We start from the raw sequence: 72,089 nt of genomic DNA on the forward strand, positions 1-72,089 counted from the left end.
GTGTTGCTATACAACAAATGAAAGGTCTTATTGAGTTTTTTAAAGACTTTAGAGTAAATGGGTTTCAAAAGGCAATGGATGAAGCTAAGGAGATTGCAAGAGCGATGGGAACTGAACCTACATTTCGTGAAGTTCGTACACCCGTACTACCGAACCAACATCAGGTGAGGAGTTTTTTAGAAAAAATTACTTCTTATATATAGTAGATAGTGCTATGTCTTCATTCCGAACCAGATTTGAACAATTTCAAATGTACGAAGAAATATTTGGGTTTTTGTATGACTTGAACAAGTTGAAATATATGAGTGAGGATGAATTGATGAGTGCATGTGTTGCACTTGAAGCTTATTTGAAGCATGGTAGATCTAGTGATATTGATGGCAGGGAATTATGTATGGAACTAATCGTCATGCGAATTGTACTACCTAGTTCGTGTAGTAAGCCAATCGATGTCTTACAATTTTTACTAAGAATGGGTGGTTGTTACCCTAATGCATGGATTGCTTATAGGATATTGCTTACGATTCCAGTCACAGTCACCTCCGCGGAAAGAAGTTTTTCTAAGGTAAAGTTGATTTTCTCGTATCTTCGATCAACTATGTCGCAGGAAAGACTAGTAGGATTATCTTTGTTAGCAATTGAAAATGACATGGCTATGCAAGTTGATTTTAAAATTGTACTTTCTGATTTCGCATCCAGAAATGTAAGAAGGGTCATTTTCGAATAAATGGTAATCCGTGTTATTATTCGAATCGAATGAACTTTTATTATTATTGTTTTTTTGAATATATGTTCTGTTGAGATATTTGACAAGCTTGTGGAAACATTTGGGAACTTAATATATGTATTTATAGGCTTAAATATGACAGAAAATAAGGCTAACATAGTTTGTACACCACGTTATGCTCCTGACTATAGTTTGCTGGGGGGGGGGGGGGGGGGGGGGGGGGGGGGGGGGGGGTGGGGTGGGGCTTCTTTTGTTGGTGTTTTTTTTTGTTTTTCTTTTGTCCATTTTTAGGTAAGCTTTGGGGCAGCAAAATGCCAGGGCCGGCCCTGTTGGTGAGCGTTTAACCTTTTTTTTTTGCTTTTATCTACATAGAACTAGTTTTTTTTACGTGTCTTGATAAGTTTAAGATGCGTCTAAGTTGAATTATTCTCATGTATATAGCTTTTCTAGGTGATGTTAGGGTTAGCAAAGTTAGAAATTGGAGTAAAGAAACTGCTGAGATTCTAAATAAATATGCATTGGTAAGTAAATTATTTGAGCTATATTACTCTACAATTTCCATAACGTTATTCCATCTTATTCTAAATAAAAAAAGCTTTCGCTATCCTAAACACGTCAGATTAGCATATTAGGCGGATTACCTAGTCAGATAATGAGATGGTCGGTTCCTTTATCAATAAATTTGTGCTTTACCGATCAAAAGAAAAAAGTGGTTTTGTTTAGTTCTTCCTTTGGTAATTTCTTCAATAGTAAGGATATCTTTACAAGTTTACTAAAAATAAACTATATTATAAATATAACAACAACTTTACACCTAACTTTCTAAAAATTCTGAAATCATGATAATAATTAAGTTGTAAATATCATACATCACTCTGTATAATGACACACATTCACTGAAATATTATAATTTCCTTGTAAGATTTACCACAAAAAAAAAAGAAAAAAAAACTTTTCCATTGGTAAAGTATGATTGATCTGACATGGTCACTTGGTTATTTTGGAGTTGAAACGCAGTGTAAAAGACCATTGTGTCGATGATACCCACTAGTGAAAACTTTATACTGAAAAGGGTAAAAAGGCAAGCAGACCCCATAGTTGTTGGTAAAACTGAACCATCGCCAGCAAAAACAATGAGCAACAACAACTCACACCCACCTCCTCCTCGTGGTGGCAGTGGAGCCGCTTACCCGCTCACTCGTTGATCCACTTTGGCTGCTTGTGATTAGAGAATCAAATAGTCTGTCAAGAACAAATAATAAAACCCAGAAATGTTTTGTCTTATCGTTTATGAGATCCGGTATCGGATACTGTTCCTGTAATGTGGATGGTATATTGGTCTAGATTTAACGTTTTCTTGTGTGTTCATTGGATTCGTTTCACTTGCTATTGACCGCCGAACCGAGGTATGGGGGTCTGAGACAAATGTCTAACCATTTGGATGATCAAATCATGCACCTTATCAACAACATGGATTATAATTTTAACGGATGTCCGCCGTCCGCCGTCATCTGGATAACAGTCCGATGAATAAAGTTTATAGATTTATTTCGTCTAATGTAGTATCATGTATGGATGGATGTACCCGAGTGGGAATTCGGCACCAAACTTGATTATGTTGATTTCTACAATTAATTAATCAAGTAATGGAGTGTTTTTGAAATTTGATGATGATTAAGTTTATTTTATTTCCCGATCAATGATGACGATTACGAATAATCGTATTCAAATTCGTCTTTTTGTTGGTCCCACCTAGTCAGTGGTTCCTTGAATGCGCCCAACGACTTGTCTACACGAAGACTGTTTTACAAGCAAAGGTGTCGAGTGGACAGTATTGCGTGGCGCTACCATGACCCCTAGTTAGCAATTCGGGGTACGGGTAGTATTCGGGACGGCATACGTACGGGAATTATACAGATTCAGATGGGTCGGATTCGGTCAAAATCCGGTCAACGGTTCGTTGTTCGGACAATAGTTCAGAACGGCATACGTACGTGCATATCCGTTTTATAAATGTAAGTTCGTCACTTAAAATTCGGCTTACATATATGATAAATTGATAAGTATTATGACCTTACTATGAGACTAATTTTATTTGTATATGATTTATAAGATGGAAAAAAACATTCTAGCATGATTATTTAACAAGAAGTAAACAATTTAATCGCATAAATGTATTATAAAATGAGTTTGTACACTTTTAAACAAAAAATAACACATAAAACACTGGTTAAACAACTACCAATAGAAAATTTTAACTGAATAATTGTATCTAAATATAAAGTATATACAAAATCAAACAAAAACCAATCAACAGAACTCTGGTCAGAGAATAACCTATGGGAGAGCGAGGTTGGGCGTGAATTAGGTTCGAAGTTCTAGTTCGGAAATATCATTCAAATTCGGTTAGTTCCTATACGTTCGCGAATCATTCGTGAGGTCCATATAATCCGGGAACTAGGTTCGGAGTTCAAATAGTTTAGAAGTATCATTCGGATTCGGTTAGTTCGGATACGTTCGCGAATCATTCGAGGATGATTCGGAGAATTACTAACTAGGCGATGACCCTGACCCCTAGTTAGCAATTCGGGGTACGAGTAGTAGTTCGAGACGATATATGTACGGGAGTTATACGGATTCAGATAGGTCGGATTCGGTCAAAAATCCGGTCAACAATTCGTTGTTCGGATAGTAGTTCGGAACGGCATACGTACGTGCATATTTGTTTTATAAATGTGAGTTTGACACTTAAAATTCAGCTTACATATATGATAAATTGATAAGTATTATGACCTCACTAATTTTATTTGTATATGATTTATGAGATGGAAAAAAACATTTTAGCGTGATTATTTAACAAGAAGTAAACAATTTAATCGCATAAATATATTATAAATTTTTTTTATAGACTTTTAAACAAAAATTAACACATAAAACACTGGTTAAACAACTACCAATAGAAAATTTTAACTGAATAATTGTATTTAAATATAAAGTATATACATAATCAAACAAAAGTCAACCAACGGAACTCTAGTCAAAGAGTTACCCTATGGGAGAGCGAGGTTGAGCGCGACCTAGGTTTGGAGTTCTAGTTCGGAAATATGATTCGGATTCGGTCAGTTCGGATACGTCCGTGAATCATTCGTGTGGTCCATATAATCCGCGAACTAGGTTCGTAGTTCAAATAGTTCGGAAGTATCATTCGGATTCGATTAGTTCAGATATGTTTGCGAATCGTTCGAGAATGAGTCGGAGAATTACTAACTAGGCCCTGACCCAAGCAAAGAAAATTAAAGGGAATTTTCATAAAGTGTCCCCAATTCGAAAAATAGTCGCCAAAAATAACCATGTTTTCACAAATTTTATAATGTACTTTTTTTTTTTACTATTATCGTTATTTAACAGTTTCCATCCAGTTAAATGATAGGTGACAGTTATTTCGCCTATTGAAAGTCCGATTTATCCTTGAACACATATCCTTAGCAGGGAGGGTAAATGGTTCGAGAATTTTGGAAGTGGGTGTAATGATGGTCCTGAACCAGACTCGATGAATCTGAAAGTGCTGTAACGATCCTGAACCAGGATCGACTAACCTGAAAAATGTTGTAGCAAATTAATTTTCCACCAATTAAAAAGCCTGAAACACTTGGGAATGATGAACTCTTTAGGGGAATGATAAAACGAACTTGAAACAAATGATACGATTCTGAACCGAGCTCGACACATTGGAAAAATGATGTAGAAGGTCAACGTACTAACAAGTAAAGGGTAAATAAGTAAAATTTAAAAAGTAAACTGGTGTTGAATAACTAGGATGAAAAACTAAATTGTGGCGACATTTTAGAAAATTTGTAAAATACGGGTGTATTAAAATAACGGGGTCAAAAAAACTGGAGTACTTTATATATCATCTCTGAAATAATCAGTTTGCCGCTCCACATTTATTCATGGTTTGAAATCGTATTGACACATCTATGTCTCTATATGTTGACTAGTGTAGTAAAAATCGACCTCCAAGGTCGATTACTCGCCGAGTAATCGCTACAGGCTGCATAATCGATTCCAAGCCATTTCCAATATTTAACGATTAAAACGGACGATTTTGCCTATTTGGACCGATGCTTTAGCAAAATGGGTTAATGATTTTTGCGAGTTGGCCTTGCATATACTAAAATCAGAAAAGAAATTTTCGTAACCCCTGAGATGAGAGTTGTCAAATAGAAAAACCTCTAAATATACATGATAAATACGTTCAGTATAACAATATTACACACATATTACATGACTTATGAGCAACAATAATATATAAGTCTATAATAAATAGATTTCGAGAATTAGTCCGATTTTTGGCGATTTCCAAATACGAACTTATTGCTCCTCGCTCCAAGCTCCCCAACCAAATAGGATCAAGGAACGATTTCGACTACTTTAATGCTACATGACATCGATCAAACATTTAATTAGTTTATCCGATCCGCTAGTAATAGTTGTTTATGAATTGTTTAGATGCTAGAACTAAAAATTATTACTTATCCAGAAATAAAAGCCAAATCCAAAAATTACAAAAGAAAAATCATTTGTTTTATTAAAAGTTAATTTATTATTTTAAAATTAACTGGCGAGATTGGGTTATGCCCAAATTAATTGGGTTCTAATACAAAAAAATAAGATCATTTAAAAGTAAAATTCAAAACCTCTTATCCATGTATCTTTGGTAATGTCTAATTTCCGTCTTATTAATTAATAATAATTTATTGACTTAGTTAAATTCATAATGTTAGATTAAAATTTTTTTAGTAAACATTTTGATTGTTATTTTTGTTAGATTTTAACTGATGAATCTTGTTAGCAATTTTTTTTCTTTTTGTGAGAAAAACTTTTGGTTTTTGAGAATTTTGTAACGAAAATGAATTAATCTGGTCAAACACTATCCAAGAAGGAATTTAAATTGATTTTATTGGTTTAATTTTTTGAATTACAAAAGGAACTAACACTTTCAGGATTTCCGGGCATGAGAAGTCGTATTGCACGATAACATGCCGACAAGGCATGATCGTCATGATCGTATAATAACAGAATGACGACATGATGTCATCATAGTTATAATTTCAAAAACATGACAACTAAATACATAAATAGATACACGTTGCTTCTTTTTTTTTACAGTTGTTGGTCACCAGGGTCAAGTTTGTATCAAAGTGACGACTGTAACCTAGTCGATGAGTTAGGTTTTGAAAATACCGACTACTAATTACGAAATGGCACACATGTAAAATAAGTTTTTGACAATATTAGTCGACATGATATAGATTTTTATAACCTAATGATTAATTGTATCCATCAACTAGTCGTTATGGTTTAGGGTGAATATCATGACGACCATGTGAATGTTACAATCAAAGATCAAAAGTCTTCACGATATTCATCCCAAGAAGATGATAAAATAAAATTTGAAAAGTCGTGAAGACTAATTAAGAGATACCATGACGATTATATAATTGTAAATCAACAATTTCAATTTTTCTGACCTCATTTGACATTCAAACAACGAAATAAAATACTGGTCGTTAGGTTGGAACGACAATGGGTTCATTTGAATTTGATAAAAACAACGGGCTACTTTTAATCGACGAGTGTTTTTTGAGATTTAATGATGGGGAAAGAGAAGAAAAAAATGGAAAATTAGAAGTAGTTATTTTAGTTTGGGAAGGAAAACAAACCTTTTTGAGGTTGGGAAGAAAAAGAACTTGACAAGGGTAATTAGATAATTTTGCTCCGTTTGGACACTTGAAAGTCTTTCAACCAAGCCCATTTAAAATAACTGTTAGTTTGAATGTCAAATGAGGTTATTACCAAACTGTTAGTTTGGTTATTACCCCAATCCGACCCGTTAAAATTATGTTTCTAAACTAACTTTTAAGTTTTGTACTTCCAAAAACCAAAAAGTAACTTGGCGGAGCATTATCGTTTTTCAAGATTGAAGATCCAAATATTCCAATTGTAACAACTTATATCTTTTTTTCTTTTTGCATTTTATAATCATTTTCCAAATCACCTTCGAGCTGGGCACAAGATAAGCCTTAATTAGACGTCATCATAATAACAACATGATTAAACTTGGCACTTCGGCAACTTAAACTTAAATACTTGGTGAGGGTGGTGTTATCTGTTTTGGAAGTCGATCGAGTTGTTTACTCGCGTTTACATTAGTTACTGCTGATGGGAGTGATGAGAAATAATATATCTACAGTGAGAAAGAATATCCACTCCAATCTCCGAATATACTTTTCTATCAGGATACTGAATCTCTATAGGGCTAGACGTGGATAGATCCCAAATTGATGATTCAACCACCGTCCCCTGAGGAAAAAACCTAGTACCGGGTCTCACATTGTGATGATAAGTTATAATAAAAAGTTCTTCTCTCCAAAACACTTCCCAACAAAGACATCCCTTTCCTGCTGCTAGAGAAAGCCAATAATTCAAAAGTGCATGAGCAAGAGATGCTGAGTTATTGTTGTGCCACAGTACACTGCTACTGCTAATTCACTATTACGAATAAATTTCAAAGTGCGATTCTACTTTCTGTCAAACCAAAGAGAACTTCCAACCAAATGAGACTTGATCTGTCTGGTTGAGAATTCCCGAATGCTAATGACCGTACAAATCTTTTAGCTAACAAGTTTAAGGCAAACAAGAAGGTGCGTACTGCTTCTCTATTTCCCGGCATTAAGACCACTATGCATGTTAATCTATCAAACCTTGGAGATATTTATGGTAGTACGCGTTTATAACGAGTGTTGTAGGGAGCAGAACAAAGGAGTTGTGAAAAATGCTTTCTGTACAAATGTATTAGGAGACATTTCTCATTCAGAACTCATGTTCCATGGTCGACAAAACCTATTATATGTACAACTGTCGATGCAAATTCGTAGAATCCCTAACCAAAATCGCCAAACGTGTTTTATGTTTGACTAGTGTTATTATGCGATAAGCACACATTTCTGAACTGATAGATATATATACTAGTGCAGAGATGCACACAAATGGATGTGAAATCTAATGCATGTAAAAAGTGTTCGACGAAATACTGTTGTGCCGGTGATCTTCTTGGTGATGACATCCTTCGTCGAAATTCTGAGCATAACTAACAGCATCGTAATGAAATGTTAAACGTTTTTTACTATTTGAATTACCCATAGCTGCTCCGCATATGCTCATAATATTTCTCTGGCACACTAACCTTCTCAACAGATTTGTCCATCTTCTTTTAATTCTCCTCACAACATCATGACTGTTATTACTCTTCGGAGCACGATGAATCCGAGTGTAGTAATCTTCGTGTTGAACCGGAAAACAAGATGGAGATCGTCTTTGAATGAAGTCTCCACCACCCATTTACCTATGGATACGTCGACACTCTGTAACGTTAGAACTCTCTCTGATCTTAGACTGCGGATGCTGGATGTTTTGGGATAGGAAAGAGGGTTGAAGGAGGAGTATTGGAGCTTGTGATGTGTTTTTATTTTCTTGTATTAGGAATGTGAGTGAATTATGAATCTAAATTGTAGCATTTCTTTATGCATACAACGAGATATATATGACACACATAAATGGTTTCGTCTAATTACTGACGTTAAAATTACACCACGGCAATGTCAATAAAATTTATGATTTTTCTCCTTTTGGAAATTGGTGATTTTTAACTTTTTCTATTCTTTTTACAGTTTTACATAAATTCAGCTTGTGTTCTTATATTCTACGTCTCTTGGCATGGTTTCACAAGCGTCTAAGATTTATTCTTGTGTGCGCAACTTTTCTACGTGATGTCATTGTTTGCTTTGGCAGAATTGGAAATTTGATTAAATAAGTCGCTGAGATTCTAAACATATATGGGTAAGTAAATTAGATGAGCTTTATCACTGTATAATTTTTGTAATATTAGAACTAGGAGTATACCAAACGCATTATAGTTATCCTAAACACGTTGGATGAGTAGATTAGGTGAGCTACGCAACTCTATAATAAAAATCATGGTCAGTTCTTTTATCAATGGATTTGTGCTTTACAGATCAAAAGATAATAGTGATTATGTTTGGTTCTCATTTGGATAATTTCTTCCACTAATCTGAATATCTTTAGTTCAATAAATATAAATCACATTATATGTTCTACACTTTAACTCCCTAGTAATTTCGAAGTCCTGGTTTAATCTAAGTTGTGAATGTCATATATCATATATCTTGTATGCTTTCTTCAACTGTAACATTATTACACATAAAATTTACCATAAAGGAGAAAGAAAGATATCAATAAAGAGAAAAAAGTTCGCCATTGCTAAAGTATAACTGATCTGACATATTCATGGTCACCTAGTTATCTTGGAGTTGAAATGCAGTGTAAAAGACCATGGTGCTGGTGTTGAGACCCACTAGTGAAAAGGGTAAAAGGCAAGCAGTCCCATAGTTGTTGGTAAAACAGAAACATCACCAGCAAAAACAATGAACAACTCACACCCACCACCTCCTCCTCGTGGTGGCAGTGGAGCCTCTTACCCCTTCAATCCCTTTTGGCTGATTGTGAGTTTGGAGAATCAAATAGTCTGTCAAAAAAAAAAAAAATAATAAACTGGAAATGTTTTGTTTTATGGTTTCTCTGATTCAGTATCGGATACTGTTCATGCATTGTAGATAGAATATTGGTTTAGATAGAATGTTTTCTTCTAGGTTATCTAATTCATTGGATTCGTTTTACCTGCTACTGTCCGCCGAAATAAGGTATGGGGGGTCTGAGACGAATGTCTCACAGTCTGGATACTAATAATGCACCTTATGACCTTAGATTATAGTTTTTGACGGCTATCCGCCGTCAGTCGATAACGGTCCACCTAACAAACCACTTCAACAACAACAACAACTAGATTATTTAGGGGGGAAAATGGCCACTACAAAATTATCTTTTAGAGAAAAAAATTACTGACCATTTAAACAATGAAAAAAATGGTAATATACAAACTCATTTTTAATTTTTGACTTAGTTAAGTCGAAAAATAACTTCTCAAAAATCCCACTCAACCTGTTAATGTTAAGCAAAATTGCTAACATTTGTAAAATAATAAAAAAATGTTCTATTTTGTCAGGCAGAATTTGATCCATCTCGATCTAAGATCTATCCGAGCTGGAGTTCGGCATCGACCTGATTTTCTTGCTTTATCAATATAACCAAGCAATGGAGTTAAATTTATTTTATCAATAACGATGATTAGTTTATAAAAATGAATGATGATTACGTTTGGTTGAAATTTGTCTTTTTGTGTGGAAATATTGTTAGGGTGGTCCTGCCGAGTCAGTGGTTCCTTGACTGCTGCTCACAAGTCACACACGAAGACTGTTCTGTGAGTCGACTGTATATTCCATCAAAAATACCAAGCGGCCTAGAAGCCGCTATGACCTGGGGTGGATCCAAAATTTCTTCCCAAGAGGGCTAAGCTAATTTTATTTTTTTTTGTGACGCTAACTTGTAATGTCGATTAGACCACCTATGATCAACGTGTATCTAAAATGTATCCGAGCAACCTTGTTTAGAGGTGTAAGTTGGGTTGTGCCTAGCCCAGCACAGCCTAGCCCAACACATGATTTAGCCTAGCACGGCACAAAACGTTAGTTAAATGGGATGTGTTGGGTTTGACTAATTGACACAGTAGCCTAGCACAACACGCGGCACGACACAGCACAATACGTTAAGAAAGCACGTCATAATATGTATAAAAAACTAAAAAACATGGCACAATACACCATATTTTGTGTATATTTCGATAAAAAACCTTTTTTCTAGCCAATTATTGATATTTTCTCATCGTTTTTTTAACTTATTTTCATATAATACCTAAATTTTGGAAAATATAAAATAAATGTGCCCGACACAGCACAACACGACACAACACGTTTATTTTTCTGGTACGGCCCAGTCCAGCACGGCACAACACGGTACATAGCACGCTAAACACGTGATTTCATGGGCTGTGTTGGGCCGGCACCTCTAACCTAACCTTGTTGTCTCTTTTTGTTATCGATTAACAAAGTTCAAGTAACCAAATATTTTTTGTAACTCACTCACGATTTGCTCGTATATTACCAGTATCGTTTCCATATCACTTCCTAGTTGGCAAAAAGATAAGTCTTGTTGCCATCATTAAGAAAATATCATAGACGTCGTCACATTTCATAATGTATACTCTTAACAACTTTAATTAACTAAACTTGGCCTTACCGCAACTTAAACTTAAGTACTTGGTGTTGGTGTTATATGTTTCAGAGCACCTATATATATAATCAAACCCATAATTATATGATTGATGGTTATGTTAATTAAAACTAACAATATATAATTTGTAGATATTTTTGAGAAGTATATCAATCGTGAGAAAGAATATCCACTTTAAATATACTTTCCCATCAGGAATGCAAATATTTAATGTATGGATAGACGTAGATAGATCCCAAATTTATGATCCAGCCACCATACACCAAAACAAACAAACAAACCTAGCAGTGGTTTCACATTTTGATGATAAGTTCCATAACAAAGAAAATTCCAATCCACAAGACGCATTCAAACAAAACCCATCCCTTTCTTTAAAACAAAGGAAGAGCCAATAACTCTAAAGTGCATGAGCTATCAAGTTTCAACAGATGCTTCATCATGATTATTATTTTGCCAAAGTAGAGTGCTACTGCTAATTCCCTATTATGAGGCTGTTAGAATAGAGTTTTTGATATCAAATTTCAAAAGCTGATTCCACTTTCTGTCAAACTAAATGTCATCTTTGATGTTTCAAAGATAAAAAAGAAAACTACCAACCAAATGAGACTTGATCTGTCTGGTTAAGAATGCCCGAATGCTAATAACCATACATATGATCTACTAGCTAACAAGCTTAAAGCAAACAAGAAGGTGCGTACTGCTTCTCTACTTCCCATCATTAGGACCACTATGCATGTTAATCAATCAAACCTTGAAGCTAGTTATGGTAGTACGCGCTTATAACGAGTGGTGTAGGGAGCAGAACAAACGAATTATGAAAAATGCTTTTTGTACATTTGTATTATGAGACATTTCTTACTGACAACTCATGTTCGATGGTCGACACACATATATGTACAACTGTCGATGCTTCTTTGTAGAATCTCTTCTCGTTTGCTAATCGTCCAAGTCTATCCTCTTATAACCAAGAGTGGAAATATATCTAACTGAAATTGCCAAACATTGTTATAGGATGAGCACACGCTTTTAAATCAACATATATGCTATTATGGAGACACGTAAAAGTAAAAATAAATGAGGGATTTGACGAATTTAGAGGTGCATGTTCGTTGTATTTTTATACGCTTAAATGTGTGATAGCATGTCTGTTCGTTTTGAATTCAATATAGAGGTAACTCACGACATTGTGACACCAGGGACTCAACACACCACTATTATTAATCAGGCGTGTAAGTTGTAACCATTTGTTAATGGATGTCATTGTCTACCAACAACAGAGGAAAGAATATTGTTAAAGAAGTAATTGATCACAAGAAAACATAAAAATAACTTGATTTGAGACTTAGAATGCCATATAATACATGATAATCTTATTAATTAACTCTCTAGTTCCTACCAATTTGATTCAATATTATCGTTTTCTTTTCCTTTTTTTGTTTGCATCCATAAACAAAATTGTTATTTGTGATACTCTAATTCATATTTTGTCCCCAGTGACCAACATTAATAAATACCACACAGTTGTCATCAAGTTTTTAATGGTTTGGACCATCAAAATTATGTCATATTCTCTTTCGAAAATGACACATTTGATGTTTGTATACATCGACTTCAATCATCGATGAGTTCGCACGTGCCATCCAGCTGCAAACTATCAGCCAAGAAGTTAGAAAGATATGTATGTAGTTATTATAGCAACTAGTTATCACTACACATCACTTATTGTGCAACCCCAAGGTCTAGTTCAAAGTTCTTAGTTCATGGAGAATTCTTCATCATCAAAAGAAGGAGAAGACAATTCATTTTCATGTTTGGGTTGTTTGAAACTTAAACTTCCATGGAGTAAACATAGGGGCTATGAAACTACTACTAGTATCGCTAGAGATACAAGTGGTGGTAGTAGTAATGTTATTAGCTCAAACTTGGAATCAGTTTTCATGGTTAGACCGAAAAAAAGAAAACCAAAAGGTGGATATAAGTATGATCCGTTAAGTTATTCACAAAATTTCGATGATGGAGATAATTGGGTTGACAATAATCAAGATGTTGAAGATTATTCGCACCGGGGTTTCTCGTCTAGATATGCTCTTCATGGTGGTTCTAGTACTCATACTATGGCTTCATCAAAACCAGCATGAGTTGAGGTGAAATTTTAAACTCAGGGTTTTCATTTTTGGATTGATGAGCATCATTCATTCAAACTATACTGCTTGATAAGGTTGGTGGAATAGTATTCTGGTTTTTCTCCATAACTAGTATTGGGCTATTCTTGTAATTATGTAAATACAAAGTATACAACAGTTGTATGTTCCTTTATCCATCCATTATTATTAAGTTTGTACTTGCATTTCAGTGGTTTTGCCACAGCAATTTTAGAAGAATTTTTTTTTCTTCAATTTTTGGGCTTAATCTACCCATAATCAGTTCTAATTTTGTAGCAAATAGGCATAATCATCCGATACAGGCATTTGGGATGGGCTTATTTAGCCTGATATTCCTATTTGCTATAGAATGATTTTTTAGGGACCATGATTTTTTTGAGGGGACTATGATTTTATTAGGCCACCTTCCTATAGTGATAAGAGGTGTCCTAAAACGTTGAAATGACTAACCTATCCTTAACCTAATTTAATTTAAAACTAACCTAATAACCACCTATATATATAACCACCATCTCCTCCCACCACCACCGCCCACCACCGCCGATTACCACCATCACCACTTCCGATTATCACCACCACCAACCACCGATTACCACCACCACTACCACCGCCCACCAACGCCGATTACCACCACTACCACCGCCCACCAACGCCGATTACCACCACCACCACCTCCGATTATCACCACCACCAACCACCGATTACCACCACCACCTCCTCCCACCACCACAGCCACCGCCTATTTAAGAAATGTAACAACATCAATGCAATCACAATTAAGTTCGGTTACATAATAATTTTATCGAGTATAGAAGACGCCAGCTACAACCTGATTCTGCCATGGGACCACTCCGGAGGTATTTTCCAACAAACCCTTCATTTTAATTTGATTTTGATTGCTTCAAAATAGGGTTTTAATGGGAGTTACAGAGCCATGTTCGGTTAGGCCGATTTTCCAAAAAACCCTAGTTTACTAACCGAACTTCATGAAAATAAAGAACACGAAGAACAGTTCGGTTCAATTGAATTTAAAACTAAGTCACCGAACTCTCTGTTCGGCTGTTTCGCAAAAAAATTTAAAACTACAAAGTAACCGTACTCCACCCTTAGAACCGAAAAAAAAACAAATCCAATCTAACCGAACTGTGTTGTTGTGGCCACTATGTTGAGTTCCAAAATAACCGAACTTAGCCAATAGAGTTCGGTTTATTCGGAAAAACTATTAAAACTACAAAGTAACCGAACTTATCCAATAGACGCTGGAACTTCACATTTTTTTTGTTTGTTAAGTTCGGTAACTTCACAATTTTATCGCAGAAACCGAACTCAGAGTTCGGTTGGTTAGCTGTTAGGTTCAAGTTTGCGAAAGAACCGAACTTTGTAAACTTATATACTCTTATATTACGTAAAGTTCGGTTAGATCAAAGGTGCATGTAGTTTGCGAACCAACCGAACTTTGTACACCAAAGTTCGGTTAGTTGAGAACCAACCGAACATAACGTTGTAACTCCTAGAAATTCTATTATTTGAGAGTTCGGTAACCTGCGTGTTTGGAATAAGTAACCGAACTACACTTTCAGATGAGTTCGGTTACTTGTTCATCTCACGGGGCAACCGAACTACAACTTCAGATGAGTTCGGTTACTTGTTCTTCATATAAAGTAACCGAACTGTTCAAAATCCAGTTCAAATACGGATCATTTTGAAGATTAAAAAATATTCTAGGAGAGGATGGAGATGAAGAATCAGATGAGCTTTCATCATTTGTATACTCAAACTTAGTGAATTGGAAAAAAATTTATTTTCCATGTTTTTCTCCTTCATCTTCTCTAACTCTACACTCTCAATAATTATATTCAACTAATAATAAACCCATCTTTTAATTTAATCTCACTAATTGTTTTTAACTAAATCATTCACTAATCATAACCTAAAATTAATTAAGAGGGTAGATTAGGTATTAAATAAATAACTAGGTATAGGTTGACCTAAAATTACTTCTAATGCCTTTACCCAAAATAAAACCATGGCCCCCCCAAAAAAACCATGGTCCCCAAAAAATCGTTCTTGCTAAAAGCTAGAAAGGGCCAAGGGCGCATTTCGAAGCTAGCAAGGGCCAAGGCCCTAGGGCGCATTCTGATCACACGCTTCATGCACCTAGAGGTGTAGTAGAGTCTGTATACGGATACATTGATGTTTCCACATCCGTATCCAAAAACGTCAATGGGTATTAGTCTTCATCTTAGATTAGGAGATAGTCAAATGAGATTTCTATAGACTTTCTTTGATTTTTAATTGGAGTGATTCCTGGAGATTCTTTGAAAATTTACAGATTTCTAGTGATTCTATGTGAGTATTTTAGAGAGTTTTTGTGACTTGTAGAGACAAAAAAACGAGATTTGTAAAGAGTCTCTGTGATTTATAGAGACAAAAAATGTATAAAATCTAAATGAAAATTCAAAACATCTACCGATTTTTCTTTTTTATTATGCACGTTATAATGTTAATAAAAGTACCATGAATACCTAGTAAAATATGTGTGTCCATTGTCTGAATAAATCTTACTATGTCCGATACCTAAGTTTTTCAGTTATCCCACAATTTTTTTATTTTCTATGTTATCTCAATACTGGTTAGCATCTTTTCGTTGTTCCTTTTAGGAGATGTCTTTTGAAATGGCAAAGATAAATATCTGTTGGTATACACGAGGAAAAATAAAAGAGATGTGATGTTTAATATATTCAGATGAGGTCGTCCGGATTACTATGAAAATGGCTCGTCCATTGGTCATCAAGGCAAACAAAAAAAGTTATAAAAAAGAAAAAATGTTATACTCTCAAGAACAAATGTTCCCTAAATTTTCCAAGTCTCCCAAAATATCACATCTTGAGGAGAGATCTCTACCATGCCTATTTTCATTGAAGAAAAATCTCCTCGAATCTCTAACAATTACAAATCAACGAATTACAACTCTCCTTCGAATAACAAGGTTGTTGGAGTGACTCTTATGAAATCCTGATCCAATAAAATGGAGTTCCAGAGAATTTAAGTGATATTAAGAAAATCTCTTACCAATAATAGGGGATATTAGGTGACTCTCCAAAAATCCGTATGAACTAACATTAGATTTGGAAACTCTCCGAAAGTCATTTGAAATATCTATTATATTGACTACCTCCCTGTAATTCTTATCGTCATTATTCAAATTTCAAAGTTTAGACACATCGGCTTGATTCAAGGGATAACTCTTCTCCTGATTCACATTGAATCAAAAAAGCGTCCAATGGTTTGACGTTAAGGATTGAAGCCACTGGATTTTAACATTTAAAAAAAAAAAAATCTAATGGCTTAGAATAGATATTGTTGAGATTATTAGTCCCATATGGTTGGGTTATTTAAGATCATGTGTATTATAATCTATTAGGGCCTCTCCACTCATTGCCAATTGGTTTTGAGTTGGATGCCCGCAGACTTTAATATGGTATCAGAGCAGGCTATTTGTGTCGAATCAGTTGACCGCACCTTTACTCCGCGTCACCCGATTTAATTGTCCACGTGTTTGTAAGACCCGCCGAGGATACACGTGAGGGGGTGTGTTGATATTATTAGTCCCACATGGTTGGGTTATTTAAGATCCTACGGTTTATAATCTATTAGGGCCTCTCCACTCATTGCCAATTGGTCTTGAGTTGGATGCCCGCGGACTTTAACAGATACGCCTTGGCCGAAAGAACACACCTGTTAGATTTTAACTTATAAAACAAATCTAATGTAATGCAGTAAGACAACTGGCGCAAAAGTAAAACTTTTGACATCAACTCATTTGACGCCTCAAAGTTGATTTGATATCGCATACAAGTGAGTTCTTTTAGATAGGTTAAAACAAGAATTTGGTATATATACTCATTATGTGTTTTTTATAAAGGGAAATCCTTAATATAAAGAGATATTAAATGTCTATTTTGTTAAGAAAAATGAGTGAGATATGATCATTCGAAAACAAAATATCTAAGGCTGAGAACTTAGAGAATTGGAAAAGTGTTGGTGGAGAAGATGACTGCGTTAGACTTCTGACACCGGTTCATGGATAAGGTTAACGGGTCGGTTGAAATTTGGCCTCAGTCCATGCATGGTTTATATGGCAAGCCAGTTTGGCGCTCTGGACCGGGTTGAGTTCGCAGGCTCGGGTTACGTCCAATTTTTTTAATTAAGTTGATATCTTAGAGCGTTCATGGTCCGAATTAGCTTTCAGTTCCTTTTGCAAAGTTATATAATTTTGCAAGAGTTTTCTAACACCACTAATTCATCTAATTTGGTTGAGCAAATATTTATTATGAAAAAAATTAGTGACCTAAGGTTATTGTATAATTGATTATAAGGGTTGGTTATTTCAATTATCTACTTATTGAGATCCTGCATTATATGTAGTATAAATATTATTAGGTGAGCCTATTGTGTAGATTCTTAAAACGCTTGTGTGACTAACAGTTATTTTGTATTGAAAACGATCGACTCAAAGGATGAGCCGGTGGAATGAGGATTTTGAAGTAGGCATGGCTTATTATCAAACGAGGTAAGAACTCTGCACGCATGATGTGTCTTTGTTATCTGTGATAGTGTCTATGCATAATTGGATGGGTATATTATTTGCATTGTTTGGATTCATCAAATGTTATTGTTAGAGCACTGCTCGGTCGAACTCGCATGCGTTGCTATCTCAAGCATGTTTGTCAATGTTAGTGATCAAAACTATAAGTCTTCATTTCTTATCTACTTGTAGCTAAGTCTCGGACTAGGATAGAAAGTGTAGTTGAGCTCAAGACTCCATGGCGATCATCATACAAAGACGAAGAACTACTCAAGGAACTTGTGGAACTTCATCGACTAAAAGGTATGTGGAGACTTGAACTTATCTATCACTCAAAAATCTATCTACTCTATATCCTATCTTGAGATAAAAGTCGTATTGCTATATAGACTTTGATTATACACATTTTCTATTCCGAGCCGAGTTTATCTCGCGTATCTATTTCTCGAAATATGTGTTGGTAAGCTTTCGCTATGGCCAAGTTCATCTTTACTAATGACGAAAGTCATATTAAGTTTCAATTACTTGAAAATGGCTTTGACGAAAAATGGTTTGTGAATAACAACTATATAACGTCCTCTAAGAATGTTTCAATGATTGAAATGAGAGTTTAGAATATATAACCTTGGAAGGATATAAACATTGTGTGGTAACACATACGTGTGTAAGTCCTTATTCCTTGAACCAAAGTATGCGTACTTGTTGCTCAGGAAAACCGGAACTAAAGTCAGCATACCAGTACGCGCAGTGTCGGAAGTTCACATCCCGTGAATTTCTGCTAGAGTTTGTGAATAGAAAACAAACTTGTTAGAGCACTGCTCGGTCGAACTGGCATGCATTGCTATCTCAAGCATATTTGTAAATGTTAGTGATCAAAACTATAAGTCTTGATTTCTAGTCTACTATTAGCTAAGTCTCGGACTAGAATAGGAAGTGTAGTTGAGCTCAAGACTCCATGGCGATCATCATACAAAGACGAAGAACTACTCAAGAAACTTGTGGAACTTCATCGACTAAAAAGTATGTGGAGACTTGAACTTATCTATCACTCAAAAGTCTATCTACTTTATCTCCTATCTTGAGACAAAAGTATGTCGAGCCGAGTTTATCTCGCTTATCTATTTCTCGAAATATGTATTGATAAACTTTCGTTTTGGCCAAGTTCATCTTTACTAGTGACGAAAGTCATATTAGTTTCAATTACTTGAAAATGGCTTTGACGAGAAATGGTTTGTGAATAACAACTATATAACATCCTCTAAGAATGTTTCAATGATTGAAATGAGAGTTTAGAATACATAACCTTGGTAGGATATAAAAATTGTGTAGTAACACATATGTCTAAGTCCTTATTCCTTGAACCAAAGTATGCGTACTTCGCTGCTCAAGAAAACCATAACTAAAGTCCGCGTACTAGTACGCGCATCATCGGAAGTTCACGTCCCGTGAAAATCTGATGGAGTTTGTGAACTGAAAACAAACTTATTCCGGGTACTTAAGTCCGCATACCAGTCCGCGTACTTAGGTTGGTTATTTTCTAAAAACGTTTATTCATGAAGTCAAACTTATATAAACTAAGGAATGCATAATTGCAAACCGTGGATATAAATTTCATTAATTTATTACAGTGAATCAAATCGTTTTTGCTTGGATTGTGTCTTGTATACTTCTATAAGATCTAAGCAATTGAACAACTCTCTAACTAGTTCATTTGAGTCATTTGAACTAGTCATGGTAAAGAAGAATATGGTTGATATGAAAGTGCTCATATGGCTAACCATTTCGTTAACAACTATTGAACCAACTAAATGTACATGTTTGGGTACGGTTACATAAACCTAAAACGTGCATTTAATTTGTGTGTAACAAACTAAGCTTCAATCTAACGGCTGAAAGATATTAGCTTGAAACTAATCAGGTTTTCATCTAACGGTGAATATTGAATGCTTTTTTACTAAGCTAACATCGATCGCAAATCCTGATTTGAAAGACTATATAAAGGAGAACTCTAGCAACTAGGAAACCTAATCCCCACACCTCCTGTGTGATACTAGTTGTATTAGCTAGAGTCGATTCTCCTTTTGTTAGAGCATTGCTCGGTCAAACTCGCATGCGTTGTTATCTCAAGCATGTTTGTCAATATTAGTGATCAGAACTATATGTCTTGATTTCTATTATACTTATGACTAAGTCTCGGTCTAGGATAGTTAGGAATAGTTGAGATCCAGACTTCATGGAGATTATCTTGCAAAGACGAAGGACTACTCAAGGAACCAGTGGAACTTCATTCGACCCAAAGGTATGTGGAGACTTGAACTCATCTTGTCTCTCAAAAGCCTATCTACTCTATCTCCTACTCTTGAGACAAAAGTCGTATAAGTATGATAGTTTTCGTACATACACATTTGTTATTTCGAGTCGAGTTTACTCGCTTATCTTTTTCTCAAAATACGTGTTGGTAAGCTTTTGATTTAACCATCTTCATCTTTACCCGTGACGAAAGTCATGATGACGTTTCAATCTTGAAAATAGCTTTGATGACGATAGTCGATTCTTTATGTCTAACGACTGTTATAACATTATAGAAGAATGTTTCAATGATTGAAATGTAGAGTTGAGAATATGTAACCACCTATGAATGTAAGCATATAGTGCGCTTGCACATTAGTGTATAAATCCATGAGTTGGAAACCAAGTGCGTGCATATGTGTGCATGCAGTATTGGTGAAGGAAACAGGTTGGGTACGCATACCCGTACGCGTACTGGCAGAAATCCACGTCCGTGAAATTCTGCTGAGTTTGAAGTTTACGAACTCAAAAACCAGTCACCTTAGGTAGTCGCACCCGTGCGCGTACTGGCGTAACCTTTTCACCCGAAAAAGTCTGCTTTGTTTGGATACTAAACCAACTCAGAATTCGGTAGCTAAGGTACGCATACCCGTACGCGTACCCAAGCTACTTATTTCTCAAATCAGTAATTCATAGACTTAAAACAATAAATTATAAGGAATGCAATCTTTGCAAACCGTGGGTATATTGTTCATGAATTGATTTAAATGAATCAAACCGATTTTTGTTTCAATTATGTCTATGTATAAAGACCTAAGCAATTGAAACAACTCTTGAACTAGTTCTTACGAGTCATCTGAACTAGTTATGAGAAAGATGAATACGGTTAATATGAAAGCACTCGTATGGTTAACCATTGGTCAACCATTTGTGAACCAACCAATGTACACGTTAAGGTACGGCTACTCAAACCTAAATTAATACATTTCATTTGTGTGTGACAAGCTAAGTTTCGATCTAACGGTTGAAAGATATTAGCTTGGATAAATTAGGTTTTTCATCTAATGGTGATTATTGAATATTTTGTTACAATTATGAATTGATTTAAATGAATCAAACCGATTTTTGTTTCAATTATGTCTATGTATAAAGACCTAAGCAATTGAAACAACTCTTGAACTAGTTCTTACGAGTCATCTAAACTAGTTATGAGAAAGATGAATACGGTTAATATGAAAGCACTCGTATGGTTAACCATTGGTCAACCATTTGTGAACCAACCAATGTACACGTTTAGGTACGGCTACTCAAACCTAAATTAATACATTTCATTTGTGTGTGACAAGCTAAGTTTCGATCTAACGGTTGAAAGATATTAGCTTGGATAAATTAGGTTTTTCATCTAATGGTGATTATTGAATGTTTTGTTACCATAGTAACCTAGATTGCAAACCCTAATTTGAAAACTATATAAGGAGACGTCAAAAACTGTGCAAAACTAATCCCCACACCTCCTGTGTGATACTAGTTGGTTTTCTAGAGTCGATTCTCCTTTAATCGTAGGTTTCTTCTCGATACCCTGTCGATTAACAACTGAAAGACTTCATTGGGATTGTGAAACCAGACGAAACTACTTCTCTTGTAGTTGAGCGATATGATATTACAATTTTCTATCGTACGAGTTCAATTGAATAATTGACTTAAGATTATATCTCTGATAGGGCAAGATAAAAAGAAATCGCAAACATTTTCGTCTCATCGTTTGTGATTTCTCAATATCTAGTTTCGCTACCATACGATTTAAATTATTGTGAGGTGATTGATAATACTAGGCTGTTCTTCGGGAATATAAGTCCGGCTTATCAATTGGTTCTTGTTAACCTTGATTTTTATCAAAAGATAGAACAAAAATTTTAGGTTTATCTGTGGGAGACAGATTTATCTATCCTTGTAGACTTTTCTGTGTGATACATATTTGTTTATCAAAGTCTTCGACTTTGGGTCGTAGCAACTCTTGGTTGTGGGTGAGATCGGCTAAGGGAATCAAGTGCATAGTATCTTGCTAGGATCAGTGACGTAAGGAGCGCAACTGTACCTTGAATCAGTGTGAGATTGATTAGGGTTCAACTACAGTCCATACCGAAGTTAGTCTGTAGTAGGCTTGTGTCTGTAGCGGCTTAACACAGTGTGGTGTTCAATCTGGACTAGGTCCCGGGGTTTTTCTTCATTTGCGGTTTCCTCGTTAACAAAATTTCTGGTGTCTGTGTTATTTATATTCCACATTATATTTTGTTATATAATTGAAATATCACAAGTTGTGCGGTTGTATCGATCAATTATGAAATCCAACCTTTGGTTGTTGATTGAAAATTGATTGATCCTTGGATATTGGTCTTTGGTACCATCCAAGTTTATTATCCTTGTATTTGATAAAGACTCGCAGATTTCTATTTTCTTGAGTAAGATCAAATCAAGAGAGCGATATTAACTCCTCGATATAATTTTCTCTACATTGAGTCTAACTGTCTAGTTGATTCTCTAGAAAGTATATTGGAGTTAGTCCATACAGATTGCTAATCGAAATATTGGGTGTGCTTGTTAGACCCCTGCATTTTCAATTGGTATCAAAGCAGGCAAACACGTGAAACCTTATAAGTTTGTGTTTGTAGATCCTCAAAAGTCTATCCCGATGGGAAATCTTTTTGGGAGACTTGCTCATGGCATCTGTAATGCATACCAGAGCTCCTTAAAGACTTCTCAGAGATTATTATTCAGACCAACCATCTCTCATGATAATCTTATGCCATCTAGATCATCGAAAAATCTAGATGTGAAGAAATAGTCTAAAGGAAAAATAATAATTCTCTAATGAGAATCGTCAAAGAAAACATGATCAACGCTCAAAGGTATGGACCCTCACAAGAATCACACTTAATCTTTTTGAGGAATACTATCATAAAGGATCTATTGACAAAGATCTATTTAGAGCGTTTGAGAACATGTTAAAATTCTTAGAAAAGCTTAACTCCATAGAAGAATTGAATTGTTCTGATAAAAGTTTTGTACATGTCAAACCATGCTCTAATGATGTACAAACTGTTCCAACTACCAGCTCTCTTGAAGCTAATAAAATGATTTCTTGTAAGAATGATAAAGGAACCATTAATCAGAAAATGTCTTCACTGTGTCATAAGAAAAAAATACCAACGGGTTCTGAGTTTTATCATTATGGTTTTACTCCCAGTTCTGGCCACAAATGTCAATCAAAAAATTTGCATGAGAAATTCTCTGCATACTATACCACCTGATTTCAGGAATGGCATCACCCCATTTGTATATAACTTGAAATGGGGCAAGTAAATGGTTGAATTTGTTTAAAGTTTTTTTTTTCGTGCGACAAAATCTTTTCAAGAAGGGTTTGTACAATGCTTACCTCTAAAAATCCTACATTCCTTATGTGGGTCGCGATTCATAAACGGGTCCAAGCCCAACTGTGGGTATAAAAGAAGAACGGGTACGCTTACCTCCCTTCCTCCATCATCAGTCCGCGTATGTGAGCCATTCTAGGGTTCATGATATTTCTCCATTAAAGATTCTTGGAGAACCTTTTTCTTAAGATAAATTTCAAGTAAGTAATCTCTTTCCCACTCTCTTATTTCCTTCTAGAATCATGAAGAATGTTAAGGGTTCAAAAGGTTTTTCAAACAACCTAGGTCCTTCATCCTCGTCAATTGATCTTCTTGTTGATCAAAATTCTCTTAGGAATAGATTTGTGGATGAATCCTAGAGGAAATTATTTGAAAAGATTTTTACTTCTGGGTTTATTTTAGAAAAGAAATTGGATTTTACAAGTGGGCATAAGGATGATTTATCTTGTTTTGAAAAATTCAAGCTTGGGAACATCTTTGATGGCCTTGGTGAAGGTTTTTATACTCTTACTAGGATCTTCTATGCCAATATTTATGATGTTGTCCTTGAGGACATGGAATTCAAGATCATGGTTAATATAGTGAGGATTCTAGTTAATAGAGAATTGATTTCGAAAATTACCGGAATTCCGTTGGGAGATTTTCGCCTTCCTAGACCAAGTGATGAACGACCTTCACAAGAAACTATATCAAAAGAGCTTTGTGGAAAGAGTGTTGTGAGGAATGGAGGAAAATTTCCTACTAATCAACTAGATTTTCCTTTAAGGTCTTTTGGAAAATTGGGTATTTCTAACCTTTGTCCTTCCATGGTTGAGAATTCTCGTTGGAGTCGTGAGTTTGCGGAATTGGTCTATTACCTTGTGTTGGAAACCAAAGGTCTTGACATTTGTGGTTTCATTATTTTTCAAATGTTAGACATGATTTCCGTTGACAAGAAGTTAGGCTATCCATGCTTCATTGAGCGTATTTTTCGCAACTTCTCCATTGAACCCATTGGGAACTCCATTGCAACCCCCAAGCTTGTTCGGCCGTGTACTTTCAATCGAATGAAGGAATATGCTTGCAAGAGGCAAAGGTGTGACACAACTAATGGCTCGAGTGATTCTTCTACGAAGTTTCTTCGCCAAATTTATAAAGGTGTTTGTAAATTGAATACCAAAGTAAGTTGTGTTCAAGAACAATTACTTGTGATTTCTACCAAGTATCCCGATATTAAAGAAGACATGGACAAAGTTCGTTCCTCCTTCGTGATCTCTGAAGATGAAGATGATGAGTAGCCTCTTGTTCTTTTTTATATTGGTGATTAGATTATTTTTGTCTAGAAAGTCTTCTTATGAGAATTTATTTCTTATATTTTAGGAAGAATAACTAGAGTTTGGAATAGCCATTATTGTGAGTACACATAGCTATGTCCATCGTTTTTTCATCTTTATTTTTTAGGTTTATTTATTTAAATTCTAAAAATTATTTGGAAGATGATGATTGCAATTTTAATCTTTATGGTTTTATATATTGCAATATATTATGGGATATGTGTGTTTGCGTCCATGAACTGTTATTGTCCCATATGATGTCAAAAGTTATCTCTTTTATATGTCGATATCCAAGTATCAATACAAGATCGATGAACTTTTGACAAACAAAAGTTAAGCCTATTATGTATATTATTGATGGACGATAGGTTAAAATCTTTTGTTTACAAGGATTATGTCTATTGTATGTCATTGTGAAAATAGTGATGGAAAATAGAATGAATCCTTGTATATGCCGCAGTATTGATAATTCCCTGATCCATATTTTATGTGTATACTACAATGCTCCATAAGTTTTTCTTGTGTTGAGCATAAGACGATTGAGTTAATCATTTATTTATGGTGAACTTAGTCGTAGCTCCGTAAGTTCTCTTATGTCGAGCATTTCCAACTAGATTAATCATAGATTTGTTTGTGGTTATTTTGGTCATGTATTCCGATTAAATTAATCATGGGTTCTCTTGTGGTTAGTTTAATTGAGAATTTCGGATATAGAAAATCATTTCTTTATGGTTTTTGGTGTCCAATAAAATCCTTCTGTTTTTATAAAAGTAAAGTGGCTCTTGTTGTTCTCTTGGGAATGACATCAAATGGGGGAGAGTGCTTTGAACTTGCGCTTAATTTTCATATCTTTGTGGGGAGTGCGGCTGTGGAATTATTTAGGGGTTATCTTGTATCTTTATAAACTCCTTGATGAATGCATTTAGCATCGGCTTTATGATTGCATCTAAACAAGTTGATATGTACTTTTCTTTGGTCTTGAATCGTCTTCGTGGAAATTTCATTAGGATCCCGTTTTCGTACCTTTGCCAATTTTATTGACAAAAACGGGGAGAATTAATGTGTAGTTCACACCACAAATACATATATACGTGCTTTACGGGTCATTGTGTAAGGGGTGGTGGTTTTCATCTTGAGACGAAAGTATTGACTAAGGAGGAGTGATACGTATCACCATAGTATTGTTGTCGAAGTTGTGATATGATGAGAACTTTGATGTTGTGTAATAATACTACGACATTGTATAATAATGATCGAGAGATTTTGTTTTCTCATTGTTATGGCTACGAAACTTCAACAACTATGATGCTGAATTGAACATCTATTGAATGATGGGAGTACTTGGAAAAGACGAAGTTTTCAAGTAACGTTAAAGCACCAACGAGATCAAGCATGTGTACGAGAAGCTCAACGTTTTATTTATTTTGTAATCCATATGTATTGATAGTTTTGTCACTAAAATTGACAAAGGGGAAGATTGTTAGAGCATTGCTCGGTCGAACTCGCATGCGTTTCTATCTCAAGCATGTTTTTCAATATTAGTGATCAAAACTATATGTCTTGGTTTCTAGTATACTTATGACTAAGTCTCGGTCTAGGATAGTTAGGAATAGTTTATCTCCATACTTCATGGCGATTATCTTGCAAAGACGAAGAACTACTCAAGGAACCAGTGGAACTTCATCCGACCAAATTAAAGGTATGTGGAGACTTGAACTCATCTTGTCACTCAAAAGTCTATCTACTCTATATCCTACTCTTGAGACAAAAGTCGTATAAGTATCATAGTTTTCATACATACACATTTGTTATTTCGAACCGAGTATACTCGCCTATCCTTTTCTCGAAATACGTGTTGGTCAGCTTTTTATTTAACCATCCACATCTTTACCCGTGACGAAAGTCATGATGACGTTTCAATCTTGAAAATAGCTTTGATGACGATAGTCGATTCTTTATGTCTAACAACTTTTGTAACATTATAGAAGAATGTTTTAATAATTGAAATGTAGAGTTGAGAATATGTAACCACTATGGATGTAAGCATATAGTGTGTTCGCACATTAATGTATAAATCCATGTGCCGGAAACCAAGTGTGTCCATATGTGTGCATGCGGTATTGGTGAAGGAGACAGGTTGGGTATGCATACCCGTACACGTACTGGCGGAAATTCACGTCCGTGAAATTCTGCTGAGTTTGAAGTTTACGAACTCAAAAACCAGTCACCTTAGGTACGCGTACTGGAGGAACTTTTTCACCCAAAAAAGTCTGATGAGTTTGGAAACTAAAACCAACTCAAAATCCGGTAGCTAAGGTACGCATACCCGTACACATACCCAAGCTAGTTATTTCTCAAATCGGTAGTTCATGGACTTAAAACAATAAATTATAAGGAATGCAATCTATGCAAACCGTGGATATATTTTTCATGAATTGATTCAAATGAATCAAACCGATTTTGTTTCAATTGTGTCTATGTATAAAGACCTAAGCAATTGAACAACTCTTGAACTAGTTCTTATGAGTCATTTGAACTAGTTATGAGAAAGATGAATACGGTTAATATGAAAGCACTCATATGGCTAACCATTTGTGAAACAACCAATGTACACGTTTAGGCATGGTTACTCAAACCTAAATGAATACATTTCATTTTTGTGTGACAAGCTAAGTTTCGATCTAACGGTTGAAAGATATTAGCTTGGATAAATCAGGTTTTTCATCTAACGGTGATTATTGAATGCTTTGTTACCAAGGTAACCTAGATTGGAAACCCTGATTTGAAAACTATATAAGGAGACATCTGGAAACTGTGCAAAACTAATCCCCACACCTCCTTTGTGATACTAGTTGGTTTGCTAGAGTCCATTCTCCTTTAATCGTAGGTTTCTTCTCGAGACCCTGTCGATTAACGACTGAAAGACTTCATTGGGATTGTGAAGCCAGAAAAACCTACTTCTCTTTTAGTTGAGCGATCTAATCTTGCCATTTTCTATCGAGTTCAATTGAGTAATTGACTTGAGATTATATCTCTGATTGGGCAAGATAAAAAGAAATCACAAACATCTTCGTCTCATCATTTGTGATTCAGCAATATCTAGTTTCACTACCATACGATTTAGATTATTGTGAGGTGATTGATAATACTAGGTTGTTCTTCGGGAATATAAGTCCGGTTTATCAATTGGTTCTCGTTCACCTTGATTTTTATCAAAAGACAGAACAAAACTTTTAGGTTTATCCGTTGGAGACAGATTTATATATCCTTGGAGACTTTTCTGTGTGATATAGATTTGTTTATCAAAGTTTCCGACTTAGGATCGTAGGAACTCTTGGTTGTGGGTGAGATAAGCTAAGGGAATAAAGTGCATAGTATGATACTATGATCAGAGACGTAAGGAGCGCAACTGTACCTTGAATAAGTGTGAGATTGATTAGAGTTCAACTACAGTCCAGACCGAAGTTAGTTCGTAGTAGGCTAGTGTCTGTAGCGGGACTAGGTCCCGGGGTTTTTCTGCATTTGCGGTTTTCTCGTTAACAAAATTTCTATTGTTTGTGTTATTTTTATTCCTCATTATATATTGTTATATAATTGAAATATCACATGTTGTGCGTTTGTATCGATCAATTGTGAAATCCAACCTTTGGTAGTTGATTGGAAATTGATTGATCCTAAGATATTGGTCTTTGGTACCATCCAAGTTTATTATCCGTGTATTTGATAAAGACTCGCAGATTTATATTTGCTTGAGTAAAATCAAATCAAGAGAGAGATATTAACTCCTTGATATACTTTTCTCTAGATTGAGTCTGAATGTCTAGTTGATTCTCTAAAAAGTATATTGGAGTTAGTCCATACAGATTGCTAATCGAAATATTGGGTGTGGTTGTTAGACCCCCTCATTTTCAACTTTAACCTTAGGTTTCTTCTCGAGACCTTGTAGGTTAACGACTTGAAGACTTCATTGGGATTCTGAAGCCAGACCCAACTATTTTCTCTGTAGTTGCGTGATCTGATCTTGTTGTTTCTATCGTATTTGAGTACAATCGTAAGATTGGCGTGAGATTTATTTCTCCGATAGGAAATATATAAAAGAAGTCACAAACACCTTCGTCTCATCGTTTGTGATTCCGCAATATCTTCTTTCGCTAGTCGATTAAGATTATTGTGAGGTGATTGATAATTTTAGGCGGTCTTCGGGAATATAAGTCCGGGTTATTAATTGGTTCCTGTTCACCTTGATTTATCAAAAGACGGAACAAAAACTCGTAGGTGTTTATGTGGGAGACAAATTTATCTATTATCGTAGACTTTTTTGTACAGATTTGTTTATTAAATTCTTCGACTTTGGGTCGTAGCAACTCTTAGTTGTGGGTGAGATCAGCTAAGGGAATCAAGTGCGTAGTATCCTGCTGGGATCAGAGACGTAAGGAGCGCAACTGTACCTTGGATCAGTGTGAGATTGATTGGGGTTTAACTACAGTCCAGACCGAAGTTTTTTCGTAGTGTCTGCAGCGGCTTAATACAGTGTGTGTGTTCAATCTGGACTAGGTTCTGAGTTTTTTCTGCAATTGTGGTTCCCTCGTTAATAAAACTTATGGTATCTGTGTTGTTTCTTTTCCGAATTATATTTTGTTATATATATGAAATATCACAGGTTGTGCGTTGAATCGATCAATTGCAAAATCCAACCTTTGGTCTTTGGTACCGTTCAAGTGATTTCTCTTTGAAAAGGCTAGCGTACCCAAATATACCTCAAGCTAAAACTTTTCCTTCCTATAAGTCCTTTCTCCGAAAGTGATTGTCTATGAACTGAGTCGAGACAATACAACAAATCAGTTTACACTTCGAGTGATCGTCCATGGATAAGAGATCGAGACAATACAACAACGAAGTATGTTTACTTGATACAAAAGGTTCGGACTTAACCAAACACAACAAGATTGCTTATCAAGTAAATAAGAACTAATGTTTGTGTAATTTACTTTAATTATAATAAAACAATTATAATGCTGAAATATAAAGTAAATGACACAATAATATTTTGTTAACGAGGAAAACTGCAAATGCAGAAAAACCTCGGGACCTTGTCCAGAATTGAATACTCTCAGGATTAAGCCGCTATACAAAATAAACCAACTTCGTATAGTTGAGACCAAGCAACTAAACCTATAGTTCATCTAGTTCTATCTGTATTCCCACGCCTGCGACCTGTAAACAAGTCACTTACTTGGACCAATTCCTTTGGTTCGTATTCCAAATAGTAAAGGAACAACAAATCTGTTTGGTATCAACTCTCTTCAACCAAGTGATATGAGTTGGACAAAGGCTCTTGGTGTGCCAATGGAAAACACACAGAAACTTGCAAGTATACAAGGCCAAGTTTATAGAATATAAGGAAAGCAGGGGAAAGTCCACAGGGAGTGGGAGCACTATAAGAGAAACCTAAGCTAACAATGGAGACAGTGAGCAAGACAAAGTAATATGGCATACAAAGTGGCAGAAGTAAAGAACCAAAGCAGCAAGGTAAAGCAAAGCAGCAAAGAAAACAGCTAAGAACCAAGGCTTGGAAGCCAAGGGCAGAGGTGAGTTTGTGCACTGACTTCAGTGCACAATAGGGTTCAAAATGCAAGAACTAAGCAAAACAGTAAAGGAATGTAACTAAGCAGTGAATAAAAGCAGAGCAGGAATTGTAAATGACTGAAGAAAGGAATTGTGGCTAAGCTAAGGCTTAGATTCCACCTTGTGTCCTAATCAAATAGCATATTCCTAGGTTGAGTTGAGTCTTATGCATACAATAGAAAGGAAAGAAAAACAGCTTGCTAACAGAAATACCCCTACTATTGACTGTCTTTTGACAGCACAATCAATCACAAGCAATCATAGCACTGCTTTCTTCCCAATGCACAAGAAAAACAAGCATATGGCATCCTATCCTAGCAATTTACCATTTGACAGTGCACCAAGGCTTCATCAAAGCCTTAGCTTGTTGCTAATTAGCTCATACTACACATGTTAACAGCATCAACATTCATCACATATGCTAATTGAAACAACATTCTCAACATTGAAGATAAAAATCAAAACATCATATAACATTCACTATCAACTGTCATGCAGTAACTGAAATTGAAATTGTGACATAAAACAGAACAAATGTTTTTCTGGCTAGTCCAGAGATCATCCCCCTCTAACCCTCTACATCACCCCCTATTTATATCACCAAATACCCAATTTTTCCGAAACCCTAGAATTGAAATTAGGGTTTTCAATTTCCGAAATTTACTCACCAAAACTTTGAATTGACGTCGCCCCATGTCTTCTCTGCCTCTCTCGGTTCTTCTCCTGCTCCCAATGCTACAATTGCTCCCTAATTTGAGGTGTTTTATCAACCCTCACCTAGGTCAGTTGGTGAGAGAGGTTAAAGCGCTTCGAATTAGGGGGATGGGTCGTGTCGGGTAATGATGGAGATGGTGGAGTGATGGTGGTGACAGGAGTGATGGATGTGGAAGTAGCAGGTGGAGGTGATGGTGGTGGAATGGGTGTTTCTGTTGCAGAGAGGGGGAGAGGAAGACGAAGGTGGAGGTCGATATGGGTTAGGGTAGGGAGCTGTTTGGCTAGGTCATAGGGTTCGAGTATTAGTGTGTTAGGCGGGTGTATCAAGATGTGTGTACCACGAGCTGAAGCCGCTGGATATGGAGATGGTAGGTGGATCGGACGGATAAGAAGAAGCAGCTTGTAGCGACCGTAGGATGTAAAATACAACGAAGTCTACGGTGCGAGATTAGGTTAGGTGTTGTAGTGTTTAGCGGAATCATCGGGATTTGATGCACAGGCATAGGAGCGACCGTAGGATGCTGAAATGCTTCGATCTGACGGCTGAAATCCGAGACGGGCTTGGATATAGAAAATGGGTTTGGGTGAGGGTTTTGGGCCTTGGGTATGCCAAGCCCATATCTTCTTTAAGAACAATTCTTCCTTCTTGAGCCCATTCCTAGCTTTTTGGTCTTGTGCGCACCATTCTTTGCGGCTTCCTTGCGTAATTCTTCCGGCTTTTCACTCTTCAGCTCTTTTCCGCTCCGCAATTCATCCAAACTTTATTTATTACCTAAAAATGCAAAATTAAGTAAGAAAAATATTTATTCTTGAAAACAATGAAAATACAGAATATGGGATAAAATGTAGAATTAATGCACAAAGATGAGTTAAATGCCAACAAAAAGGGATAAATATATACAATATTTGGCACTCATCAAATACCCCCAAACCTGAATTTTACTTGTCCTCAAGTAAAACAAAACTAAGGAAATCCTACTATACCACTGTCGCTGGTCTCTCGAATGCATTTAGCGTATGCACTAAGCCTTTTAAACCACTAAGTGTCCCTAGTGGACGAGTTGAAGTCTCGTGAAGGTTTGCTTAGAACGTACCTACAAAGTTCTAGGTCAAAATATAAGCTCAGATTCCATCAAATGTGACATGTGCAAACAGTTTAAGCTCACAGCAAAATGGAGATGTCAATCTAGCTATCAAAGGCACAATCCTAGCACTGATAACAAAAAAGACATGTGATAAGAGTGTAAAGTGTATCTACACATGTGTAAAGAAAGATCTGAAGTTATGACTACTAATCACCAAGAGATAGTTTCTCAGGCTAAGAACCAAGGTCGAAATCTAGCTAGCTGTCCGGACTTTACGAGAATTGTGAATGAGTTGGAGGTATTTCACAATTACTCGCGTTGTACATCAATGGCATACACCCTCCTTGCTTATTACAATGAAACAACAAAATGACTATTTACATGACTCTTATTTACATTGACTACTCTCTTTTATTTTTGGAACAAGAGAGATGGAATTGATAAATACTTGATTTTTTTGTATTTTTCTGATATTTTTTTCTTTTTTTTTTTTTTGAATATATACATCTTTTTTTTTTTTTTTTTTTTTTTTTTTTTTGAACAAGGAAACACTTTTGATACAATACAAAAGGAAACAAAAGATTACATGACACTTTGCAAGAGGTAGCCCTTTTTGATGCACCCAGTTAAATTCGATGGTTGTCTTTCTTAATGTAACCTCCACCTTCTATCCCAACCAACCAAAGAACAAGCTAGTCAAGTTTCGTTCAGTATTCTAAAGTGATTGGCAATCGTAACTTCCTATCAAACACCTTGAAGATCGAGGCCATACATGTATTGGTAGATCGTGCGCGTGCAAATTTCTTATCACTATGTGAATTGTGCTAGAATCAGGGTGCCTAAATATCTAGACTAAGACTCCTAATAATTACATATTTGCACAAGAGTCAACATTTCAAGGTAAATGAGCTCCATTTTTATGTTTTTATTTTTTAATTTTTTTTATTTTTTTTTAATTTTTTTTGAATTTTCAATTTTTTCAAAAAGAAGGAGTTCGTTTTCAATTATACATATTATCGTGGTATCTACTCTATACCCCCAAACCTAAACTAAACATTGTCCTCAATGTTTCAAAATATGGAAAGAATTATAAAACAATATATGAAGAGGAACATGCTGAGTAGAGTAAAAGGAGAGAGAATACCCGATTGTACGGCGAAAGCTCGATTAAAACTCCGTTATTCAAGGCAAAAATCCATCATATTAGGAGTCACAATGGATGAGCACAAAATATATACAAAAGGAAATTTAACTAACACATTATCTACAAGAAAATTTGGTTTTTAATGGGATTGGACTTTTTGGGAAAAAATTTGGTTTTGTTGGGAAAAGACAAATTTTGGTTTTTAGGGAAAGATTTGGAAAACTTTTTGGTTATTTAGGGAAAGAGTGGACCAGTTTAGTCCACATAGACTGGGTCCTCCAGGTTGGTTGTTTCAATGTCGGGTGGAAATGGCTCAAGGAATGGCTTTAATCTCTGCCCGTTGACTTTGAAAACGTTCTTGTTGGAGACATCCTCCAGCTCTACAGCTCCATGAGGAAAAACTGTGCGTACTAGGTACGGACCCTTCCATCTGGAACGCAGTTTTCCTGGAAAAAGATGTAATCGGGAGTCATACAGCAAGACTTTCTGACCAGGAGTGAAGGATTTGCGTAGAATACGCTTGTCATGAAACATCTTCATCTTCTGCTTATATAACTTGGCACTGTCATAAGCCTCATTTCTCAATTCTTCCAACTCGTTGAGTTGAAGTTTCCTTTGAATTCCAGCTTCGTCCAGAGAAAAGTTCAGCTTTGATTGCCCAGTAGCACGATGTTCTAATTCCACAGGTAGATGGCACGGCTTTCCATACACTAGACGATAGGGGGACATGCCAATTGGTGTCTTATAAGCTGTTCTATAGGCCCACAAAGCATCATTCAATCTCAATGACCAATCTTTCCTGGACGGGTTAACCGTCTTCTCAGAATGTGCTTAATTTCCCTATTAGAAACTTCCACTTGTAGTCTGAGGGTGGTACGGAGTAGCAACCTTGTGAGTTATCCATACTTGCGTACTAAAGACTCAAAGTATTGACGAAAATGTGAACCCCGTCACTGATGATAGCTCTAGGGGTACCAAAACGTGCAAATATGTTTTCCTTTAGAAATGAAAGTACCACCTTGTGGTCATTTGTTCTGGTTGCTATGGCTTCTACCCACTTAGAAACGTAATCAACTGCGACTAGGATGTACAACTTGCTGTCAGACATGGGAAATGGACCCATGAAGTCTATCCCCCAAACATCAAAAATCTCCACAATCAAAATGGGGTTCAATGGCATCATGTTTCTCCTCGAAATGCTTCCTAGCTTTTGACAGCGTTCACAAGCAACACAATAATCATGGCAATCCTTGAACAATGATGGCCAATAGAATCCACACTGCAAGATCTTTGCAGCGGTTTTCTTGGCACTGAAATGGCCTCCACATGCTTGGTCATGACAGAAAGATATCACATCTTTCTGTTCAGTGTTGGGGACACATCTCCTAATGATTTGGTCTGGGCAGTACTTAAACAAATATGGGTCATCCCAAAGGAAATGTTTAACTTCAGCCAGAATTTAGAGCGGTCTTGTCTCGACCAACGTGAGGGCATCTCTACCTGTAGGAGGTAGTTAACAATATCAGCAAACCAAGGAAGGTCTGAGATAGACATCAGCTGTTCATCTGGGAATGATTCTCTAATCAGCTCAAATTCATCAATAGACTCTAAAGTTAATCTAGACAAATGATCAGCAACCACATTCTCACAACCTTTCTTATCACGGATTTCGAGATCGAATTCCTGTAATAAGAGTATCCATCGAATAAGGCGAGCTTTAGCATCCTTCTTGGAAAGAAGATACTTCAAAGCCGCATGGTCTGTGTATATGATGATCTTAGACCCTATCAGATAAGATCTAAACTTGTCTAATGCGAAAACGACGGCAAGCAATTCCTTCTCGGTAGTTGAATAATTGAGTTGGGCATCATTAAGGGTTTTGCTAGCATAGTATATCACATATGGTAGTCTATCAACTCGCTGTCCTAAAACAGCACCAACAGCATAATCAGAGGCATCACACATAAGTTCGAACGGAAGCTTCCAATCGGGTGGTCGGACTATAGGAGCGGTGGTGAGAAGGGTTTTTAATTCCTCCCATGCCTTCACACAAGCAGCATCGAAATTGAAGGCAACATCTTTGGAGAGAAGACTGCACAGAGGTCTGGAGATTTTGCTGAAATCTTTGATGAATCGCCGGTAAAAACCAGCATGACCTAGAAATGATCTGATCTCCTTCACAGAGCAAGGTTGTGGTAGATGTTGAATGAGGTCAACTTTAGCTTTATCCACTTCAATTCCTTTTTCTGAGATGATGTGTCCTAGAACTATTCCTGAATTCACCATAAAATGGCATTTTTCCCAATTTAGAACAAGGTTCTTTTCTTTACATCTGGATATCACGAGGGCAAGATGCTTCAAACATTCGTCAAACGAGGAACCAAAAACAGAGAAATCATCCATAAAGATCTCGAGAAAACTATCTATCATGTCAGAAAAAATGCTCATCATGCAACGCTGAAAAGTAGCAGGTGCATTACACAACCCGAAGGGCATACGTCTATAAGCAAACGTCCCAAATAGGACACGTGAATGTAGTTTTTTCCTGATCTTCTGGAGCAATGTGAATTTGGTTATAACCGGAAAAGCCATCTAGAAAACAGTAGTGACTGTGTCCAGACACACGTTCTAGCATTTGGTCAATGAAAGGGAGCGGGAAGTGATCCTTCCTTGTTACTGTGTTCAACTTCCTGTAGTCGATGCATACTCGCCATCCTGTGGTTGTACGAGTAGGGACTAATTCATTCTTGTCGTTCTGAACTACAGTAATGCCTGACTTCTTAGGCACAACTTGAATGGGACTAACCCATTTGCTATCGGGAATTGGGTATATGATACCCGCATCAAGTAGTTTCAGGATCTCTCCTTTGACTACATCTCTCATGTTAGGATTAAGTCTCCTTTGCATTTCCCTCGATGGTTTGGCATTCTCTTCAAGGTTAATGTGGTGCATGCAAATGGTGGGACTAATTCCTTTGAGATCTGAGATGGTCCATCCTAAGGCCTCTTTGTGTTCCTTAAGTACTTCTAAAAGCTTACTTTCCTGTTCCGTGTCTAAACATGATGAAATAATGACGGGTAAAGTATCAGAAGAACCTAGGAATGCGTACTTCAACGTACTAGGCAATGTTTTCAATTCAAGCTTGGGTGGCTCAACAATGGATGGAATAAGCTTGGAATCAGAGAGTAAGGGTGGTTCCACTTCATATTTCCTTTCAGTGACGTCCATTTGAGGTACAGATTCGAGCAGAGATAGGACGTCACTACAGTATGCATCATCATAGGAATCTGGGTTAAAGTTCTCCATACATGCTTGAAAGGGGTCGACGGATAGAATGTTAGTCAACGAATCTTGCATTAATCCTTCAATCATATTAACTTCATGCACATCATCATCATCAAGATTCACAGGTTGTTGACTAATATCGAACACATTCAATTCTACCGTCATGTTACCAAAAGACAGTTTCAACACTCCATTACGACAATTAATGATCGCGTTGGACGTAGCCAAGAAAGGACGTCCTAAGATGACAGGAATGTGACAGTCTGGGTTTTGTACAGGTTGAGTGTCTAAGACAATGAAGTCTACGGGAAAATAGAATTTGTCAACCTTGATCAAAACGTCTTCGACCACTCCACGAGGAATCTTGACAGATCGGTCTGCCAGTTGTAGAGTGATAGATGTTGGTTTCAACTCCCCAAGACCTAACTGCTCATAAACAGAATATGGCAGTAGGTTAACACTTGCACCTAGGTCTAATAACGCTTTATTGACCGTGTGTTCTCCTATAGTGCAAGAAATTGTTGGACATCCTGGATCCCTAAACTTGGGTGGAGTTTTGTTCAGAATGATGGAACTCACCTGCTCAGCTAAGAAAGCACGTTTTTGCACATTGAGCTTGCGCTTTTGAGTACACAAGTCTTTGAGGAATTTGGCATAAGCAGGGATTTGCTTGATTGCTTCAAGAAAAGGAATGTTGATGTTGACTCTCTTGAACAGATCTAACATCTCATTGTAATGGGTACTTTTCTGTTGATAGATCAATCTTTGAGGAAATGGGGCAACAGGAGAATGAGTTGGCAAAGGGACATTCACAGCAGTAGAATTGTCAGATTTTCCAACTTGCTCAGATTCTTTGGTTTTCTGGGGTTGTGGAGACAGCGTGGAATTTGTATCAGATTCATTAGGTTCGCCCACGTTGTTCTCGATGACTTTACCACTTCGGAGGGTGGTAATGGCATGGACTTGATCGGGTGAGGTTTCAGTGCAGGATGTTGTGCCTGTTTGAAATATCCTCTTTGGATTTTGTTGGGGTTGGCTCGGAAGTTTACCCTTTTCTCTCTCACAGATTTGACCCATCTTCTGATCAAGACTTTTCTGACTTTGCACCAGACTCTGGAACATTTCCTCTAGGGCGGATAATCTCTTGTCGGTATTATGTTGAGGATATGATTGTTGTTGAGAGTTTGATTGTTGTTGAGGGTTTCTCGGGTGTTGATAACCTTGATTGTTCTGATATCCCTGATTGTTTTGATAGCTCTGATTGGGTTGAGATGGTCCTCCCTGAGTGGGTCCTTTTGACCATGAAAAGTTAGGGTGGTTTCTCCATCCTGGATTGTAGGTCTGTGAATAGGGGTTATGTTCTTGTTTTTGAAACATGGCATGTGCCTGTTCAAGCCTAGATTCCTGGAATGCAAGCAAATCGGGACAATTTTGGAATTGATGGTTGGGATCGTTACAAGCGGCACATACAGACGAAGCGACATGTTCTCGGAGAGTAGTGGTGGAAGGTTTTGAATTTTTATGTAGTTCTAACTCTTCTAATCTCCTAACTATTGATGCCATGTTTGCTCTTCCCTCGAAATCTGCTTCAATCCTAAAAGCCTTCGCTTCGGATGTAGTCTTTCTGGGTTCACGGATGGATTCCCACTGTTGCGTCTTTTCAGCTACTTCAATCAAGAAGTCCCAAGACGCATCAGCAGTTTTGTCTACGAATAGACCATTACACATCGACTCAACCGTTGTTCGGGTGGACACATCTAGACCTTCATACAAAATTTGCACAAGTCTCCATTTTTCAAAACCATGATGGGGACATTGGAGCAATAATTCATTGAATCTCTCCAGGTATCTAGCTAAGGTCTCACCCTCTAATTGCACAAAGCTATTCAGACTTTGACGAATTGTCGCAGTCTTGTGGTTCGGGAAAAACTTTTTGAAAAACTCCTTTGTGAGGTCATCCCATGTCATGATGGATTGAGGCTGTAAAGCATAGAGCCAGGACTTTGCCTTATCTTTCAGGGAAAAAGGAAAAAGCCTTAACTTCAGGGTTTCGTCGGTCATTTGAGTGAAACGCAGAGTTCCACAAATTTCCTCGAATTCTCTCACGTGGTGGTACGGATTTTCATTCTCAACACCTCTGAAAATAGGAAGCATCTGTATTGTGCTTGATTTCAGCTCATAATGGCCATTAGCCTCGGGCAGCAAAATACAAGAAGGTTGACTGGCTCTAGTTGGGTACATATAATCCTTGAGGGTACGGGGTTCTCCCATTGTTTCTGGTTGATCTGGACTGTCTCCCTCAGAACTTAGAATTTCGATAGGTTCGTCTGGGTTAATTCTAACAAGTCTGTTTGTCTGGTCTCTGTAGGTCACAATCATGTCCTAGTAGGTACCTTAACTAACATGTTGGTCAGACAGAGCAATCGGAAACAGTTTGGCCCACAAGGGTTATGAAGATTTGGTTTTGAATGGGTTTTGGTTTAAAGAAGGGGTTTTGTTTTTGGTTTAAAAAAATTTGGGCTTTGGAAAAAAAATTTTGAACTAAACCTAGCATAAATTATCACAACTCATAAAAGAAAATAAAAACAATAATAATAATTGAAACAAACCCATAAAAGAAAAAAGAAAAATAAAAGAAAACAAAAAAATAAAAAAAAAAAAAAACAAAAAAAAAAATTATTACAATCCCAAATAAATAATTAAATTAATTATTACAAGCCCGAATTTGAATTTAAATGAGGCCCAAGTGGGTTAACTCATGGGTTAGGCTTACTTGTTTTTTGGAGGGAAGCCCAAAAATAGGCTTTTAGTCCCCTTTTAGTTGCACAGCCCAGTTGGGCTTTATGATCGTCCTAAGCAGCTCATGTTCAAGCCCAGCAGCAATTGAAGTGACTCAGCAACACAGGCCCAGCAGAATCTACAGCGAAGCCCAACAGAAAAGGGCAAGCCCAGGAGCATAAGTTGCAAGCCCAGCGAAATTGAGGTTACTAAGCCCAGCTCAGTTGGTTCAAGCCCAGCAACAAAGGTTGGACAGAGCCCAGCAGCAGAGCGTGCACAAGCCCGGCAGAAACAGAAATATGCGAGCCCAGTTGACAGCTTCAGTTGGCAGCAGCAGGCTTTGGCAGCAGCAGGCTTTGGCAGCATCAGGCTTTGGCTTGGCAGCAACAGCACAGCACAGCTTGGCAGAGAAGGCACCAGCAGCAGCACAACCAAGGTGGTACCTGCAATGATTACTGAGTGCAATGATAGTGAAGCAGGCCTGCAATGATTGCAAGGCAGAGATGCTAATGGAACTCAGCAGTGGCAACACCACTCCCCGGCAGCGGCGCCAAAAACTTGGTGTGGAAATGGGGTTGCACACAAAACTTGCAAGTATACAAGGCCAAGTTTATAGAATAGAAGGAAAGCAGGGGAAAGTCCACAGGGAGTGGGAGCACTATAAGAGAAACCTAAGCTAACAATGGAGACAGTGAGCAAGAAAAAGTAATATGGCATACAAAGTGGCAGAAGTAAAGAACCAAAGCAGCAAGGTAAAGCAAAGCAGCAAAGAAAACAGCTAAGAACCAAGGCTTGGAAGCCAAGGGCAGAGGTGAGTTTGTGCACTGACTTCAGTGCACAATAGGGTTCAAAATGCAAGAACTAAGCAAAACAGTAAAGGAATGTAACTAAGCAGTGAATAAAAGCAGAGCAGGAATTGTAAATGACTGAAGAAAGGAATTGTGGCTAAGCTAAGGCTTAGATTCCACCTTGTGTCCTAATCAAATAGCATATTCCTAGGTTGAGTTGAGTCCTATGCATACAATAGAAAGGAAAGAAAAACAGCTTGCTAACAGAAATACCCATAGTATTGACTGTCTTTTGACAGCACAATCAATCACAAGCAATCATAGCACTGCTTTCTTCCCAATGCACAAGAAAAACAAGCATATGGCATCCTATCCTAGCAATTTACCATTTGACAGTGCACCAAGGCTTCATCAAAGCCTTAGCTTGTTGCTAATTAGCTCATACTACACATGTTAACAGCATCAACATTCATCACATATGCTAATTGAAACAACATTCTCAACATTGAAGATAAAAATCAAAACATCATATAACATTCACTATCAACTGTCATGCAGTAACTGAAATTGAAATTATGACATAAAACAGAACAAATGTTTTTCTGGCTAGTCCAGAGATCATCCCCCTCTAACCCTCTACATCACCCCCTATTTATATCACCAAATACCCAATTTTTCCGAAACCCTAGAATTGAAATTAGGGTTTTCAATTTCCGAAATTTACTCACCAAAACTTTGAATTGACGTCGCCCCATGTCTTCTCTGCCTCTCTCGGTTCTTCTCCTGCTCCCAATTGCTACAATTGCTCCCTAATTTGAGGTGTTTTATCAACCCTCACCTAGGTCAGTTGGTGAGAGAGGTTAAAGCGCTTCGAATTAGGGGGATGGGTCGTGTCGGGTAATGATGGAGATGGTGGAGGTGATGGTGGTGACAGGAGTGATGGATGATGGAAGTAGCAGGTGGAGGTGATAGTGGTGTAATGGGTGTTTCTGTTGCAGAGAGGGGGAGAGGAAGACGAAGGTGGAGGTCGATATGGGTTAGGGTAGGGAGCTGTTTGGCTAGGTCATAGGGTTCGAGTATTAGTGTGTTAGGCGGGTGTATCAAGATGTGTGTACCACGAGCTGAAGCCGCTGGATATGGAGATGGTAGGTGGATCGGACGGATAAGGAAGAAGCAGCTTGTAGCGACCGTAGGATGTAAAATACAACGAAGTCTACGGTGCGAGATTAGGTTAGGTGTTGTAGTGTTTAGCGGAATCATCGGGATTTGATGCACATGCATAGGAGCGACCGTAGGATGCTGAAATGCTTCGATCTGACGGCTGAAATCCGAGACGGGATTGGATATAGAAAATGGGTTTGGGTGAGGGTTTTGGGCCTTGGGTATGCCAAGCCCATATCTTCTTTAAGAACAATTCTTCCTTCTTGAGCCCATTCCTAGCTTTTTGGTCTTGTGCGCACCATTCTTTGCGGCTTCCTTGCGTAATTTCTTCCGGCTTTTCACCACTCTTCAGCTCTTTTCCGCTCCGCAATTCATCCAGACTTTATTTATTACCTAAAAATGCAAAATTAAGTAAGAAAAATATTTATTCTTGAAAACAATGAAAATACAGAATATGGGATAAAATGTAGTATTAATGCACAAAAGATGAGTTAAATGCCAACAAAAAGGGATAAATATATACAATATTTGGCACTCATCAGCTCTTCTGTTTTTCTTAACATAAACTCCTTTGTCAGGTTCCAAGATCTATCTTATGTTCAATTACCAAAAAGTAATCGTTAAGATTTTGCAATCAATACCTTTAATCCCAAGGAAACGTATTGATGCCGATCTCAAACTATTCTATCAAAATACCACAAGGATAGATCGATTATAGTTGGATCCTCTTTTACCGAAACAAGTATTGTGCACACCAAAGATTTATATAACCAAGTCAGAAATCTTCTATCTCTTCTTTGTCTTCAAATCTTCTTAGATCTTCAATAAACACCTGCACACAACTACTTGAATCTCTTGTGATCAATCACACACAGAACGAAGTTTGTTAACAATAAATTATCACAAGATCGTCTTTAGCACTAACAACAGTCTAAAGATCCCTATCGAAACCTTGAACTAGTTTGAGTGAATCTTATATCAGAAGAGAAGATTCTCAAGCATAAACAAACTAGGTGCAATCAAAGTTCAACCACTGTTAGTCAATCAAATCAATATGAAAACAAAAGGTAAACCGCAATTATCTAGTTTCCCACCAACGGTACGCGCCATAACTTCTCAATCCCAAAGAAGACTTTAAACTGAGAGGCCGTAAGAGATTTCGCCTAATTAGGTTACTCTCCTCTCCGAATAGGCGGCTTCACCAGTAATAGTACAACAAAGGAAGTTTACTGTCACGAAGGATTAGTTTGCTAGAAAGGCAAACTTCAAGTATTTATAGACAAGGAAGTTTTGGACACCAAGGAATTTCCAAAACCGAAAATATTCTCAAGATATTCTATAATAATTTCCATATTCGGTTTTCATAATTCCTGAGAATGCTCTGTCCAAAATAATGATCGAAAATCTCCTTGTAAAATCTTTAAATAGCAAATGCATATTACTAATTCTTATTTTCCATATATAATTAAAAATATTAATTAAAAGATTCTTAACTTATTTAATTTCGATCCTGGGATTTACTTCCTTCTTAGTCGTTAAGGAATATCTTTGAACAATAATAAATATACACATTACTGCATGTGTTCAAAGTGTGTCGACTTCCTTTCTTTGTAAGTCCTTTTTTATACTTACTCACTTGAGACCGATTTACCACACTTTCAAACAAGTTTAGAATTGGTTCATCTGACTTTCAAGAGCTATGCTATTGATTAAGAACTTCTCAATCACAAATCATGGGTTTAACGGTTCTACCAAGGCATCTTATTTTCTTTAAATGCTTCATTCTTCAACATTTTATTCTTCTTCTTCATATGCTTGTACTGGATATTCAGTGTCATTTTTTTCTCAACTCCCTCGTATATTCTTCCTCAAATTCTTTTTCTTTCTCAACTTTCTCTTGTTCTTCCTCAACTTCCTCCTGTATCTCTTGGTTCACATTACAGATTACCATTCCCGGTAACAATCAACCCTTCTTAATTATTAAGTTTGGTGCTACGTCTATTTTCACCTAAGTGTATACCTTATCGATTGGCGGGATTCTAGAATCTTGCAGTAATAAATTTGTTGCCTGATCTTTCGATGTTCATAAGAAAAGGAAAAAAAATCAACATACTAAATTGTAATGCATAAAGTTCGGTTATAAATCAAAGAATTCGGTTAATTAAATACAAAACTTCAGTTAAGAAGTCAGAATTTCCTCATAACCGAACAAATATTGCATTGTTCTTCAACCTTAAAAGTTCGTCTAAGAGAAAAATAAATATGCTCCTCCAAACTGTCTATAAGGTTCTTCTTTCCTAAAAGTACGGTTACCTAGTCTAGGGTTTTCTTCGAAAGTCTCCTAACCAAACTGTTTTTCAATCCTAAATTTGGTTACCTCGTCTAGGATTTTTTTGAAGGTCCCATATCGAACATGCATCTAAAACTACCATTTAAACCCATATTTTGATGATTACAACCAGATTTACCAGTCAAAAACGTATGAAAAATCAAGGGGTTTGCCGAAAAATACCATCTAATGTACATCTTGGAACAGTCAGGATTTGGTTAGCGAGTTATAAACTTCATTTCGGTTACAAATTATTTTGTTGCATTCTTCACCTTGGGGTGGATTTAATCGAGTTGCAATTGTTGGAATCCTCGTATTTTGAATTGTATCCCGAACACAACGTTTGTAACGAGTAATTTTAGACGAGGTCAATTGATTACAGAGTTTTACGGTTCGACGATCAAAAGTGAGAAACATTTCTAGTAAACGACAGAAAGAGAAATATATTTTTATTTTTCTGAAATGAACGTTGTTCGTCTAGGAGAGAGGGTTTTTGATTTTGGTTTTTTTATTAGGTTTAGATATAAAGGTAGATTAGATTAGTTTAATTCCAGAACAGATTAGATTAGTTTAAATCAGGGGTAACTTAGTCATTTACTGGGAGTTGATTAATAGCGCGTTTGCATACAAATATGCCTCTGATTTCTGCTTCTCAAGAAGTAGAAGTAAAAATCAGAAGCAAAAATATTTTGCTTCACAAAAAGTTAACTTTTCAGCTTTTGGAAGTCATTCTGAAATTGTTTACTCAAACTAACTTTTTTGCTTTCAGAAGTCAAAACACAATCTCTAAATGTGTGTCCAAACGCGAGTGCAAATCTGTTCACACTCCTCTAACGAGTGTGTATTTCACATATTCTTCTGATTGGTTGATTATTTAACTGATGGCCCAATTATCCTCCATATTTAGAATCACGTCTTTCGTTACATAACTTCTTAAATTAAATCAAAGGTAGAGATTGAAATGTGAAATATACACTCGTTAAGGAGTGTGCACGAATTCACACTCGTCCAAACGCGCTATAAGGGTAACCAAAGGATAGAATAGATAGATGTTTAAGGAACAAATGGTTGGTCCCCATAAAATCATTCACCGCAAAACTATAGGTGTACCACTTGAGCCCCCAAGCCCATACATTTTGGGTCCACTGGGTGAACATCACCTTCTCAGATATATCTTCTTCTATCTCACTCTTCATCATTTCTATCTCACTGTCTAAACCCTTTGTCTGTTCAAACCTCCCCAAAGAGCCATGAGTTGTCATTCCACAGTCTTAGATTTCTCAATATATCTACCAAACCCTCTCTTCTCTTCCCTAATCACTTCTCCTTCCATGGAGAAATCTCTAAAATTTTGTACCAAATTGCCCACTAAAATCAACATCATACATCTCACCAAAAAATGGAGGAACTAGAAGAAGAATAAATCACAGATTCAAATCTCAAAAGTAAGTACCCCCACTCCCTTAATTTTTGTTTCAGTTGAGGTTTTACAAACTCGGTCACTTAAACTCACTGAGTCAGACTCGGTTGATTGTGTATTGTTCAGGTCCTACTCAAGCTTCTACTGCTGAAATTGAACAAAGTGTGGTAAAAGTAGCTGAAGGGTATACAATTACTCAATTTTGTGATAAGATTATTGATCTGTTTCTGAAGCCACAGACTAAAATTGGAGGAAGTTATTGGTGTTTGGGGAGGAATGGAGAAAGTATAGTGAGAAATTTTATAAGCAATGTAAAGCAGGAGCGGACGCTGAGGACGATAATGGTACAAAACAGAAGTTGGTGGTGTTAGGGAGGAAAGTGAAGAAGGTAATTGTGATTTTGTGTGTGTTTTGAATATATTTGTGTGACTTTGTTTGGTTTTTGAGGAATTGAATGTATTGTGGTTTTGAGTTGTAGATTGATGATGAGATAGAAAGACATGTGAGCTACTCATGGAAATAGAGCAAAGTCCAACTGATATCAATGCAGTTGTGGCTAAGCGGCGTAAGGATTTCAATGAGGAGTTTTTCCGCCATCTTAGTCTACTGTCGGAGACTTATGATAGCTTGGATGACCGTGACGGTAAACAAATACTTGATCTCGTTCACTTAAGTTTTACTTACTGATTGGTTTTGTATAGACTATGATGCATTCATGCTTTAGTGAGGAGTTTGATGAACGTAACGGTAATCAAATACTTAACGTTGCCCAATTAAATTTTACTGTTTGAATGGTTTTTATGGACAACTATGCATGCATACTCTAGTTGAGCTTGTGGAAGTACTTCGCAATCGTGTAATTGGTACAAACGTCTTGGAGCATGTGCACATGGCACCTTAAGAAACCCATATGTTCTCATTGATTGTTCTGCTAAACATTGATTAATTGGTTCTTAATTAGAAATAAGTGATAGTAAGATGAAGTGAGCAAGAGGGATTATACCGAAAAGAACTCTTGGTACGCCATTTCAGTTGGGGAATAATGAACATGATGCATTCATGCTCTAGTTGAGCTTATGCAAATAATTAACAATCTTGTTCGAGCTTGTAGTACCAATGTTGTATGAAACCCAGTATCACTTATTGTTGTTGAACTATTATATTAAACTTGGATTAGAATAGCTGCAAGGGGGGTTTGATTATCGTGCTCAAAAGTAAGCAGAAACTGTTGGAGCTTACTAAATGTTAGAAAATTCAGTGAGCAAGAAGGTTTTTTAATCCCTAATAAACTCTTGGAGCACCTTTTTAACTAGGTCTTGTTTTACTTTATTTTTCTTGTTTTATGAAATTCAAATTATGTTAGGCTGTAATTTTGCTAACTCTAAGCGAGCTTATGGATAAACTTATCTTGTTAGTACAGAAATATCCAGGCTTGGAACTAGATGCCTCTCTGCAATCCGTGCTTATGGTAATAACACAGTTGAAATGCGGAAGCGCTAGATCCTGCTCAAGCTATATTTGACGATATACTCTATCACTAGATGCGGCATGTGAGAAGATCAAAAGTTTAGGAAAGGCAAAAGAGAGCTTGATTCCTCGTTGATATTGTTCATAAACAGTGCTTGGGGAGCAGCAAAAGAATTGCCAACCATGAAGAATGAGGTATATCTGTAAGTGAAAATTAACCGTGTTTCATTCTATTTATCATCATTTGTTCCAGAAACTGGAATGGGAAGAAAATTGTTATTACCATGATGAATGCATCTTTTGTTCCAAATACTGGAGTACATGATAGTTATTTCAGTTTTTTCATTAAACCTGGATGCTCTGGAGCATTGTAACTAGATGCTCTGGAGCATTGTAGTTTGGTTACAATCTTATCATATCGTTCTTATAACTGGAAAGTTCTTATTGACGTGTCCGCCGAAGATGCTTTTCCTTGAACTTTGCCAATTGTCCTAGCAAATGATTAGACCTTTATTGGTGATACTGTCATCTTCGGCCTGCATAAACTTTTAGATGATTGGCTTCCCACAAACTAGAAGTTTGTCTTTGTCATTGCATCATGGGTGAAAGACATAATTTACAACCAATATAAAGTCACCAATGCAACCTGGTTACACTGATTATGATCAGGTACTTTAGTTTTGAAAGCTGTTACTCAGCTTGTTCGATCTTAATTATTGGCCATAACACAAGTTCACAAGCATAGGAGTACCTATTTCCACAGAAAATAACGCTGAACATAATAATTTCTTACCACTTGGAGAAATGCGCTTCACTTTTCAGGACAAAACTGATAGTTGCTGGTGCAAGTGCTTTTTCACTTTGATGATTATGCCCGCATTCGCCTGGTAAACTACATTAAATACAGCCGAAGTGAGTTGACCTTTTTTTTTTCTTCCCGGTTTGGAGTTTTCTTGATAACAATGATTAAAAGATTTCATTGAACCTTGCCATCTGATATTTCATTCCTGGGCTTAATGTAGTTTCCTATGAGGACAAAATTAATCAAGCTGTCTTTCCTGGGCTTCAAGGAGGTCCACACAATCACACAATTACTGGATTAGCGCAGTTGCACTGAAACAGGTTTATTTATATGCTGATCCGCGTCTTCTTTAGATAATTGGATATTTTTATTCATCATGGCAGCATATCCTTTGTTTTCTTATTTTCGTCCTCTTTCTAGTGGATGAACATGCATTTAAGCGGTTTGTATTTTCCATATTTGAATGTTACTTCAAAAGGTGGATGCACCCACACACAGACACATTAGCATCTCCTTAAAGCATTGTCCTGTAGAAAAAGAGATTCTGTGTATTTTATGGGGTACTCTACTGCTTTTACCTTGGTCGGCTGATTAACCCGGTCAACAATTTTGGTTTATAATGTCAACACTCAGTTATGGTGCAAATATTGGTACTCTTGAGATTCACAGGACTAGATTTGTTGATTTCGCTGATATTTAAGTGTTTTGTTCGAGCTGTGTAAGCAAAAGTCGTGTAGATTAATTTTGCAAATTATATGATGCGGGCAATTACCCTAGAGTTCAACAAGGCTTATCAAGAACAAGTTCTGAAATTTTTGAAAATCAAGGAATTCAGAAAGTAATGGAATTGGTTCATGTTGCTGCTAACAAGACTACTTTTCCCTGGGATATGTCTGCCATGGTTCCTGATGGCATTTGGTTCTAAGAACCTCTTGGTTTAAATTTCATATTCTTCATTCAAGAGGAGTAAAAACCAATAACCAATTGGTAAGATTGGCGTTGCCCGGATTACTGGATAGTTTAAGCACCCTGAGCCATCTTGAGGTGGCATACAGAGTGTCGAGGCCGGTGAGGGTAAGTCCCATCTAAGTGATGAGTTAATTCCCATATATGAGTGTCCCAGGGACGAGATGCGTGTTATCAGAGGATGGCCCAGACCTATGGTTAAGTGTTTCCAAGAGTAATCAAGCTTTCCAAGCCTTACCAATTGGCTGATATTATCTCCGGTAATCTTTCCTTATAAACTAGATTAACAAACCTCGAATTACCGATGTGCTTGCTTTTACATCCTTTCAGGTGTTCTTCTGATTTTGGATTGAGATTCCACATCTAATATTTCATTCTGCCTTGTAGGTTCTAAGAACCACATCTATGAGGACAAGATTAATAAAGCCGTCTTTCCTGGGCTTCAAGGAGGTCCACACAATTACCGGATTAGCAGTTGCACTGAAACAGGTTTGTATACTTATACGCGTCTTCTTTAGATAATTGGATTTTATATTTTTATTCATTATGGCAGCATGTCCTTCTTTGTTTTCCTTTTCTCATCCTTTTCACTCTGGTTGAAGAAGAGCATCCATTTACAGTCGCCTGTATCTTCCATAATTGAATGTTACTCATTTATAATTCTTCAAAAGGTAGATGCACACAAACACACACATTAGCATATCCTTCAGGCATTGTCCTGTAGAAAAAAGGCATTCATTCTGTGTATTCATGTGTTACTCTTTTACCTTGATTTGCTCATAAACCGGTCAACAATTTTGGTTTATAATGTCAACATTCGTTATTGTTGCGAATATTGGTATTCTTGAGATTCACAGGACTAGATTTGCCGATTTCGTTGATATGATAAGTGTTTTCCTTGAGCTGCATATGCAAAACTCGTGTAGACTAATTTTGCTTGTCATGTGATGCAGGCAACTACCCCAGAATACAAGGCTTATCAAGAACAAGTTCTCAAAAATTGCTCACAGTTCGCCAAAGTAAGGCTTTTCACTGTTATATTCTTTTGGAATTAGATACTGTTACCATACTCTTTCTTAACATTCATTTTCTTATGCTGTGACATGTTAACTCTTGAAGACCTTGAACGCATTGGGATATGACCTTGTTTCCGGTGGTACTGAGAACCATCTAGTCCTGGTCAATCTGAAAAACAAGGTTAGTAGGAAAAACCTTCAGAAGGGACATTGCTGTCAAGTAATCATTTCTGTGGCATGCAATGGAATTAGATTTTTTACTTTATGGTCATATCTTGTCATTATGTGGCATGTCCAACAGCTCGGTTGGAAATAGATACTCAGGAGTTTCTTTTTTTGTGTCTTAAATACTGCAGGGCATTGATGGCTCAAGAGTTGAGAAAGTAATGGAATTGGTTCACATTGCTGCCAACAAGAACACTGTTCCCGGGGATGTGTCTGCCATGGTTCCTGGTGGCATTCGAATGGGTAAACTTTTCCTTTACGTTTAGAGTACATGGGTATTGAATAATGGCTTATAATTAGGTAAGCTGTTAAAATCTGGCTTAATGAATTCACTCGTCCATTTTGTGATTCAGGAACACCTGCTCTCACTCCAAGGGGTTTCCTTGAGGAAGATTTCGCTAAAGTAGCAGAATTCTTTGATGCTGCTGTGAATTTGGCCTTGAAAGCCAAAGCTGAATGCAAAAAAGGTTCTTAATTTTACCATCATGTTTTCGATGTGTGCTCCTATATGTTGAATGTTTTCCAACCACATGTATGTGCTAAGGTACACTTGGTTCGCATTTCTTATAATATCTGACATCTGTAGGTGCAAAATTGAAGGACTTTATGGCCGCAGTTGAAAACAGTGCTAGCATTCAGTCTGAGATTAAACAACTCCGTCATGACGTTGAGGAATACGCAAAGCAATTCCCTACAATCGGGTTCTGCAAAACAACAATGAAATACAAGCAATAAACTCCACTATTAAGGTGTGTAAGTTCCCCTTAGAATCTTCACTCACATTTCGGGAGATACTTTTTAATCTTAACAGACAATTTAATACACATGGCTTTGTAGTCAAATAAACGGAATCTGCTCTAATCTAATTGGCGTTCATCTTAAAACAGTAGGCGTATATGCTTCAATTGTGCAGTGGAGTAACCACAAAGGCGAATGAGATAAACAGAGGAAGGGAGTAAACTGCCTTTTAATGTAGGGATATATGAATGCTTTCAATCAGTGAATGAGAGGTACTGTTGGCATTACAGGTTCTAAGCAAGAAGTTCATTTTCTCCATTCAACAACTGAATTATATGTATATTAAACTTGATCGATTATGATGCAATATAAAGCTTGTTGCATAATTTAGGAGGAAAAACCAAAAACCAACTGGTAAGATGGCGTTGCCCGGATTACTGGATAGTTTAGGCACCCTGAGCTATCTTGAGGTGGCCTCAGGTGAGGGTAAGTGTTATCAGAGGATGGCCCAGACCTAGGGTTAATGTTTCCAAGAGTAACCAAGCTTTCCAAGCCTCACCAATCGGCTGATAGTATGTCCGATTTTTTTTCCTTATAAACTAGATCTATAATACCGGAATTGCAGATGTGGGACTATTACCTTTGTTAATTTTGTCTGAAAAAGGAAAATAAACTAGGGGCAAAGAGAGTTTCGGACGGTCTAAATTTGGTAAAGAGTCTTTTGTTACACGGGCCGGATATTATCTTTTTTTTGGCATGTTAGTTAGGTCCAAATCCTACCAAACGGTGAAGGCCCAATAAGGACGAAAAATAACTTCAAACCACTTCCACGTAACATGAACGCTTTTCTTGTGAAACAAAACCAAATGCCCCGAGAAATTCATCAAAATCTGTCTCTCGACTCGGTAATCTGTTGCTGTAAATAGGCAAGTTGTACTGCCTACGTGCCATCTACAAATATACTGACGTCGCCTCCCAGTAATTGATAATGTCGATCTCAACCTCCCAGCTGCAAAGATGTCCCGTTGGGTATAACAAGAAAGTTTAGGAGTTTGGACATATGGTTGAAAAGGAAGTATAGAGTTAATGGTGCCGTCGAAGAGTATTGCTAATTGCGATACAGAGTAAGGCTGGCATTCCCCTTTCCTAAACTGAAATATACCAGTTTGAGCTGTTTGCGATTCCAACAGCCAAATTTTTCATTTTTATGGCGGATATGAAGCTAATTAAATCCTTGATTGGGTGATGATTTAACTCAAAATTTCATACCTGTGTTAAATGTAATGAGTTGCAGTACATTAACATTACAATATCCAAAAACAATCAAGAATTTATATATATTAATCGTGTTTAGTTACTGTAATTAAGAAATTTAAGACAAAATAATTCCAGCAAGAAATCAATCAAACCAGAGTTAACAGATTGAGAAATGTAATGAGATACCACCACTGTAATTAAGAAATGTAATGAGATACCACCACTGCTGCATACAAAATCCGCACACAATCTCAAAACAACCAAACCAAAAAGTAGAGATTTTCACCAAATTCAGGGTAGGTAGAGTCTGGAAGTACCCAGAATGGTTCTATTGTTGTTATGAACTACGCCACCTGCGACAACTTTTCCACCACCACCTCCTCTTTTAATAGGCGGCGATGATACAGTCTTTAAATCCTCAAAATTTGCGTAGCTCTTCCTGGCCATCATAACACCACCACCTCTTTTATCTGCACCACTTGCTGATTTACTTCCTCCTCCACTAAGTCCCAATTTTGAGTAGTCTTTTGATTTTGATGACGGTGGTGGTGTTCTCATCTCAAATACTGGTTTTCGATTTTCCTTCCTCAAAATAGCAGAGAAATTTGGAACTGATTGACCCACCAAAGACGACCTTCGATTCACCCTTCTTTGTTGCTGTTGTGGTGGTGGTGGTAATGGTGGAGATAACAATAGCTGCTTCTTTGAAGATCCAAATTCAATATCATCGTTATCTTGTGTTTGATCAATCATCCTTTTCCTTATCTTGCGTTCTCGCAACTCAGAATAAGCTTTGTATCTTGGCCCTCTTTGCAGATTAACATCAAAAGTAAAAGCTTCTTTGAGGCATCCTTCTTCTACTTCTATGAGATTTTCCATTCTGAATCAATTCTAGTGTTTGTTGCAGAAGGAGGAGATCTTAGAGAGTGTTTGGTTTTGATGATTTCTTCTCAGGTGATGGAGAAGAGAAGAGTCCTCTGTTTTTTGCTTTGTGACCGTTGTTGCTTTTGACTCTGCTAGCAGCTAAGATGACTTTCTTAATTCCAGAAAGGGGAATATAATATTCGATCTGCAACGGTCCTGATACAGTAAATTTTCAAAAAGGGAGATTCCCAACGTTCTTATCCTCAAGTGGGCCCATGTGGTTAGTAAATGTAAAGAAGCTTTTTATTTTAATCTTTTACTTTTCTTCTTAGCAAACTCGCCCAGGAGTGGACCAAACTCCAAAAGCAAAGCAGACCGATCCCAACCACCGCTGAGATCTGGAAGGGCTGGGTTTCGAAAATTTGAATGAGATCTTCTAAAGAGCTTTGAATGGCTGGATTTTATTGCTCCACATTAGTGCCATGATATATGATTTGATTAACCTTTAGTATTTATTTTTGGAAAATTTCTTGTTTGGTCCTAAACCCATAAGATTATTTCCAATCAGAATTTTCTTTTATTTGAAAGTCCATAATTAATTAAAAAATGGAAATGACCACATTAGTGCCATGATATATGTGTGTCTACATGCTCATTATATCTATATACTGCTACACTGTTTATGGAATTCGAGTACATATCTGCTGCACTGTTTATGTAACCTGACCAAATTCCCCATCTTCTTGCAAAATCAATCTTGACTAGACACACTAGATCTTTCGAACAATCACATCCATGGAAAAATACCACACTGGATTTGGAAAATTGGCAATGGGAGCCTCTATGAATTTAAATATTTCTCGGAACATACTTTTTGGAGGATCCTGACCAACCCTTTCCTTTCAATAGTTTCAAATCTTTGAGTATAATCGATGTCCACTCCAACAAGCTTCAAGGGAAAAACCCAATCTTACCGTCAGCTGATATTCAAATCTTAGATTACTCGATGAACATCCTCACCTCCATGATACCAAATATTTCATCTTACCTTTCCAAGGCTATATTCATTTCTTATTCCAGCAACCAACTTACTGGAAATATCCCTACGTGGATATGTAAAGCTAAACATCTTCAAGTTCTTGATCTGTCCAATAACAGCTTCAGTGGACCAATACCCCAATGTCTGGGATCAATGGCGAAGCTAATAGTTTTAAATCTAAAAGGTAACAACTTGCAGGGAACCATACCCGAGACATTTCCAGAAGCTTGTAGTATGAAGATCAAAACAGATTCGAAGGTGAAGTAGCAAAATCTCTTGCTAATTGCACAATGCTGGAGGTTTTAGATGTTGGAAACAATCGGTTGACTGGTAGCTTTCCTTCCTGGTTAGAGAGTATGCAACAGTTGCATGTTCTTGTATTGCGGTCCAACCAATTTCTTGGTCCATGGGGTAATCAAGGAAGTGATTGCAACTTTCCAACCTTACAAATCTTCGACATCTCCAGTAATGATGATCAATGAACAAGAGTCAGAATGGAACCGCAAGGATCAGATACTAAAATTCAATTTTTCATTCCTGTATTATCAACAAACCGTAACGGTTACAAGCAAAGGAATGGAGTTGGAGCTGGTGAAGATCCAAACCATTTTTACAAGCATCGACTTCTCAAATAATGATTTTGAAGGAGAGATACCAAAAAGCATCTGGAATCTCACGTCACTATGTGTTCTCAATTTCTCAAACAACGCCATCACAGGCCCAATCCCATCAACTTTCGGGAATCTCACACATCTCGAGTCGCTGGACCTCTCACGAAACAAGTTAACCGGAGAGATCCCCTTCCAGTTAGCAGCCCTATCATTCCTTTCTACCTTGAAACTCTCCTTCAACAAACTAGTGGGGAAAATTCCATCAGGCAATCAAATGCAAACTTTCCCATCGAGTTCTTTTTGAAGGAAATGATGGGTTGTGTGGATATCCATTGCCCAAAGAGTGTAACAGTGTTTCTGAGTCCCCGCGAAATGATCCGACGTCTAAGAATGATCATTATGAATTTGATTGGATATTATTCTTGGTGACGTTTCTGGGATTTGTGATGGGTGCATGCATGGTTATTGTAGTCAATTATATATTTGCAAATAAATGCCTTTTCACTTCACCTTATGTACTTTCCAATTTGAATTGAAATAAACTTGTCTGGACTCTAATTTATCGTGAGGAAGCCTCAACATACAAGTTCTGATTCCCGTGGATGGACCACTGGGCTGTCTGGTTTTAGTGTTTTTCCTGTCTTTAGATAGTTACAAGTACAAAACTGATTCAAGTTACATAAATACAAGCGCACAATTCATGGCACAGAAAAGTGTCCCAACAAAAACATCCATCCGAAATTTGCCTTCACGCTCTCCCCATTTTTCTTTATGGACAACGGCCTAATCAACAGTTCTTTGGTTACCAATCTTGCCTATTTTTGCAAAACTGAGTACTCTTTCGAGACAAGCTTACAGATATATAATTTGACCGTGTTTAAAATCACCTTCATGTAGTACCATATTATACAATGATGAACCAGCTAGATCGATGACTGCAGGCCTTTTTTCACCTTACAACAAGAGTGCTTTCTGAGTTTCCTTGATGAACTTCACCTTATATATTCATATTTTACTATCGAGTAAAATCGCTCTCCGGTAGAACTCTGCATGCTAGTTTCATATTCAAAGAGTGAGATAAAAGACCAGCACCTCATAGTTCTTTCGGTGTAGAATCTTCTGCCGCGGTATTTTGTTGCAAATACTCTTCTTCTATTGTTTCCTTCAGTATGAAAAGACTTTGCATCGCAATGGGTAAAGTCAGTTGCCTTGCTTCCCTGATTTCAGATTCTTCTTTGTTCAGATGGTATGCGTCGAGCATGATCTTGATCCATTTGTACAGATCCTTTGGCGTACTGAGCCAGACAAAATCATAATAAACAAAGAGAAAAGGGAAAATTAGGGGGAGACTCAAAAAAATAATATTCTCATTGTCAAGCCCACAATTAATTTTAGGTATTGTGACACCTATAATTATTTTCGTGACACCCATAATTATAAGAAATTGTTAAAAATGCACGCATCAGGATTATGCATCCGCATGACAGGTTATGCATCAGGGGTATAATTGGCAACGCAACTTGGATATAACATATCTAAAAATCCGCGCCTTGGATTTTTACAAATTTTATATCATTGGAAATCTTTTTAAGAGAGCTATGCAACGTGTACAAACAAGAATATCAAAAAAAAAAATCACGAAAAAATCAGAGGTGATCATCATTTTAGGCAAAATTTTCGAAAACTTGATTCATAACCATTATGCAGCCACCAAAAAAGATGCATAACACATTCTGCAGATGCATAACGAATTATGCAACCATTTTCTCCACTACATAACAAATTATGCATTTGGATAACAAAGTTATGCATTGTTTTGGTTGATTTTAGTGCGTACATAAAAAAAATTGATGCATAATGCAGTATGCATCCATATTTACGGATGCCTATAAGATTATGCATTTATTTTCTCGATGCATAAAAGATGGTGCAACAATTTTATCGATGCATAATGCATTATGCAGTCATATTTTCGGATGCATAACAGGTTATGCATCTATTTTCACGACTATGCATCTATTTTCACGATTGCATAACATGTTATGTAGATATTATTGTAGGTGCATGACAAGTTATGCAACCTTATTTTTTGTTGGTTTCAATACTAAGAAAAAAGTAGCTGCATAACGTGTTATGCAACCGTTTTCTGGACTGCATAACAAGTTATGCAATAACTTTTGTAGATGCATAACAGGTTATGAAACCATTTTCATAGCTGCATGACGAATTATTCAACCATTATGACCAAACATCAACACCAATATGACCAAATACATATGTGGCTTCCCAACCAACAACACCAACACCTCTCAAGAACGACTAAAACTATAAAGTACCGTAACAATTCTGAAAAAAAGCAGCAAAACAAAAGCATCCACAAAAACTATTTTCCACTGCCCCTTGAAAAACAACCAATGAACCCATTGAAACCGGCAGCAAACCTTTGTTACAAGGTCAAGAAAATATGGCAAACTGACCCACCTTTCTTCCTTGTTTTCTCGTCAAATACCAGAGCCAAATACTCATGTATTCATAAGCAACTTGTTCTTGAATCCAGCTCAACTGTTAATCTTCTAAACGGACTCAGACACCACTTTAAATCCTATCCAAAACCTGTGCAAAGACTCACCACTCTATAGTTAAAAGGTGGCAACAAGAACTGGCCGGTCATTCAGGCATTTAGCCAAGCACCTTGTGTGCAGTTTTGAGTTGGTGACGGATTGTGTAATGGATGCATCTTGGAAACTACCAGAATCAATTTCTTACCAGAAAATGTGGATTAGAGACAAACCCACTGTCCTAAACATTCACATAAACCTCAGACATTCATCAATATGCACTTTATTCACTGAAGTTAATAACAACAACAACTTGCCTCTCTTCCCTGGCTGATATAACTTCTGAAACTGTTCACTATCAATCCTTGTTGTGAAGCCAAATTCGATAAAAACACATCTTCATTTTCTTCCCCGCTTCACATTCCTTGTCTTAACCTCCTCCATTACTCACCCAAATCGATGGCAACAACTCGTTTTCTTCCTTATCTCCATCGGCCAAAACTTCCATCTCTTAAACCTTCTATTGATACCTTCACATACGACGACGGAACCACTGTCAAACTTCTGAATCGACCAACCAATTTCTTCATCTTCATGTGTTGAACTCACATCACAATTTCGAGACCATCTGCTGTCATCTTGGAATCAAAGACAAACCCAAGTTCTTAAATCTTCTCAACATCACAGACCCACCTTCGAATTCCTCTTCCTTTCCAATCAACACACAGACTACAACCCATTTTTCGCAATTCAAAATCAGCAATTTCTTCTCATCTGCTTTGATTTCAAAATCTCACAGATCCCCTTTCCTCTTCTTGAACAACAACCTTCCATCTGATTGAAAAAACCCCAATCTCAGTTTCTTCTTTGATTCAACCAAAATCATAATAGCAAACTCTCCCTCGAATCTTCGTTGTCTAAATTCTTCGATTTTCTTATCTGAGTTAAAAATAATTAAAGATGATGAAGAAGAAAAAAGAACGACAACCGAGTTTTACAAATTATGGGTCTGAGAATAATTTTCTTCCATAAAATGGGTGCGCTCCTTTAGTTTTGGGAGCGTGGGTTTCACAGTGGAAAGATCTGGGAGAATGGGTTTCCCTGTACTTTTCACAAGAGAAAAAACAACGATGTCAAAGAGTAATATTTAGGTCCCACAATTAAGAATTTGGTTGCTATCGCGGTCATCCAAGTTATCATAAGTCTCCGACAGTAGAGTAAGATGACCAAAAACTCCTCATTGAAGTCCTTACGCCGCTTAGTCATAATTGCATTTATATCAGTTGTGCTTTGCTCTATCTATTTGAGTAGCTCATTATGTCTTTCTTTCTCATCATTAAGCTACAAATCACAACCATAATACATTCAATTCCTCGAAAATAAAACAGATAAATTGACAAACCAAATGGAAACATACACAACAACATGAAAGTATCATAATTCCTCGAAAAACAAACAAAAATCACACAAAACCAGTGCAAAAGTATACACTCAAACAACAACGTTCCTCCAATCTTTAAGTCTATGGATTTCTCACAATACTTTCTCCATTCCTCCCCAAACAACAACGTTCCTCCAATCTTTAAGTCTATGGATTCTCATTATCTTAATTTAGCTAAAAAAAGAATCCTAAGAGTTCATCAGATTACAAAACATTCTTACTCACAATATCTTCTGAAACATTCACTAATCCTATTAACATGACTTGCTAGTTACTGCTAACCTCTGCGCACGATAGTCAAACCCTCCAATACGAACCTAATTTTAGCAGCACAGTTTATGCTAAGGCTAACAGCTCACAATCTGAGAAGTCTCAACAGATTGGGTAAAACAAGACCGAGTATACTGGAAAGTCTTTGTGCTAGTTTTAAGTTTCTCTTGTTAGCTTTAGAATAGCATCTGTTAGCGTTTGAATAGAAAATAAGTTGTAACACCTAAGATGTATCTCTCTTAATATAAATACATCTCGACTCCACAAGTTTCTGTGTGGAAGTCATTCCCCCAAACCTATATTTTTAACTTGGTATCATCCTTAATACAAGCTACGCTTTCAATACCTAAAACCCAAAAAAATCAAAACCCAATCAAAAACAAGAGATGACAACAACCAATCAACTCAGAAATGTCCAGATTCATCATCTGGTAACACTCAAATTAACAAAAACAAACTATCCTCTATGGAAGACACAGTTCAAACCCATTCTGAAGGCCATGGTTTATCTGGCTTTATTGATGGCACAAAAACAATACCACCAAAAACCTTACCAAACTTAGAAGCCGTGAACCCTGATTTCACAGCGTATGAAGAACAAGATTCCCTGCTGGTTGGTTGGCTAAACTCAACTCTCACTCCTGAAGTTTTAGGGGTTGTTAGATATTTAGCTACAACAAAGGAGGTATGGGATACTTTGGAGAAGCAGCTTCATTCCATGAACAAAGGTAATAAAACCCTAAAAGCCTTTTTAATGATGCTAAAGCTTTGTTTGCTCAGCTTGCAGCTACCGGTTATGTTGTTAATGCTGATGAGATGAAACAATCCATCACTAATGGATTGAATCAAACGCATGATCCGATTGACAACGCGCTGAGTACGAAAGAAGATCTGGATATGCAAACCTTTTATTCCCATCTCCTGACTTTTGAATTGAGGCAAGAACAACGTCTCTCTGCTATTCAACAACCCATAGCGAATGTAGCAATTGCTAATCCTGGCTCCTCCAACAAATGTGCACCGCGGCACTATAACAATCCAAATCGTGGTCCATCCCATCCCAACAACAACAATTCAGCTAATCGTCGTCCACAACCATCACAGAGAAAACCTCCAAAGTTTGAGCAACCATGTCAGATCTGTAAGAAAGACAACCATCAGGCAGATCGTTGTTGGTTCCGCTACAAACCAAGCAATAATCAACCTCGATAGCCTGCTGCATATATTGCTCTTCCAAATGGTTCACATGGAAATGAATGGGTTAGTGACACTGGTGCAACACACCATCTTACGTCAGATATGAGAAACTTAACCATTCCCCATGAATACGATGGAACAGAAATGGTTCATGTTGGAAATGGTAATACTCTTGGAATTGCTCATGTTGGTAATGCATCATTCACACACAACTTAAGATCATTTCAGTTGAATAACATATATCATGTTCCTAAGATAAGAACTAATTTGTTATCTGTGTGCCAATTCTGTAAAGATAACAATGTGTTTTTTGAATTTCACAATTCTTATTTTCTTGTGAAGGACAAGCACACGGGGATCATTCTGCTGCGAGGATTGAATAGGAATGGACTGTACGTTTTTGAAGGAGTGGATATGATAGACATCACTGTTAAACCGCAGACACATGTTTCAACATCTTTCCCAGTATGGCACCAACGATTAGGTCATCCCATGTTAAGAACTATGTCTCATATATGTCTTAACAATTCCCTTTCTTTTTCCAATAAAAAGTTTGAGTATTGTCATTCTTGCCATCTAAGTAAGAGCAAGAAGTTGTCTTTTTCCTTGAGTAATACTGTCTATGACAAACCCTTGAGTTTAGTTGTGTCAGATATTTGGATTTCCCCCAAACAATCTAGGTCTGGTTTTCGTTACTATCTTCTAATAATGGATGTCTTTTCTCATTTCACTTGGGTGTTTCCACTTGTGCAAAGATCTGATGTAATACAAACTTTCATCCATTTTCACAAACAAGTTGAAAATTTGACGAACCATAAAATTAAAGTTTTCCAGTCAGATAATGCCTTAGAGTACAAAAAGTTTACATCTTACCTTAATGCATCGGGAATTCAACATCGTTTCTCTTGTCCATATACCTCTCCTCAAAATGGGATAGCAGAAAGGCGTATTAGACATGTCACAGAATCTGGTCTAGCGCTGTTGTATCATGCCCATATGCCAAAAAGTGTTTGGGCTGATGCCTTTACTACCGCGTGCATCTGATAAATAGGTTGCCTAAGTCTGCAACTGACAGTTCAACTCCTTTAGAGCTTCTTTTTGGCATAAAACCTGACTACAAATTCCTACGTGTTTTCGAGTGTTTGGCTTATCCGTGTCTTAGACAGTACAATGCTACAAAATTAGATCCCAGATCCCTTCCTTGTGTCTTCATAGGGTATAGCAATGCGCACAAAGGATATGTATGTCTTCATAGAGAAACCAACAGGGTTTATATATCTCGCCATGTTCGATTTGAAGAAAGTACATTTCCTTTTCAGTCTCAACAGCGGAAGGATCCTCAGTCTTGCCAAGGTAAAATTCCATCAAGTACTTCTGTGTTATTGTCACCACCATTTGTTCGTAGTTATGAACCAGATGCTACACCACCAACTTCTGAACAATCACCAGGGAAGAGTGAATCCTACCTGCAAGCTTCACCAACTGTGTATGCGTCACAAAACGCTCCGCAGTTGCCATCGTTGTCCACAGATATCAGTCCAGCTAACTCTGCCTCATCATCTGGTTCAAATGCACAATCTGAAACAGCATCTGCAGCACCTGAAGTTCAGCGAGAATCTGTGACTCATTCGATGGTGACGATATCAAAGGATGGTATTGTGAAACCAATCAAAAAATTGTGTTTAACTGCCTCCAAGCACCCACTACCTGATGAAGACTATATGGAGCCAACATGTTACAGTCAAGCTTCAAAGAACCCCAAGTGGAAGGCAGCAATGGATGTTCAGATGAATGCTCTGATTCGCAGTGGGACGTATTCTCTAGTGAAGTACGAAAAGGGCATGAATGTTGTTGGATCAAAATGGTTATACCGTTTAAAGCAGAACCCATATGGAAGTATAAACAAGCACATGCAAGGCTCGTCTGGTTTCAAAACGCTATAATCAGCAGGAGGGTTTGGACTATGGGGAGACGTTTAGTCCTGTCATTAAGCCGTGCACGATACGTCTCGTGCTTTCTATTCCTGTTATGAATCAGTGGCAGATCAAATAACTTTATGTAGAGAATTCCTTTCTCCATGTCCAGTTACAAGAGGATGTGCATATGCGTCATCCAGCGGGTTATGTTGATCTAGATTATCTGAATCATGTCTGCAAACTACATAAGTCCCTCTATGGACTTAAACAGGTGCCAAGGGCTTGGTTTTCTAAGCTCAGTTCTTATTTGCAGAAATTAGGGTTCCAGGGATCCATATCTGACAGCTCCCTGTTTATTTTAAAGACTGCTTCCTCTATCACATATGTGTTAATCTATGTCGATGACATAATTGTCACCGGTTCGCATCCAGAACAAATACAAAAATTGATAGCTGATTTTGGAGCAGCTTTTGCATTGAAGGATATGGGTGATTTAATTTATTTCTTGGGTGTATAGGTTCTGAGACATACTAATGAGCTGGTGTTGACTCAAAGGAAATATGTTATGGATCTTCTGAAATGCACAAGGATTGATGGTGCAAAACCTGTTTGCCACTATCTCCTTCTGCTAAAATACAAAAGGTTGGAACAAGGAAGTTTGTTGATCCTACATTGTATCGTAGTATTGTTGGTGCACTACAGTATTTACATCTTACCATGCCGGATATCTCAGTCGCAGTGAATAAGGTTTTTCAGTATATGTATGATCCTTATGAGGAGCATTGGGAGTTGGTTAAACGAATTCTTCGCTACCTGAAAAATACAGTTGATTACGGTTTGCATCTAAAACGTACCAAAGATTGTTCTCTCCAGGCATACTGTGATGCAGACTGGGCAGGAAGTTTGGATGACAGGCGCTCTACAAGTGGGTACTGTATCTATTTTGGTGGTAACTTGATATCCTGGAGTGCAAGGAAACAAAAAACGGTATCGAAATCTAGCACATAATCTGAGTATCGGGGTGTTGCTATTGCAACCTCTGAACTGATATGGATACAATCTTTGTTGAAGGAATTATGTGTTGCGCATACCACACCTATTCTCTGGTGTGATAATCTGGGGGCGACTTATTTAACAGCGAATCCAATTTTTCATGCACAGACTAAACACATCGAGATCGACTACCACTTTGTTAGAGAAAGAGTGGCTGATAAACAGCTCGCTGTCAAGTTTATAAGCTCAAGAGATCAGCTGGAGGATATCTTCACTAAGGGTCTGCCTGCCCCTAGATATCAAATTATTCGAAACAAGTTGCACATCCGTCAACTGCAGTATAACTTGAGGGAAGGTGTTAAGGCTAACAGCTCAACATCTGAGAAGTCTCAACAGATTGGGTAAAACAAGACCGAGTATACTGGAAAGTCTTTATGCTAGTTTTAAATTTCTCTTGTTAGCTTTAGAATAACATATGTTAGCATTTGAATAGCAAATAAGTTGTAACACCTAAGATGTATCTCTCTTAATATAAATACATCTCGACTCTACAAGTTTCTGTGTGGAAGTCATTCCCCCAAACCTATATTTTTAACTGTTTATAACAAGTTAACAACGATAAGAGATATTGAGTTTCAACTTTCAAGATGTTCATGATGCTACGAGTACCAACATTTTGGCATCATTTACAAGATTGTTATTTACGTACTTCCATAAGCTCAACTACAGTATGAAATTGAATGTGTCCTTCCCAAAACTCTCCATCTAAAATATTGTTTCGCTATTAGGCATTATAATCCCTCTTGCTCACTTCATCTTAATTCAGATTAAGAACTAACCATGAATGCTAAAACAGTCAACAAGAACACAAGGTATTCTTAAGGTGCCATGTGTACATGCTCCAAGAGTGTTGTACTAGCTACAGGATTGCTAAGTGCTTGCACAAGCTCAACTAAAGTATGAATGCATCATTGTCTATACAAAGACAATCAGTGAGTAAAGCTTAAGTACACAAGATCAAGTATTTGTTTACCGTCATGGTCATCCAAGCTATCATAAGCAATCATATACGGGAATATGATTCGATATATTCAGTATCTTGACATGTGTATTACAAATTGAATATTTCCATACTCTAAAGAAATGATTTGATCATATCAATTCTTAGTTTCCAGTATTGATATTGATTGCAACATGCCCACAATTTGTTTTAAAAACAGATATATTACAACATCCCCATAATCTGTGTAAAGATAGATTAAATAGTATGCTTGTTTCCTGGTTAGTTATACTTATCCCAGAGACAGACTCCAACAATTACTTGCCTAATACACTACCAAACAATGGATTGCAATATGCACCAAGCTTGTTTATTATTTTTTAAGGCTACAACTAATCAATCACTGTCAACTTATCAAATTATATAAATAAATCGTTGATGATACATCTGACTGAAAGTGACGCCTGGTTTTGTTTTCAAGGAAAAGAAAAAACTAGTTTATAATTTCTCCATTGGTGACTGAGTCATGAAGATATTTTAATTTCACAGGAGTAAAAAAAGGAAGGTAAAACACATGAGCGCAAAAAGAATCCTAAGAGTTTACCAGATTACAAAACCTTCTTACTCACAATATCTTCTGAAACATTCACTAATACTATTAACATGACTTGCTAGTTAATGCTAACCTCTGAACACGATATTGAAAAAACGAGCCTAAGTTTAGTATAAAAGTTGGTAACAACAATAATAGATACTGAGTTTCAAGATGTTCATGAAGCTACGAGCTCCAACATTTTGGTACCAAGTGCAAGATAGTGCATTAGTTCCATAATCTCAACTAAAGTATGAATGCATCATGCCCATAACTCTTCATCTAAAATGGTGTTCCATCACTTCCATCCATCTTGCTATCACTTATTTCCGAATTAGAATTACCCAACATTTAAATAACAGCCAAAGAAAACATATGGGTTCCTTAAGGTCCAACATATACATGCTCCAAGACTTATGTGTAAAGTATGAATGCATTATTTCCATAAAATCCAATCAACGAGTAAAACTCAAAATTCCCAAAGTTATCTGCTTACCATCACGGTCATTCAAGATATCATAAGTCTCTGACAAGTAGACTTAGATGATGAAAAACTCCTTAGTGAAGTCCTTACGCCGCTTAGCCACAACTACATTGATATCAGTTGGGCTTTGCTCTATCTCTTTGAGTAGATCACTATGTCTTTCTATCTCATCATTAATCTACAATTCAAAACCACAATACAATCAATTCCTCGAAAGCCAAACAAAGTCACACAAACCAATTCAAAATACACACAATTACCTTCTTCACTTTCCTCCCTAACAAAACAAACTTCTGTTTCATACCATTATCGTTCTCCGCATCCGCTCGCGCTTTACATTGCTTGTATAATTTGTCACTATACTTTTCCATTCCTCTCTAAACACCAACAACTTCCTCCAATCTTTTGTGTGTGGTTTCTCATTCAAGAACACATCAATAATTTTATCACAGAATTGAGTAATTGTATATCCTTCTGCTACTTCTACCTCACTTTGTTCAATTTCAACACTACTAGCCATACTATTCACTTGAGTAGGACCTGAATGAAAAAACACAATCAACCAAGTCTGACTCAGTGAGTTGAAATGACCGAGTTTGTAAAACCTCAACTGAAATTAGAAATTAGGGGAGTGGGGTACTTACTTGATTGAGCTTGTGAGAGATATGCGCAATCAAATATGGAAGCAATCTCAGCAAAATATCATTCTAGTGATTTGATATTATTTCCTTTAATACTGTGTAAATATATTTCCGTTATTATTTCTGTATTTACTTTGATTGATATCAGTGCGCTAAAATCATGTAAACAATCCTATATAAATATATGTTTTGTATTTGGCTTTCTCACCATTGAGAAACCAAGAAAATACTAGGTTTAACTTGGTATCATCCTCTCAATCGATCAAATGGCCACTGAACCTATTATCTCTTCTTCAACCTCTCCTAGTTTATCTTCTTCAACCTATCCTAGTTTATCTTCTTAAACCATTACACCTTCACCTTATTCCGATGTACCATTTGCCCAGCTTCACAATGCTATTACAGCAAAACTTGAAAGATCCAATTATTTGTTTTGGAAGGCACAACTTCTTCCCTTTCTCCAGGGCTATGACCTTGAAAAATTTGTTAATGGTCTTCATAAGTGTCCACCAGTTCTAACTCCTGAAGGAACACCAAAACCATTATTCGCTCACTAGATCCATAGGGATAAACTCATTATTGGATGGATTTTCTCAACCCTCACACAACCATTCTTGACAAAGTTCACACATGTGTTTCATCTGCTGAAGCATGGTTGTCTCTTCACAAGTTCTTTGCTTCTAAAACAGAAGCAAATCTGCTCCACTTAAAACGAGAACTGCAGCATATCAAGAAAGGAAATCAAACCATGGCTGATTATCTTGCTCGTGCAAAACAACTTCATGATGATATTGTTCCTGCTGGACAGACCATATCAGAACTGGAACTTCGTCATGCAGTTCTCGATAGTCTTGACTCGAACTATGAGTCTATTGTTGCCTCTTTAACAACAATTATATCTTCTTTTTCTATGGAAGCTTTTGAATTTTTTTTTATTGAGATATGAGCTTCGTCTTGATGCAAAAAATAGATCTCTTCTAACCGAATCTCAAGTTAGTGTTGCGCAGGCTAATGTTGCTCGTGCTACAACCAATCGGCATACTGGCAACAATGATCCGATTGTGTGTCAGATCTGTGATAAATATTACCATGTCGCCTCTGATTGCTACAAACGGTTTGACAAAACTGTGAAACCACCACGCAAGAAGCCTCTCAAAACAAGTCATCGACCATCTCAGCCGCCTCCATCTGCATATGCTGCAAGCCAACATTCAAACTATACATATGATTGGCTACCTGACAGTGGAGCGACCAATCATATGACTAATACTTTGGGTAATCTTTCCTCCTTCTCTGAATACTCAGTTCCTGACCAGGTAAAGGTTCCTAGTGGATCAAACCTTCCTGTATCTCATACCGGCAATGGCATTTTACCCACTCCTAATCGTCAGTTCATGCTTTCTAATGTTTTATATGTTCCACATCTATCTCAAAACCTTCTCTCTATATCTAAATTTTGTCGAGACAACAAAGTTATTTTTGAGTTTAACGATGAATCTTGTCTTGTGAAGGATACAATTACGGGGAGGGTAGTACTTCGGGGAAAACTTAAAAATGGACTCTACACTAGTGGCCCTGTTTCTTCACCTATTACGGCTATGGTTGGTGAACACACCTCTCTACAAAATTGTCATGCTCGTTTGGGACATCCTATGTTGAAAACAGTCAAGGTTGTCGTATCTCGTCATCATTTACCTCTTTCTAGTACCAGTTTCAAGTTTTGTCAGTCATGTTTAGGGAATAAGAGTCATAAACTTCATTTTCTCTCTAGTTCTACAGTTTATGAAAAACCTTTAGATTTAATAGTATCTGACGTTTGGGGTCCGTCTCCAATTTTATCTAAAGAAGGTTTTCGTTACTAGATTATATTTGTCGATGCTTTTAGTCGATTTACATGGTTTTATCCTATGCATGCAAAATCTGATGTTGTTTTTATATTTCTATTTATTCTCTAAGCATGTTGAAAACTTATTCAACACAAAAATAAAAATCTTTCAATCAGATAATAGTGGAGAGTATCGAAAATTTACCTTTATTCTTCGTGCTAATGGTACTCATCATCGTTTCACCTTCCCTCATACCTCTTCCCAAAACGGTCTTGCTGAAAGACGACATCGTCACATAGTCGAAACTGGTCTTACTCTTCTCTCTACATCGTCAGTTCCTTTGTCATATTGGTATGATGATTTTTTCACTTCATGTTATATTATGAATCGAGTTCCGTCAGTTCCAACAGGTTCCAAAATCCCCATATGAGTTACTCTTCAAAAGAACACCTGAATATACATCCTTAAGAAATTTTGGATGCCTATGTTTTCCTCACCTCTGTCCTTATCGTTCCACTAAAATGGAGTCGGGCTCTTCACCTTGTGTCTTCGTGGGATATAGTGCTCAACACAAAGGATATAAATGTTTGCATATCCCTAAAGGTCGTATTTATTGGTCTCGACATGTTATATTTCTTGAGAGCGAGTTTCCATTCGCAAACACCCGTGACTACCTTCACTGGATACTTCCTCACAGGTACACTCTTCCTCCTTTTACTCTTTAATTTCTCCCAGTACTACCTTAATTTCTAATACCTCAGAACAATCTACTCCAACAAACTCAACTAATCCCGGGTTGTCCATACAACCAGAAACCATTCCAAATCCCCACCAATCCCCTCCCTTACCAGCAAACCCCACCCATCTAGATCCTATTAATTCCCCTGAGCCTAATTTTCCTAGTCTAGAATCTGAACCCCAACCTTCCAGTCCACCAGTTTCACCATCTCAATCTATTTTACCATCATTTCCCAAAGCTCCTCGATCACGTCTACCAAAAATACCAAACCCGCAACCTGGTTTGGTACGCTTTCAACCTCCACCTGTTCTTAATGGTCACGGTATGATTACAAGGAGTAAGGATGGAATTTTCAAACCAAAAGTATTACTTGCTTCGAAGCATGCCAAGTTAACTGATGATTTACTTGAACCAAGTTGTTATTCGCAGAATGCAAATTGGCGACATGCTATGGATGTTGAATATTATGCTTTAATAAAAAATGGAACTTGGAATTTGGTTCCGCTCAAACCCTGTATGAATTTAGTTGGTTGCAAGTGGGTTTTCCGGATCAAGCGAAAGGCAGATGGAACCATTGAGCGCTATAAAGCGAGACTTGTTGCAAAGGGTTTTAATCAGCAAGAGGGCATCGACTATAGTGAAACCTTTAGACCTGTCATCAAACCATGCACTATTCGAGTTGTTTTGACTCTTGCTTTAACATATAACTGGCCAATTCGACAACTTGATATCCAAAATGCGTTTCTGAATGGCATTCTCACAGAAGAGGTTTACATGAAACAACCTCCGGAGTATAGAAATCCTAACTTTCGAAATCATGTGTGCAAGCTACATCATTCCATATATGGACTTAATCAAGCACCGCGGGCGTGGTATAATCATCTTAGTATTTTCTTGCAGCGTATTGGTTTCTCCATTTCACGTGCAGATACTTCTTTATTTATAAGGAGACAAAACGATGGTATTGTTTATTTGTTATTTTATGTGGAAGATATTATTCTAACAGGATCAACAATGTCATGTTTAGATTCTCTAATGGTTGTTCTTCACAAGGAATTTTCTCTTAAAGATGTTGGTTAGTTATCTTTCTCGGTGTTGAAGAGACATATGTTCCACAGGGAATTTTTCTATCTCAACAACGATATATTGAAGATTTACTTAAGAAGTCTAATATGCAAGGTGCCAGACCTGTCTCCACACCATTAAGTACTTCAACTGATCTAAATCCTACTGGCAGTAGTTTATTGCGAGATTCTATATCTTATCGAAGTCTTGTAGGAGGATTGCAATATCTTCTCATTACACGACCAGAAATTGCATTCGCTGTCAAAAAGGTATGCCAGTTTATGCACTCTTCAATGGAAGAACATATGCTTATGGTCTAGAGAATTCTTCGCTATCTTCAATCCACAACATCGTACGGTATCCTTCTTAAACCAGCTCCCTCTTTGCGTATAAATTTTTAAGCATATACAGATGCAGATTGGGCTGGTGACCGTGTTGATCGACGATCTACAAGTGGTTATTGTGTCTTCTTGGGTTCTAACATTATCTCGTAGAGTTCACGAAAACAGAAAACAGTGTCAAGGTCGAGCACGGAAGCTGAATACCGTGGTCTAGCTATCGCTACAGCTGAACTAATATGGGTTGAGTCTCTTTTAAAAGAGTTATGGGACCAATTTGCAAACCACCTGTTCTTTGGTGCGATAATCTTGGTGCAACCTATTTAACTATGAATCCAGTATTTCATGGAAGAACAAAGCACATCGAGATCGATTATCACTTCGTTCGTGAAAGAGTTCAACAAGGTTTACTTCAAGTCCGTTTTGTCTCCTCCAAAGATCAAGTTGCAGATGTTTTCACCAAAAATTTGAGTAAGGATAGGTTTTGTAGTCTGCGATCTCAGTTGACTATCACGGATCACCCACTTCGATCGAGGGGGGTGTGAGAGATATGCGCAATCAAAGATGGACGCAATCTCAGCAAAATATCATTCCAGTGATTTGATATTATTTCCTTTAATACTGTGTAAATATATTTCCGTTATTATTTCTGTATTTACTTTGATTGATATCAGTGCGCTAAAATCATGTAAAGAATCCTATATAAATATATGTTTTGTATTTGGCTTTCTCACCATTGAGAAACCAAGAAAATACTAGGTTTAACTGAGCTCTGAAGCTTTGATGTCTTCTTCCGCTACTTCCTCCATTTTTTGCTGAAATTTTGATTTTGGTGAACAAGTTGGTGCTGATTTTAGAGATTTCTCCATGAAAGGAGAAGTGGTTAGAGGAGAGAAGAGAGGATTCGGTGGAAATTGAAATTTCTATGCCTGTAGAATGAAAAACTCATGGTTCTTTAGGGGAGGTTTGAACAGAAAGAGGGTTTTAGACAGTGGAGGATGGATAAAGAAGAAGGATTTATCTGTGATACTCTGTAACAGACACTTATATTATATTTTGATAGTTGTAATATTTAAGCCGTTGGATTGACTTAAGAATGTCCAAGTGGTGATGTCACCTAATCTCGAACATATGGGCTTGGGCTCAAGTGAGAATGTAGACCCTGCACATGTAGTTCGGCAGTTCTACCGGAAGTGGAGGATTTGATATCGTGGAAATTTCTGAGGAATCCCATTTTGAATCCTTTCTCTTCCACGAACCCGTAAATAAGATGATATATATGTCTAGCCCAAAATGTAAGATGTGCGGCTAAGATTAATAGTTTAAGAATTGAAAATTTCAAACTTTCTACAGGACTAAACTACCCTTTATCCATTACCAAAAAAAACATCAAAACTTTTTTTTTTGTTAATTTAAGTCAAATGATTTTGGGCGCATTTGCTGGAATTATTGGTGGACGTTACTGCTAACCTTTATCCTACTAACTAATTAATAGAAAGAAAAAACGTTTTTGACGTCAATTAGTTGATGCCGTTATTTATGGAGGGCAATTAATCTTATTAGATCAGTAAATTGTAAAATTATTTGCATGTGAGCACGTCTGGTTATTTTTCTCTTTCAATTTTCCTCTTGAATGTCGGTGAATCACCACCATAGTTGCTTCCTTATTAAGGGTGGAATTAAATTCTTCATAGAGTCTTATTAGTTCTGTTGATGTTGAAATCGGTGATCATTTTTGTTTAACAAGGTAGGTGGTTTGTAATATTAGCTATTGATATTTTACTTTTTCTTCAATATTTAGTAGCCTCAAAGTTGTTTATAGGTATTTTGATTTAGTTCTTTTTGGTGAGTTTGTTTAATGATTTTTTCACAAGTTTTCTTTGAGTTTTTTTTTTCTCATTTATTCTTATGATTTCTTGCGCATTATCTTTTAATTTTGGGGTTTTTTAGGATTTCACGTAAATATGAACTAGTGATAATTGAGACTTTCACAGGTATATTTACACGTGATAATTGCAGTTTTACTAAAGAAGACTGTGATTTTCACCGATATTACATGTGAAAACTGAATTTTTCACCCATGACGTCACCGTGAAAATTGAAATTTTCATCCAAGAATTCCACTTTTCACCAAAAAAATAATAATTTCACCCATGACGTCACTCTGAAAATTTCAAGTTTCACAAAAAATTTTTTTTGGGATGTTCACCCGCCTTGCATTATTATTTTTGAAAAGCTTTGAAAAGCAATTTTTGCATGAATCTTAGGGAGGTCAAAGAGTTATTTTAGGGATTATAATTTATGACAACCGTTTTTATTATTATTTTTAAACAGAATTATTATTATTATTATTATTATTATTATTTATTTATTTAAATAATAATTTGTGTAGCAATTGGATTTTTTTAATTTGAATTTATAAATCAAACAAAGCTTTTGGTTGGTAATCTAGCGACAAGCTGGGCTCCAACTCCTCTTTGAATAGCAACGCCTAATCTATAAAAAATGAATCTACCTACGCCATTACTAGCGTCTTTGTTAAATAAACAATGCTTCAAACGCTTGAAAAAAGCTAAAGTATCCTCACCAAGTTCTCCTAAGGTAGAAAAAGTCAGAACACCCAACTCATACCCATGTGCAGCACACTTGTCCGAGTATTTGGTATGTTTACGTGAAGCATCACCAGAAATAGCCTTACCAGGGACAAAGGAGCGGACACCATCGCCAGTGAATGGAGAGACACCGGTAACATTCATACAAACATCTTTCCCATTTTCCCAGTTAAGAACAAGGATATCAGCGGGTTTCAGATCTTTGCCATCATCTGACCGAAGACCAAGAGAAACCTCTTTGCGCGCGGGCACAGTGGCTTTGTAACAAATATCAAAGACAACATCACGAACGACGTCATGACGAAACTTATATCCAATATCCTTAGCAC

General features: G+C 37.0%; 1 protein-coding gene, 1 long non-coding RNA gene and 1 pseudogene across 3 annotated transcripts; 2 read left to right on the forward strand and 1 right to left on the reverse strand.

Moving 5' to 3' along the window:
- The first annotated feature begins 44,883 nt into the window (after window positions 1-44,883).
- LOC113328563 lies at window positions 44,884-47,482 on the forward strand. Of its 2 annotated transcripts, none has more exons than XR_003349455.1 (5): window positions 44,884-45,128; window positions 45,230-45,491; window positions 45,582-45,746; window positions 46,524-46,773; window positions 47,393-47,482. It is a non-coding gene; the product is annotated as an uncharacterized LOC113328563 (long non-coding RNA). The 2 variants fall into 2 exon arrangements; XR_003349456.1 differs by having other exon boundaries at window positions 46,524-46,765.
- Window positions 47,483-48,213: 731 nt separating this feature from the next.
- On the forward strand, window positions 48,214-50,712 carry LOC113328550 (annotated as a pseudogene).
- A 917-nt stretch (window positions 50,713-51,629) lies between these two features.
- On the reverse strand, window positions 51,630-52,586 carry LOC113328493. Its single transcript, XM_026575575.1, has one exon. The coding sequence runs from the start codon at window positions 52,451-52,453 to the stop codon at window positions 51,866-51,868; it is 588 nt and encodes a 195-aa protein (XP_026431360.1). The 5' UTR covers window positions 52,454-52,586; the 3' UTR covers window positions 51,630-51,865.
- Between the last annotated feature and the right edge of the window lie 19,503 nt (window positions 52,587-72,089).

This window comes from Papaver somniferum, unplaced genomic scaffold (assembly GCF_003573695.1).
Source record: "Papaver somniferum cultivar HN1 unplaced genomic scaffold, ASM357369v1 unplaced-scaffold_11, whole genome shotgun sequence".
Classification (NCBI taxonomy): domain Eukaryota; kingdom Viridiplantae; phylum Streptophyta; class Magnoliopsida; order Ranunculales; family Papaveraceae; genus Papaver; species Papaver somniferum.

Excerpts from the sequence above, each read along its gene's own strand:
- LOC113328493 (XM_026575575.1), bottom strand. The coding sequence starts at position 52,453 with ATGGAAAATCTCATAGAAGTAGAAGAAGGATGCCTCAAAGAAGCTTTT.